We start from the raw sequence: 72,089 nt of genomic DNA on the forward strand, positions 1-72,089 counted from the left end.
TTCCTCGTCATGAGAAGTTTGAAGCTTTCCGCAAAGCTTTGGGCTTGCTCCCCTTTGTGGACTGATCTACTTCAGCATGGCACTTCCCTATACATGAGTGCCAGCTCTCGTTTACACCATCACTCCCAGGGGGGATTTGTTGCCATATATATAGGCAGTGATGTGTGTGAACACACTTAGGACCGCCGGGGCACTTTTTCCCTCTTTAGGAGGTTTTTTTCCCCGGCTTGTATATACGCCTATTATTCTAGGGCTAACTTATCTTTTGTACATTGAAACAATCTAATACACTGTGTGTTGTGTGCATTCTTGCTTCTTCTTCTCCAAGCTTTGTGTGCTTTCCTGCAACCCTAATTCCAATAAAGAGGCAATGCCAAATTTTGATTTTATCAGAATCTATAGATGATTGTCTCTAGGTCAATGACAGTGGCACGCAGCACGTTGTTCTTCGATGATTGAGTAGCTCCACCTCCATGCCTTGATGAGCTGAAGAAGTAGCACTTGAAAGTGCTCCAAGAGATGGAGTGTGAAGGGAGAAATCCTCACTCCAATGTTGGTGGGTTTCACTTAATAGAAATAGTGTACTTAGTGATAATAAAGTTTTAATGATGATGATTCAAGCATAGCAATAAGCATGAGGCTCTGATACCAATTAATGGTTCCAAGTGATACTTCTTTAGCTCATCAAGGCGCTTGAAGAAAAACATGTTGCATGTCATCGTCATTAACTTAGAGACAGTCTAAGTGATTGGACAAGACATAGTCTTAGCAATTGGATTATCTGAGTGATATGCCTACAAGCAGACCCAAGTGTATTGGCTCTACCCTCACTTACCGGGAAGAACATGGACATCGGTGTGGCATTGATTGTGGCTTGCCAGAATGCAAGTAGTGTGGCTAGATGGAGTCTTTTTCTTGCCGACGGCTTCTTACCGATGGTAGTGTTCTTATTGGCGACTTCTTGTCGTTGGCGGTGTTCTTACCCATGTTGATGTACCTGGTGGTTGCTTGCAGTAGTGCCGGCTTCAGGGTTGGTGTGCTGATGCCACGGTCTTCTTATTGGCAAGGGGGTTTGTGGCTTTGCCGATGGCTTGCTCCTCCAAAGATTTGTCATGGGGGTGTCGGTAGTGTTGTAGTTATGGGGTAGTTGGTGGCTTTGATTTGGATGTCAGTTACTTTACTTAGCTTGATATCCCAGGTTATTTCTAGGGAAGCCAAGGTTGGTGGCTTAAGTTGGTATGACATTGGTGTTATCGGTGGTGTTTCTAGTAGCGATGTGTGGCTATAGCTTGCCAGAGCATCAAGATGGGGCTAGTGATGGGGCCTGGTTGTGGCTTGTGTTGGGATACCACGGAGGCATTTGCGTTGATATGCTAAAAGAGGTTTTTGTTGTTGGTGAGGAGGTCAAGTTCTTGTTAGTGTAGCGGTGTGGTTGATGATGAAGTTGGAAAGGCAAGTCTCTCTTCTCTTGCTCTCTCGGGGCTAAGAATCAATCTGTCTTTCTCTAAAGTTATGCAAGGCTCTAATCAACCTTTCTCACCTTCACTCAGTCAAGCTCTCTCTCATCCTTTCTTCTCTTTTTATTTTCACAACTTCTTCTCTCTAACTACCTCTGTCAAGGCTCTTGCATACAACCACATTTATGGCATTTAGGAGATCTTGCTTGCTAGCAACCACAAGGAGAACATCATCCAAGTTTACCAAGCTCTACAACACCCCCTTTTTGGCAAGTAAAAAGCACCTCTTTCTATCGGCCTATAATCCAAACCGTGATTGCTCCATTGGTGTAGCCCTTGAACAACATGCTTTGATTAGCACTCCAATTATGCTATCCTGAATATGCTGCCTCTACTTCTTTTCTCATATATGAGCTTGGAGATTTATCACACCATGACGGACTTTCTATATTTCAAATATAAAAAGGCTTTAACTCCATGAACAAATCCCTACTACTACTGACAAGTTCACACCCAATTGGCCTTAGAGAAAAAATATACCAAGGTCTCAAGGATGGAAAGTTGCAACCGGAATTTGGGTCCATCATAGTGGTGAAGAACTAGTCAAAAAGAGTCCTCTTCAAATAAAGACATGAAGAACTGGCTGAAAAGATTCTTCTTCCAAAGGCATGGAGAGTCTTTGCGCTCTTATACAGACTGATGTTAGGAATTTCAATTCCTTTTTGCGTTTCTTGTCCTCCTATGTTGTAACCTCTTTGGGGATGCCCATTATTTTATTTTAGGATAATTTATTTTGGATACGCCTTTTTATTTCATCTACCAAGATTAATGTGTTTGATCAAGCTCTGTGCATTGGTATGATGTCTACTAGGATTAATGTGTTTAACTAGGTGAGTGCACTAGTATGATATGTTAATTAGCTGTGTGTGCTGGTATAATATGGTCAAGATTGATGTGTTTAATCAACTGTGTGCACTGACTATTATTATTTTGGATGTTGGCAAAGAATAAATGGCAGATTATGTATTAATCCCGGGTGGAACATGTGTTGGACCACTATGAGATATTTTAGAAGACATGTGAATACCTTTTATGGTTTGGCAGATTATGTATTAATCCCGGGTGGAACATGTGTTGGATCACTATGAGATATTTTAGAAGACATGTGAGCACCTTTTATGGTTTAATATTTAGGCATTTATATTTTTGTAAGGCTAAGGCCTCATACCATTGTACATACCAAATAGTATTTTATACTTTTGGTAGGCCTAAGACTTTATATTAAAGCTTGCTATAATTTTGTAGAGCTTGCACACTCAAACTCAAAAGCACGTGTTTATGCCTTATTTTTGAAATTATCTTTTTGGAAAGACATATAAATATAAGAGAGTGGTATAAGGACCACACTCTACTTAGGGGAGATTCAACCCAATCTTGTGTCGATGGTACTTCTACTCTATTTTCTATCTGTCTTTTGTTTATTAATTTAGCTTATTTAAAGTTTATGCTTTTAATTTGTGCAAGTATATGTTATGCTCTAATTTTTGTGTTGAGAAATTAGAGTTTCCTTCTCCAAGTGTCTTAGGGTCCTTACATATGTAGTCAGATAAATATTGGAACCTCCAAAAGGTAATTTGAATAGCCACCGTTGGAGATCTTTAGCCATTGTATCATTTTTGCACATAAGGATGTAGCCTTTCAAAGTTTCGCTTATGGGATGGGTTGCTGCAAAGGAGATAGTGACTTTACAAAGGGTGTAGTGACTTAAATCACTTGTCTACACAGTTCACAAGCTGCAAACAGGGCTGATGAGTGCAAATTCAAGCCTCCTCGAAACTTTTACCCCAAATTCCCAAGTTTTAGGTCTATATTAGAGAGCTTTCGGTTCAGCCCTTCCCCTGTGAACACTTTATTTGACCTCAGCTTTGTCCGCCCTTTTCACTGGCTTGATGTTCTTGTCATGAGAGGGGCTACTACCTTGATAATAGATCGAGTCCTATCAAAGCATAGGCAAGCTTTGTGGTAGCAAGCGTCGAGTTATGTGCCCTTGCGGGGTAAGCTTCAAGTTGTTTCCTATCAAAGCCTAGGCAAGCTTTGTGGTAGGAAGCTTCGAGTTGTGTCCTCTTGCATCTAAATATGGCCTCTCTACCATCACCAAAACTCTAGTACGAAAACATGTTTTTCATCAAAACTTGAAATGTTGTAGAAACCATGCAGATTGCATTCGAGGAGCTTGGCTTTCTCAAAAAGATGGAGCTTGATACGTTTCTAGGATGTAGCAAATGCTGTTAATAGACCTCCATAACCATAGCTTCAAGCTTTTCAAATAAACAAGAAGGAGATAAATATAGCAACTATGCACGACAAAGAGTGGGTTCAATCTCCCCCCATGCATGAGTGAGCACGCTTCCTCATGCATGTATTTATGTATTAGCAAAAAGCAAGTGCTCACAAATATAGCTTGATACATTCCACTTTGGGCCATTAATATCAAAAAGTAACTTGGTCCCCAAGCTTGGCTATTTACATTAAAATTGTTATTAAATGAAACTATGGGCAGGTGACCATCATCGTACATCAAAATACGACGGCCATGCACACCGGCCAAAATCCATCGCACCCACGCTACTCCATGCACTGATCTGCTCACCAAAAACACAAGACACATAAAATCTTGCTTATCCGCCCAACACGATGCGACCACTGCTCCACACTCATGCGTAGCCAGTCACGACCATGTGGCAAATGAGCGTACCATAAATATCACATAAAATATTAAATAATTCCACAATTCTCTTTTCCATAACATACCAGGGGGTTAAAAAGCAACTGTCCTCAATTGTGTGAATTCCTTTGCAAGCTTGAAACCCCTGGTTGCTTCTCTTTCTATGCAGTTCTCTTGTAGCGCTCACTCGAGGGCAGTCTCTCTGAGGTCTTCTTCTCTGCAAGCTCATTGCTCTCTTGCTTTCAAGACTTTCTATTGGCATTTCAGTATGCCAAGCTTGCAGCCTCCTTGTGCTGCAAAATCTCTTACACAAGCTTGTGTGTTGAGCTCTTCATGAGCTTCGAAACCTGCTTCTAATTAACTGTTGAACTTTTTCCTCGATAGTCCTCCATATTGAGGCTCCAATAACCACCATTGTGGCTCATAAGCTCCCAAATAAGCTTTCTTATGCATGCTCGTCTTGTGCATGCATTGATTTTAGGGTGCTCTTCACAAGCTGTTTCTCGCAAAGAAACTAAGGTGATATACCTTGTGAAAGCTTCCTCTTGCTTCCACCAAACATTGCTCATCTTTCATGAGCAAATCAGCACATCCCTCCATTTGATGTGCACATTCATAGGCTCCTTTTCTTACCCACAATGCTTGTCCCTTGCTTGGACAAGCCTTTCACCTCTTCACATGCTCTTTGTGCCAACTTGCAAGAGCCATGGGATTCACTCATCCCATAAATCAGCACCCCTTCTTTACATTGAGCATTCTTCCATGCTCAAACCAAAAAATTAATGAGGCAAAATCCAAAATACCTTCACAAATCTCTTCTTGGCAACTTCTCCTTGACGATGATGAAGACTCCATAGCCTTCATAATGCTGAAATCTCCATTTTCAGCTTCCATGATGATGAGCAGGCTTTCCATGTTGCAAAAATCCCATTTGCAACTCTCTTGGGCAGCTTCTATGCAACCTCCTTGTTGCAAATCTCCTCTCAAATCCTCACAAATGCAAATCCAAATGATAATATGAGTGTGCATAATTTTTTTTTCATAATAACTGAAAATAATGCTTAATCAAAGAACTCATAACCAAGAAAAACTATACATAAATATTCACCATGACCAAGAGCCCACCCAAGCTCTGATACCATGTTAAGATTCCTAAAATGGGATTGATCATGGCGATAGACAATGATTAAGCAACATATTTAAGGTGGATTAAACCACACTAAAAACTCCATGAGAGAGAGAGGGAGATTGTACAATCAACACAAGATCTCTTATATTGCATATCACAATGAACCATACAATGATATAGGCCCTCTAGCCTTATCCCACTTTACACATCATCATCCATGTGGCACTCCCTTTTCCACTCTTTTTGGTCAACACTCACACACCATTCAATATTACATGTGGCACCGATCTTACCACAATATCTTGCACCTTTAGGGTGCTTTCCCACATACACACAACACCGCGATTACATCTCTCAACAAGGGTGGCCAACCTCATGCTAACGTGCTGCCTTAGTCGGCGAATCGACACTAAATCAATGTGTTGCCTCAGTTGGCGAATCGGCACTAAATCAACGTGCTGCCTTAGTCAACGAATCGGCACTAAATGAATGTGCTGCCTCAGTCTCGACAAATCGACTCTAAATAAATGTGCTACCTTAGTTAGCAAATCAGCACTAAATGAATGTGCTGCCTTAGTCTCAACGAATCGGCACCAAAACATGTGGAGGAACTATGGCACTGCCTTAGTCGGTGAATCGGTGTCCATAAAAGAATCAATGTGAATGTGAGTGGTATGCCAAAATCAAGTGTTGGTAGTGCCGGCGGGTAAGCAATGTTTTAGGAATCCAGTGATTCCTGAATAGAATGATTCTTATACTTCACCAAGTAACGATGATACACAATGCTAGTGTGGGTGGTTGTTTGGTCATGGTCTACAATACTTTCACGTACTAGAACTTCAGAGTCATCCTCGAGGAGAGGTGGATCATCAATAACAGGGTTAACAGGAGTGGGGCCTTTAAAGGGTCTCAATAAACTAATGTGGAATGATTTATGTATCTTCTAGTGAGTGTTTCATTGGTTGTCGTTTCTTATTGGCTTGAGCGGTGTATTTCAATTGTGCTCATTTAATAGATTCAGTGACTTCAGCTAAAATAGTGGCATGGTCATGAGCTAACATATATGCACATCCTAAAAGTTTTATTCTTTTTTTGCACAAGCAAGACAGGCGCACCAAACGGGGAACTACTAGGGCGAATGAGACCTTTGTCAAACAATTTTACTACTTGGCGTTGCACTTCTTGTTGGTGTAAAGGGCCATGTCTATATGTTGCTCTGATACCAAATGCTATTAATAGGCCTCCATAACGATAGCTTCAAGCTTTTCAAATAAACAAGAAGGAGATAAATATATCAACTATGCACGGCAAAAAGAGTGGGTTCAATCTCCCCCCATGCATGAGTGAGCACGCTTCCTCATGCTTGTATTTATGTATTAGCAAAAAGCAAGTGCTCACAAATATAGCTTGATACATTCCACTTTGGGCCATTAATATCAAAAAGTAACTTGGTTCCCAAGCTTGGCTATTTACATTAAAATTGTTGCAATTTAATTAAATGAAACTATGGGCGGGCGACCATCATCGCACATCAAAATATGGCGGCTGCACACCGGCCAAAATCCATCGCACCCATGCTACACCGTGCAACACTGATCTGCTCACGAAGAAAACAAGACACATTAAATCTCGCTTATCCGCCCAACACGATGTGACCACTGCTCCACGCTCTCGCACGTAGCCAGTCACGACGGCCATGTGGCAAATGAGCGTACCATAAATATCAACACAATTCCCATTTCCAAAATATCAACACAATTCCCATTTCCAAAATATTAAATAATTCCACAATTCTCATTTCCATAACAACAGAAGAGGTGAGAAAACTATAATAATGTAGTAACCCTAGAGGGGTAGGAGGAGGCGGGGTTGTGGCGACGAGGGTGGGGCAGGACTGTGGAATAGGGGGAGGAGGATGGGGTGTAGAGGCAGGGCTATGGCAACCAGATAGCAGGAGGCAGGGATGCAGGTTGGGGGCAGCTGTGCAGGCTAGGAATGGGTTGCAGTAGGTGGGGCGGATGCGAAAGCAAATGTAGAGTGAGGCAAGGCGGAGTCAAAGGGGGAGGCAGAGCCAACGAGGCGAGGTTGTAGGTAGATGCAAAGCCGATAAGGTGGGGTTGTAGTAGGTGGATGCAAGCCCACGAGATGTAAGGGGGGGGTGCAGGACCTAGAGAAACGTGCTAGGGAAGGAAGGGACACATGCATCACATAGGCAACAAGGCAAGGGTTAATTAATAATTTAATTAAGGGAATTTCAATTTTTTTGTTTGTTTTTAAAAATTATTATCTAACTAAATAATTGATTCACCTCTTTGTACTTTTCTTTTATATTTTTTCTTTTTTAAAATTTTTTTGAGAGAATATTTAATTCACCTCTTTGTTCTTTTCTTTCCTGTTTTTTATTTTTTTTCGAGACATTAAAGAATTAAAAAAGCAAAAAAAAAAGCAAAGGAAAAGGAGGGGGTGAAAGAGAAGAAATGTGGGAGGTGCTTTTTTGTTTGTACGTTTGTTTTTTATTGGAAAATGAAAAAATAGGGAATTTTTTTGTTTTTATTGTATGACAGGCTGGCAAGTTAGGCGGGGCGGATGCGAAGATGGACGTAGAGTTGCGGGGTCGAAGGTGGACGTAGAGCCGACGACGTAGGGTCTTAGGCGGACATATAGCCGACGAGGCATGGTTGCAGGTAGACACAGGCCGGCGGGAAAAGCGTTTTTTTTGGTAATTAATAAGTTAATTATTTAATTAATGAGTTAATTAAGGGATTTTTTGATTTTTTGTTGTTTTTTTAAATTATTAATTAACTAAATAATTAGTTCACCTCTGTTCTTTTCTTTTTTGTTTTTTTAGAGAATAAAGAACTTTAAAAAAAGCAAAAAAGAAAAACAAAAAAGAGGGGGCTTTTTTTTCTGAAAAAGTAGAAATGTGGGGGGGAGGAGCTTTTTAGTTTGTTTGTTCGTGTTTTTTAGTTGGAAAAGGAAAAAGTAGGGTTTTTTTTACATATATATGTATGTATGTACATGTTTATATATGTGTGTGTATGAATATGTATATATATCTGTATATAAACATATTAAGCAAAAAAGGAGAGAGAGTGTGCACGTGTGTGTAAATGGGTATGCATGTACAATTGTGCAAAGGTGTGTGCATGTGCATGTGCATGGTGCCTATGGGGGAGTGGTTGTAAATGTGAGTGCATGTGTGCAAATGAGTGTGGGGTGCACATACACATCTGCAAGTGCACATGCGTGTGCATGTGAGTGTATGGTACATGTGCGGGATGTGGACGATGTGTGTGTGTGTGTGTGTGTGTGTGTGTGTGTGTGTGTGTATACAAGTAAAAGTACACAAGCAATGTATGTATGAATACAAATGCAAGTACACGTGTGAGGTGTGGGAAGGTGTGCAACGTGTGTGCATGTGCAAGGCTATAAGTGCGTGAATATAATAGTGTGGGTGCATGGGTGAGCAATGGGGATATGGTGCAGGTGCAAATGTGTAAATAGGCGCACGTGTACATGAGTAAATGGGTGGGGTGCATGCACAGATGGAAATGTAGGTGCACGTGTGAGAGAAAATGAGTGTGTGGTCTGCACGTGCAGATGAAAATGCAGGTAAAATGTATGGTGCATGTGCAGGTAAAAAGTACGAGCATGTATGCATGAATACGTGTGCACGAGGTACATTTGTGCAAACATGTGTGAGGTGCGTGTGTAAGTGGATGTGAAAATGGGTGCAATAAGCAAGGTGTGCAAATGTGTAAGTGTGTGCGCATGCATGTGCAAAGGTGCATGCATGTGTGGTGTAAATGGGTAAGAGTGTGTGCATGTGCAAAAGTGAGTGCACATGCATGTGAATGTGTAGAGGCGGTGCAATGTAATTGTGCCGCAAGAATGTTGGGTGCATGAGGTGCATTTGTGCATACATGTGTGAGGTGCGTATGCTGAGAGCAAGGTGTGCAAATGTGAAAGAGTGTGTGAATGCTCATGAATGTGTGTAGGGGCATGCACGTGTATGCAAGTATGCATGTGCACGTGTGCGTGTGAATGTGCACACACAAGTGTGTGCATGATGGTATAAATGGGTGTACATAGGCGGGGTGTGTGCATGTGGGAGTGAATGTGCATGAACATGGTGCAAATGTGCATGCATTGGCTATATATGTGTATGTGACATGTGTGCATGCACTATGTACGCATGCACACATGTGCATGCATTGGCTATATATGCGTATGTGACATGTGTGCATGCACTATGTACGCATGCATGACTATAAGTGCATGAATGCAATCGTGCATGCATGCGTGTGTGCACGTGTGAGCAATGGAAGTGTGGTACATGTGCATATGCAAATGTGTAAATAGGTGCATGTGTACTCATTAACTCGATGAGTGGGGTGCATGTGTCGATGAAAATGCAGGTATACATGCATTAGCAAATGAGCATGTGGGGTGCACGTATGTGTGGTTAAGTGTAAGAGTGTGTGCACGTACATGTGTTAATGTGTGAATGTGTGTGCAAATGTGCGTGCATGTGGTGCAAATGTGCATGTTTTTAGTTGTTATTTGACGTTTCACATTTTTTTTATCACTCTCGATGAAGGTAGTGACTATACACCTAAGCTAGGAGTTTACGTTAAATATGCACACATGGGCTTAGGGTTTAAGGCTTACATGCACGCACTCAATAGGCAAGGGTGGAGAATCCACCATCAATGAAAGTTTGGATGCCACCCCTCGCGATTAGCTTGGGTACTCACTTTCGTACACTCTCTCTAAAATTGGGACATCCACGCATCTCGGGCGACGGAGTACCTCGATCGTGATATCGCCATCAATTAAAACACGACACGTGCCTCCCAAGCCTAAAGCGACATATCTTGAACGAGATACCAACTAATGCCAGGCTAGCAGGTCCGGGTTTCTAGTCATCATCCATGTCACCAATACAGGTCACTGCCACCACACTATCTCGATCATTCATGCCACTCGGATCCACATCAATGCCACGGTGTATCCCCCTAGACACACCGCTCAAATGTACATTCAGCATATTTGACCAGTCTCCACCGCCCACATATCTCGAACGAGATATTGAAATAAAATCTTGACCATTGAAATACCTCGTTCGAGGTATAGAGATGCAATCTCATCCGTCCACATATCTTGTTCGAGGTATAGAGATGAAATCAAGACCGTTTAAAAACCTCGAACGAGGTTTATCTACAAAATCCGACCCATCCATTCACACACATTTGAAGATGCGATCCCAGCCGTTTAAATATCTCGATCGAGGCACTAAATGAATCTCGACCGTCAAACATATCTCGATTGTGGTAATGACTTAAGATCTAAGCCGTCCATGTACCTCAAACGAGATACTGAATTCAAATCTTAGCCGTCAATCCTTCACTAACCCTAAAATTAAGTGCGTATCTTGGCCGTTTGTCTCACTAACTCTAAAATCCAGAGCGTACATCTTGCAAACCCTAAAGTGCATGATGCCACCGAACCTCGTTCGAGGCTATAAAACCAGAAAAGTTTTTTTTTTGGCCTCATTGTCACAGAAGTCGTTTTCACTCTCCTTACTCTCTTGATTTGGATTAGCATTAGTGGGCCCATTAGCATTGTTTTATAGCTTTTAGCACTAAGCACTGGACCTTTGTGTTAGGCTTAGGTTTTAGCATGGAGTCACGCGAGGAGGGCCGCTCGTCTATTGTGGACCTCATCGTGGAGATAGACCGCGAGTTAGCGACTATCTATAGGAGTGCTAGAGACACACCGTCTACATTACATATCGTGGTAGACTTGGAGGCGATGCTTTCGTCCCTTCGTAGCCTTCACGATATTTGGAGCCTACTTAGATCTTTTCCTCGATAGTCGTGGGATGAGGCCTGGGGCGGCAAGCCCCTTACTATTTCGCGGTGTTCGCATCCTCGTATGGCGGCACATATCTATAGTCGATATGTTGCCGCATATGGGAGGATGCCGAACAACCGCCAGATTCCCATACACTTCGCAAAGCAATTATATACGGAGTTTGTCTTAGGGGAGGAGGTGGATTACATTAGCCATCGGCTTGGTGGTGGTGCTGGCCTACGCCATCTCCAGGACCAGGGGAGGCGGCCTCCACCAGCCCTTCGTGTAGCTCCTACAGATTCGGTGTTACATTCCCGTAACGCCGCTACGGGCGTTACCACAGGAGGGGACGGCCTCTGGCTCACCACCCAGCCATAGAGAAAGAATGAGGATTGCCCCTCATCCCCCAGGCTATATAGTGTGTGGCATGCCGTCCACACTAGCCTGGCCGCCCATGACTCCGCATGGGCGTCCTCTCCCACTGAACCCCGGACATGGCCATCCGGTCTGCCGTCGGTCACAGGCATTACAGCCTACGTGACATTACCCCCCCCTTAAGAAGAGTTTTCGTCCTCGAAAACAAACTGGGGAAACCTTTTGGAAATTGCACTACGGCGTTCCCAGGTTGCTACCTCCTTATCCCTATCTGTCCATTTAACAAGTACCTCCTGGTACACTTTATGTCGGGTTTGTCTATCACGATACTGTAGAATCTTTTCAGGTTCATGTGGTATCTTTGGTGGCTCTATCAAGTCCACCAAAATCTCTGGAGAAACTGCGTTCTCTAACCCGTGAACTGATTTCTTCAGTTTACTGACATGGAAGACAGGATGGACTTGAGAACTCTCCGGTAACTCAAGTTTATATGCTACGTCCCCAATCTTCTTAAGGATTTTAAAAGGACCACAATATCTCGGAGAAAGTTTATTACACTTTCCCGTTTTCATGGTTTCTGACTGCGCAGGAACCTTGAGGAATACAAAGTCACCTTCTGCAAAGGTCACCTTTCTTCGTCCTTTATCCGCATAAGTTTTAGCGCGATCCTGGGCGCTACGAATGCTCTCACGTGCGGCTCTGAGCATATCATTCATATCTTCAAGGAAATCCTTGACAGATTGAATCTTCTCCTTTTCTAGGCCTACAGCCATCGGAGATCTCGGCTGGAATCCATACATTAACATGAATGGTGTAAATCCAGTCGCTGAGTGTTTGGAGCTGTTATAGGCAAACTCCAATAAGGGCAAGTACTCTTCCCAATTAGATTGCTTCTTACTAACATAAGAACGCAACATATCCTCTAGAATTTGGTTAACTCTTTCAGTTTGACCATCAGACTCCGGATGATCTGCCGTACTCATATTCAGAGTAGTATCCAGCTTTTTGAAGACTTTCCTCCAAAAATGACTGTTGAACTTTCTATCTTTATCCGACACTATATCTGCGGGCAGGCCATATAGGTTGTAGAGATGTTCAATAAAGAGTTTTGCCAACTCTGGCGTTTTAACAGTTTTCTTTGTGGCAATAAACTTTGCCATTTTAGTTAACCTGTCCACTACCACCCAAACCGAGTCATTCCCTCGACTCGTCTTGGGTAAACCGGTAATGAAATCCATGGAAATGCTTTCCCATTTCCCTTGAGGAATCTCCAGCGGATGGAGTAGTCCTCCAACCTTAAGACGTTCATGTTTATTGACTTGGCACTTATTGCATTTCAGCACATAAGTCTGGACGTCTTTAAACAAACTAGGCCAATAAAACTGTCTTTTTACTAGTGCATAGGTTTTCTGAATCCCAGGATGACCCGCACTTGGACTATCATGACTTTCTTTAAGAATTTGGGCCCGAAAGTCACCAATAGTTGGTACACATATTCTACCCTTGTAGAGTAAGTACTCGTCGTCAATGGAGTAATTAGCATATTTCTCCCCCCGACGAAGTTTATCACTCCCCTTTGAAGCCGTGGCAGTCAAAGGTGATGAAGGGCCTATGTCAGAACTCTCCGGCTCCAAACTATACCCAGAAGACACGGCTAGTCTCTCCGAACTAACTCTCGCTTCCCTTCCCGTTGCACCTTCGGCTAGTCTCTCCGGACTAGCAATACGTGCCCACGAGGGAGGTGGTCGCGTCTGTGAAGAAGTGCGTACGCGTACAGCGCTCCAGACCTCTGTAAAAGATGGATCGTGCTCACATAAACCACGTAGGGACTCCAAGAAATCATTCTTGAAGACTGTGAAACTAAGTTCATTTATCTGTGGCATGCGACTAAGTGCATCTGCCACCAGGTTATACTTACCTTTCTGGTAACGTATCTGAAGGTCAAACTCCTGTAGAATCTCCGCCCACCGAGCTTTTCTACCCTTCAGTTCATTTTGACTTGAAAGCCATTTCAGACTTTCATGGTCCGTCCGGACCTCAAAAGTGGCACCATATAAATAGTGTCTCCACTTTTTCAGTGCATGAACTATCGCTAGTAACTCTCGCTCGTAAGTCGAGTAGTTACGCTGCGCACGATCCAACTTTTTACTTTAAAATGCAATTGGGCGTCCCCTTTGCATTAGTACGGCCCCAATGGCCTCATTACTAGCGTCTGTTTCCAAAACAAACGGCTCATTTGGATCGACAATTGTCAAAGCAGGTGCAGCTGCTACGGTCACCTTGAGCTTGTCAAAGCTCTTTTGTTGGGCGTCCCCCCAACTAATGTTTTTTGTTTTTGACCGTAACTGGTCAGTCAACGGGACTGCGATCTTCGCGTAGTCCTTCACATACTGTCGGTAGAACCCCGACATGCCAAGAAAAATCTGCAGTTCCTCGAGATTCTTCGGCGCTGGCCATTTAAGAATAGCCTCTACTTTTTCTGGCTCCATCCGCGTACCATCGGCGGATATAATATGGCCAAGGTAGTGAATTTTTGTTTCAAAAAATTCACATTTGCTTTTCTTCGCAAATAGTTTGTGCTCTCGCAACAACTCGAACACTAGACGCAAATGCTCTATGTGTTCTTTCTGTGTCTTACTGTACACAAGAATATCATCTAGGAAAACTACTACGAATTTTCCCAGATATGGATGTAAAATGCTGTCCATTAGCGTCATAAACGTCGCTGGAGCATTGGTTAGCCCAAATGGCATAACCAAAAACTCAAAATGCCCGAAACGGGTCCGAAATGCTGTCTTCGCAACATCTTCTGCTTTTATTCTAACCTGATGATACCCAGATCTCAGGTCTATTTTTGTAAAGTATCTCGATCCATAGAGTTGATCAAACAACTCATCCATGCGTGGCATCGAATACTTGTTCTTAATCGTTATCTGATTAAGAGCCCTATAGTCTATGCACATTCGCATAGATCCATCTTTCTTCTTTACCAGAAGAATAGGCGATGCCCACGGACTTGAACTAGGCCGAATAAAGCCTTTGTTCAAATATTCCGTCAATTGTTTTTCCACCTCCTGTGCCTCGGAGTGGCTTAATCTATAAGCAGGTTTGCTTATAGGTTTTGATCCTGGCATAACTTCGATGCCATGGTCTACTTCTCTAGATGGTGGTAAACCATGTAGTAAATCATCAGGAAAAACATCCTGGAATTCCTCTAATAAATTCATCAAAGTATCTACGTACTTTTTCTTTAATGTCTCATTCACCTTGGATTTTTTCTTGTTTGAATCACATGCATGCCAAACAGGGTTTTCAAACAGTGGGTCTCGTCCAAGGTTATTTTGTTTTTTGTGTTTGTCTACGCAAACATCATTTATCGTTTCATCTACGGAAACAGAATTCAAAAGAGGGTAACAAGCATATACCTCTGCTATCTGGTCTCTGCGGACCGCTGTACACAACTCCATGGAGGAAATAAGTGGTGTGGCAGGGACAGTACGGTCGCCCTGCAGGGTGATGACTCTACCTCCATGCTCAAAACATAGCGTATTATGTAAGTAATTCCGAGCTAGACTAGGGCCCAAGCCATACAGCCACTCCCTGCCTAGATATACGTCTGCTCTGGCTAAGTGCATGACCTGAAAGTCAAGCGGAGCCTCGTAGTCCTGCATAGATAATGGGACCCCCAATACTACGGTATTCCATACCGTTTTGTCATATCCGTTGGCTAGGCCAACAGTATACTCATGATCACTCCGGGTCTCAGTCAATCCCAACTTCTTGACTAACGAGTAGTTCAAGAAGTTGTGGCTAGCTCCATCATCAATAAAAACTGTGACTCTACGGCCACCTATGGTGCCATACATGCGCACCATGTCATGCGGACCTACAGTAGGCTGCCACATCGCTGGTGTCACTGAACAAGCGTGATGCTCATCACAATGACACACTGTTACCTCTCTGAACTCTGCGGAACTGAGAGAGAGGCTCTGATACCAGTGTTACATTCCCGTAACGCCGCTACTACGGGCGTTACCACAGGAGGGGACGGCCTCTGGCTCACCACCCAGCCATAGAGGAAGAATGAGGATTGCTCCTCATCCCCCAGGCTATATAGTGTGTGGCCTGCCGTCCACACTAGCCTGGCCGCCCATGACTCCGCATGGGCGTCCTCTCCCACTGAACCCCGGACATGGCCATCCGGTCTGCCTCTCGGTCACAGGCATTACAGCCTACGTGACATTCGGCGTTTGTGCCTATGTTGACAGTCAAGGCTCTTGGCACCCAGGTTGGCATCGACGTATGGAGTACCACACGGAGAGCATCCAGCACGTGGTACGCTTATTCTCACAATCGATACCGACGACAGATGTCAAGGTATTTACATATTTTTTTAAGTTTTTTGTCATTTATTTACATGTTTATATGTACTTTTCTATATTTTTACGAGCGGTATGGTTGATTGTGTCACGTAGGGTCCCACACCTACCACTGAGAGACTCACTCAGGAGTTGGTAGAGGCAAGAGCAGAGATTGACCGCCTTAGAGCTGCATTATAGACGGCAGAGGCAGCTATTGCAGAGGCACGGCATGTGAGAGAGTCCGACATGCAGTAGGTAGGTTTCTCTTGCACGTAAAAGAGATAATTAAGTTCCTAAGTTTTAAATTTCTTTAAGTAATACCCAATGAGACAGACTAATCAATTATTTTTATGCTTTACTTTTTGCGTAGGCTCCGACTGAGGTAGAAAGTTCTAGAGCTAAGGCGCAGCACATGATTATGGAGCGGATTGCACAGCATAGGGCAGAGCAGTTGATGCTGCATGTTCGGGAGTTCCGGCGACTTGAACTGTGCGCCACAACTATCCGACCAAACCCATCGATGGCCACGTATGATCCCACAATCTGTAAAAATCATCATGGAGATGAAAACAGTGTTGCACAAAATGTGCATCATGTGAACAATCATCATTGATATAGAAATGATACTCTCGATTAATGACACGGGTCTTGGGGTACTCGCTATCCCATCTACATGGGCCTCTGCATGTGGATAGCTAATGTGGACCATAATAGCAACCTGGTGAGGTAACCAATAGAGACGATTAGGACACAAAAAATCAAATAAGTAATATAGCTCAAACACGAACTATTATGAAATATAACCATTACTTGCTCTGAGAAGTAGTACTCAGATTGTATCTCCTGAAAAGGTGTGAAGGTGTAGTTCTCTGCAAAATCAATCACAGAGACGACTACACCAATAGGAAACTCTGCCAGGCGTGCTTGGAACTGACGATCCTGCCACTTTTTGGCACAATGACTGTGCCGTATATAGGGGTAGATCTGCTCCCTAAATGTGGCTGTGAAGTGACAACGTGGTGTATGTTTGTCCACGAGCTGCAACTTCCTGGACTATCCACCACTTTGGAGCTGGTGTGTCACATACTCATAATGTTGCCATGGCACTATCTCTTGGTCACTTGCATCAAGATCTACCATCTGTAGATGTGCAAGTGAACCACATGATGTGCAATTGCTCTCCACACAAGGCATCCTATGGAACTGGGCATCCTCCGTGCGTGCACACAAAAGAGAGTGGATGAAATGACAAGGACTACGAGGCAACTCTCTATGCCCACTAAGAGAACGGAACACATCATAAAAAAGTTTGAACTCAACATGGTAGCGACAATAACATGTGTCACGTTGACGTGAGTACCTCACAAACCAAGGCTTACACCCCTCAAATGACCTTTGCCTAATTTCAAGCTCTGGATATGATGCCACAAACTGAGAATACAACTCTATTTGGGTCATTTCAAGAAAGCAAGCACCGTGCTCAATGAACACTCCTCTTGTCACTCACTTACGCAAAGCTTTCTTGAAAACTGGCAAGGCACGACAATTCTCCTCCCAAAAACTTTCTATCAAGGCTCTAGTGGTTTCATCTAGTAGGCGATCATACCTAGCTAGTAGGCGATCATACCTAGCTACACGACCACTACTCACCCACAAAGCACCAACCTCATTGGCATCTAAACTTTGTCGTCTAATAGACCCAACTCTAAGTGCGTGTGGTGCTATGGAAAGGATGCGAGATGTGGCACTCACCTTACCCTTCATTTGGGAGCTACTTATGGGGCTGCCACAATAGCGCGTCGAGCAGCCAAAGCGTTCGCAGAGTTCCTCTTCTTGTTAACTATATAGGAATGATGAACACTTTGTAGCACCGCCATGCCAACTCTCCTCTCTCTTCGACCTCCAATGTCGAAAAGTGCCCTGCAATTGACCATGTTGGGCAGATCGATCAAAGCATCAAGCACGCATGCCTGTGATGAAGGCGTGAGGTCTTTGAAATAGGAATGGAAGATTGCATGGGCACGACGATGTGCCCCTGACTTTGATAGTTCTTTCCTATCCACACGATGGGCGCCCAAAGGAGGGGGGATGGGTTCTTGTGGAAGAGAAGGGGGCTCAGGAAAGGCAGGGTTCATGTGGATTATCTAAACTAAGGGGTAGTGGGGGGGAAGAGGGTGGAGGGAGAGGAAGTGGAAGAGGAGGAGAAAGGCTTGGATCATCGCCCAACGGAAGGTGTTGCTCATTGACGTACCCTCTCTTTCTCTCACGAGCTACCCTTTTTCTCCCTCCGCCCTCTTGAAGAGGGCGGAGGGAGAGGAAGTGGAAGAGGAGGAGAAAGGCTTGGATCATCGCCAACGGAAGGTGTTGCTCGTTGACGTACTCTCCACTCTCTCTTTCTCTCACGAGCTACTCTTTTTCTCTCCTCCTCTTGAACTTGGTGGACGGGGGGAAGTCTAGTCCTATCACGTTTTCGACTCCTACGACTTTGAGAATCCATTCTCAAGGAAGTTAAGAGAGTAAAAATTATGAAGGCTCAATGATGGGATAGTACTAGAGATAAGTGTGGGATAGTACTGGAGATGTGTGATTATATAGGAAAAATAGGTTATCCACTTTAAATCTCATTACATTTCCTATCTAAGATTGATTGGATAATTAAGATAAACATAAAGATAATTAAAGATAAACTATTATCCACTTAAAAATTAATATTATTAATAATATTTATTAACAAGTCTAAATATTTATCATTACTAGATATATAAATATATCTTTAAATATATCTTTTATTTTATAATTCTATAACTATTTTTTTAATAATGTATTTTTTTTAAATTTTATTCAAAGGTTTATTCTACACAAAATATTTTCAAGAAATATTAAATTTAAAAATTAAAATTTTTAAATTGAATAACATGAACTTTAAAAATAATATTATTGATCTAATTCCAAAATATAATCCTTTAAAATTAGTGATTTTAAATTCTTTTATTTAATAAGTTATATATATTTTATTATTTAGAATTCTATATTCTATTTCTCTAAATTACTAAATTAACTTTTTCAAAAATATGTTCTTGAAAAAAAATGGGGAGGTGGGAAGGAGGTGCCATGTGTCACATGCGTGCATGACACGTGGCATTCTCTTGACATGTAGCACTATTATGGCTGATGTGGCAATTCCATGATGTGGCATGCCATGTCACCAAGTGCGAGGTGGCATGCAAAGGTGGCAAGAAGATGTGGCATTAATGATGACTATGATGATGAGGTGGGGAGTCATTTAGGTTGACCATGTTGACATGGAGGGTGGAGGTGGCAAGGTGAGGTGGCAAGCTGCTTATGTGGATCCTCTCGAAGTTGATGTGGACATAAAATGGCATGCATATATAAGATTTGTGCCTACCCAAGCCTCACACATGGAATGATATCTAGGCCTTGAAGTTTACCAAGTCTAGATTTCCAAACCTAACTAGGATTGGTTTTAGACTCGAAAAGGGGAGAGGACACAATATGGAAATTTTCACTTGGATTGAAATTTTCACTTGGATTGAAAATTTTCACTTGGATTGAAAATGGACCTTCCCATACTCAAATTAAGCCAAATTAATTTAAATAAATTCATGGCAACAAGCATATTGATTCCTAGAGTTTTTAGATTAAAAGATTCAATATTTGATTTTCTAGAATTAAATTACAATTGATTTAATGGGCCTCTAACAGTCATAACAAATTTTCTAAAGTAAATCTATAAAAATCCAACCGTTAGATTTGTAATTTTACCTTATACACCCACATTATACTAATCTTCCCCAATCTAATCATCACTAGATCCATACAATTTGAGCATTTTCAATGGTAGATGTGGTGGGAGGACAGAATAGTATGTTTTTTAAACAATTCTAATACCTTTTAAATAATATAAAAAATAGTAGAACACATCAAAAATTACTCGATAAATCAAGTTAAGCTCTATGTTATTTGTATTTGTGATATGCAAAGTGGGAACATCATATGAGCAATAATGTAAAAGTTATAGGCAATTTACTAACATTCATTGTACCTGTCTAAACCTCTGACAAGGCCTATATACAATTTTGGTTCCCAAAAAAGGGAATTTGTAATTATTGGATATTTGATCAGATTATAGTTTTAGGTGCCCAACTTTGCATATGATGTTTCATTAGAAGACCTTGAAGTGAAACTCCTTGGCTACCTAGGAGAGATTGGCTATTCTTCTTTAAAAAATGCCTGTTTTTAGGCTAAAGCCAAGGGCGCCCACTACATGAAACTAGATAACCTTAGCTTGCAACCACCCGCTTATCTAAACTTTGGCCTTCTAGTTAGTGAGTTAATGTTGTGGTGTGATGCATGGGGGTGTCATGCTACCGTGTGGATCCCTCTGGGACTCAAACGTAACTATGGGGCACAGTTAGAAACATTTGGCACAGTTAGAAACATTTGGCACTCTAGTTAGTGAGTTAATGTTGTGGTGTGATGCATGGGGGTGTCATGCTACCGTGTGGATCCCTCTGGGACTCAAACGTAACTATGGGGCACAGTTAGAAACATTTGGCACTCTAGGTGGCTCATTAGAAATCGAAACTATGCAACCATTGTGCATGGAATTAATGACACGTCCAAGGGTTCTTCAACATGTTTCATTGGTGGGTTTGGCATGCATGTTAGGGGTGCTACCACTACTCTCCATTCTTGCTTAGACTTTGGGAGTGGCATCGGCGGAGGTAGGACCTTGGGTGTCCACACCACTTGGATTTGTCATTCAAGGATGGGTTTGCGGGATTCTTGGGCATGGGTCTCTTTGATATTGGCACCTAGTTTCCTTCATAAAATCCTTATGCTTCTACGATTTTTTTTGATATCCAATGAAGCGTCAATTTATGAGGTGATATTGGGTATTGAGGCTGTCGTGCTTGGATCTTTTTGGCTTCTGAGGTTCTGTGGATGGTGAGGTTTTTGGTACTCAAATGGACAGGTTTCCTTTGTATATGCCCAGGCTTCTAGTAGCTTGACGTGGATCCAACGAGGCTCAAAATTTGGGTAGAACTTTGTTGCATGGGGCTCTCGCTGCTTGGCAGATCTCTACTCATGGTTGGGCTTTGGGCCAAATGGTGGCTGCCATGTCTTTGCTTGGGCATCGAATTTACCTTGGCTAGGCATGGTGAACTCACCTAAAGCCTATTAAGGTTGATGTTTGGGTGGGGGTCTTTGATGAGGTTTTGGATCTCCATAATGGTTTGAGGGGGTATTTAATGCAGGCGAGGCGAGATTGTTGTGTAGTGTTGAGGTACTTGAGGCAGTGACTCATAAACGAGGCTTGGGATGTTGATGGGTTCAGGGTGCTCTCATCCACCAAGGATACTGTAACCACCATTACATAAGGGAGCTCGACGGTCCTTCTTTGCCAATTGATGATGCAATCCATGGCCATGATCCATCCCCTTTCGAGGATGATTCTCTCTCTCATGGTACTTTGGGGGGGTGGGGGGTCACATAAAACTTGCATGGCACAGGTTTACTTCCAATATAAACTTTAGCTTTAAACCAACCAAAGGTCATTGATTGGGAATTATTTACCATGGTAATGGTTGCTACGGGACAGTGTGAGGGGTGGATGGTCTAATAAGGTCCATGTCTCCCAAGTCAAAATATTGTGGCTAGTCTCGATGTCAACCAAGGGGGGCCATGTAGCTAGTTGGTCATTTTGGGAAAACTCTAACTCAAGATGAGCTGGTTTCACCCATTGGTTCTACTTTGATACATCAAGTATGAACAATAAGGTGATTTTGGCACCATCCAATTATGCAAACCTTGTCATAGGCTTATGTGGAAGAGTTTTCAATTGGCATACCTGGGGACACTTGTTGTCATTGCCATAGGTCGGATAGAGTGTGAGCCTGACTGTTGAGAGCCCCGCATCATGTCCTCTTGTTGTATGTGGCTACTGCCTAAACAATGGGTCTTTAACAACCCGGTTAAGCTACCAAGAGTAGCATAGCTTGGATTGTTTCAGGAAGGGCTAACCTTGAGATGATACTTTGCCATTTATCTAGGAAATGGCTTACTTGCTTATGCTCTGACATTGTGTGATTGATTAATTTCTTGAGTAATGTCACTTGGGCTGCTAGATCTTTGTGTTCATACAGGGATTTTAAGGTATCCCATATCGACTTATATCGACTTAGAGGCTGTAGTCAATGTCTATATAGCCTAAACTTCTCTATCCCCTAAATGCATGAGGATATCTGTATGGGCAGCCAAATTCTTCTTCTTCTAGGCTTCGTGTACATCTACTGAAGTAGTAAGGGGCTCAAGTTTAGTGCCAAAAGTAACCCCCCATGGTTTAGCCCATTCTAAGAGTAGTTTTGCAAGTGAGTTTGCCAAACTTGGTAAATAGGATGAGTTGATTTATCAAGGATATATGTTTCAGAGCTAGAGGGTATGGTAGGTTATGCTTGGGCCATGCTGTGTTGTCCGGATCAACAAGCAGGCCAACGAGTTGCTAATTGTGCCTAACCCTAGACACTTAGTGATACCATGTAGTAAATCTAGGAATCTTAGGCTAATCAAGTAGTCATTAATAATAACAATAATCACATAGTGATTCTCGCAGTAGAAACTAAGAGGCATAGAGAAAGTGCCGGGTATATAAATTGTGCCTAAATAAGTTGAATATACAAAAAGGTTTGGGCACAGAAAAGGCAATTAAAAATAGTTTACATTTACTCAATTTAGGAAATGTTCTTTTTTTTTGGGGACCAATAGATATAAATATTTACAGCTTTACATCTTTACATCAGATTTACCATCCCTCATACCCTCTTGAGCAAATCACAGACCAAGGATCATCTATCATCCTCCGATTTAGTAAATGTTCTAAGGTCCTAAACCTTAATGTCTTAGTTTAAGTTCAAAAACCTTAATGTCCTAGTTTAAGTTCAAAAACTGACGTGGCTTATATTTCAACACCATCGACCTTCAATCAAACAAGAGTATACCTGGAATTTATCCATGATATCGCCAGAAAGCAGGAAAAAGCAGAAAATAAAATCAAAACGAGAAAAAGCAGCAGCTTTTGCGAGGAAATTTTTTTCGTCGACGCGAGGCGGAAAAGCAAAAATTAAAGCATGGTGGAGAAAAGCATCTTTTGCTTTTTCAGGTTTCTAATATATGGTGGAGAGCTTCATTGAATCGCTAGGAAGTTTTATCACATCACAAGAAGAGCAATTGTAGCATAATTACTTTGCCTGTAGCTCCTGCAACAAGTATCACCAGCAAGGGATGATATGGGTGGTGTGGTCAGGGTATTGGGTTGTTTGGGAGAGGGCAAGTTCGGGAAGGTGTTGAAGGTGAAGACTGCAGAGAGTGGGGAGGAGGAGCTCGCATGCAAGGTTTTGGACTCAGGGACGGACAAAGATGTAGAGCAGAATGAGATTGCCATCATGATTAAGTTGTCGGAAGCCTGCACGCCGCAGACCCCGATCGTGAGGGTGCGGGGCTATCACATAGGTCAACGTCCTGATGATCCGTCGTACGTTACCATGGACCTGTGCCATGGTGGCAGCCTCCTCAGTCTTCTCCAGAAGAGGAGGAATCGGAGACTGAACGAAAGGGAGGCTGCTGTGGTTCTCAAGGCCGTGGCGGAAGGGCTGCAGTATTGCCACCAGAACGGCGTTATCCACAGGGACGTCAAGCCGGACAACATCCTGCTTCTGCACGAGGGACGCCTTGAGTCCGCCCGCGTGGGCGACTTTGGGTTGTCCGTCTTCAATCCCACCACCGTCCTCGGCGACTTTGGGTTGTCCGTCTTCAATCCCACCACCGTCCTCGGCCATGGTCCGCTCGCGCTGGGCACCCCAGCCTACATGGCGCCGGAAGTGGAGATGAACGGGATCTACAGCTGGGCAGCGGACGCTTGGAGCCTAGGCGCGGTACTGTTTGAAATGTTGACTGGGGAAGCCCCCCTACGGCGTGGCCTCCTGAACTGCTGGCCATCGAAGGGCTGCGAGGTGGAGGTTGAGAGCGTGGGCGCTGCGTGGAGGACGTTGTCCCTGCCTGCCCAAAGCCTGATTCAGGGAATGCTGTGCCCTAATCCTCAGCTAAGGTTAAGCTTGCGACAAGTGCTCCAGCACCCTTGGCTTGTCCAGAATTCGTGTTGGAATCTGGCCGATTGCCATTGGTCCCTCACTGCAGAAACAAGCAGCTGGGATGATCTCCATCTCTCCACTTGGAACCTGGCCGACTGCCATTGGTCCCTCACAGAAACGAATGCAGGCCCTGCAGATCCGCCACGCTTTCCTCTTCTTTGTTAGGATATTGATGGTGCACTACTATATTTACACGAGCACAAAACACGCACTGAACCTGATTCAAGGAGTAAGCAAGCATATTATATGATGCTTTCAAGATTTTATCAGCCAAAATTAAGCATTAAGGATCAAGGAGTAATTAAGCAAGTAGATGATATGATGCTTTCAAGATTTAATAGCAACATCGCCAAAATTAAGTATTAAGGACAATATTCAAGCGTTGCATGCACACTTATACAAGAACGATCCTCTTAGTGAATCTTTTAATGCCAAGCTCTATGGATTTTCAATTTTAATGCCAAGCTTTTGGATTTTCAAGTTTTGAGGTTGTTTTATTTTCCAATTATACTTTTTCTTTAAATCCTAAGCAAGAAGCCAACATGAGCTTTCAGAACAAGTGCAACCAACAATCAATCAGAGGCCTGCAACAACAAGAAGCCAGCATGAGCTTTTAAAACAAGTGCAACCAACTATCAATCACAGTGATGTTAAGCCTATAAGGCCACATACAAAGGTGTTGCCATAAGTTCAAAGTGGCGGGAAGACTTTTGACTTTATTTCATGGGAAGGAGCCGTGTAGGAAGAAGAGCCTTACACATTGTCTAGCAATTGGTAGGTTTAAAATCCCAATTTATAAGCACATGTGGTGAAGGTTTTAGCAGTATAGAAGCTCAAATGATTAACGGTTGAGATCATTGGAACATGCACCAGATGCGGCCAGGTGGGATTAGTCCGGATCTTGTGATGAGTTTCCCTCGACTCCATAAGCACCCAACATATGGCATGTGTGAGAAATCTTAGATGATATCAAAGCCAGATGGCCCTTCTAAAGAAGGGGGAGTGTAAAGGCATAGAAAGTGGTGCACTCGTGTGCTAGGAAGAAGAGCTGGTTAAAAATGAGCTGATTCCACATATATATAAGCAAAAACAAACAAACGTGGTTGGATCATTACAATATCTACCGCTAGAAGAGAATGAAGGCCGTAGCCGCTTGCAAAAGGTAGCAATACAACACATTGGGAGCGTAGCAGCATTTTTGCAGCATTTTTATTAGGGGTTTTCATGTAGCAGCGTCTATAGCAACGAAAAAATGCTGCTATACTGTAAAAATACCCCACTTTTACCACTTCTTTTGCTGTCGCGTAGTTTTATCTTTTTTGGCAACTATCGTCCAATGCACCGGAAGCTCCCATTACATGCTGGGTCCTACCTAAGCATGCCAGTTAGCTTCCTACGCATGTCAGTAGCAACCTATGCATGCCGGTAGCTTCTTATGCATGCCGGTAGCAACCAACGTATGCTCATAGCTTCCTATGCATGCCGGTAGCAACCAACGCATGCCGGGCTACCTACGTATGCTGGTAGCAACTAATGCATGCTAGTAGCTACCTACGTATACTGGTAGCAACTAACACATGATGCTGGTAGCTTCCCATGTGTTGGTTGCTACCAGCATGCGTAGGAAGCTACCGACATGTGTAGAAAGGTACTCGCATGCTTTGATTGCTACCGACATGCATAGGAAGCTAATGGCATGCATTGGTTGCTATCGGTATGCACAGGTTGCTACTGGCATACATCGGTAGCACCCTATGCGCATGCCAGTAGCTTCCTATGTATGTCGGTAGTATGTCGGTAGCTTCCTATGCATCGGTAGCACCCTACGCATACCGGTAGCTTCCTACCCATGCCGGTAGCAACCAACGCATGCCGGTAGTTTCCTATGCGTTCCGGTAGCAACCTACGCATGCCAGTAGCAACCAACGCATGTCGGTAGCAACCTACGGATGCCGTAGGTTGCCGGTAGCAACCTACGGATGCCGGTAGCTTCCTATGTATGCCGGTAGCAACCTACGCATGTCGGTAGTAACCAACACATGATGCTAGTAGCTTCCGATGCATGTCGGTATGTAGCAACCTACGCATATCGGTAGTAACCAACACATGATGCTGGTAGCTTCCGATGCATGCCAAGTTTTACTGATGCATGCTGGGTGCTTTCGATGTATGCCAAGTTTTACTGATGCATGCCGGTAGCAACTTACGTATGCCGACAGCTTCCAACACATGCTAGTAGCTTCCAACGCATGCCGGTAGCAACCTACACATGCTGATAGCTTCCTATCCATGCCAATAGCAACCAACGCATGCTGGTAGCTTCCTATGCATGCCTCTACCAACCAACGCATGCTAGTAGCTTCCTATGCATAAGAGTTTTAAGTATTTATGTTTGTTTTTGGATAGATGGCAAATAACTTGAGGCGTGATGTTACACATGAAGGAGGAGTCGATATCCCGACAATATTTGTAAGTATATATTAGCCTCATATTGTATCTTATCTTTTAATTAAAGAAGGTTATCTTAAATAATAACTTTCTAAAATGTTCACTTATTTGTACAACTGCAGCTTGAAGCAGTGGACCATCCCCCTATGCAAGAGAAATATGATTTTGCATTACAACGGGGTTTGAAAGCTCTATTTGATAGGGTGCAAGATGAAGGATGGATTGTTATTACTGGAGGAGATGCTTGGCAGGCATGGCAAGTAGGTACATTCCTAAACCCTAAACCTCTTTGTTTTTGCAAAACTGATTCTCACTTGTGTTAGTTTTATTGTGTTTTAGGATCATATAACTCGAAACCGTGGTACAAACGTAGCTACCGATAGCAATGGAAATGTGAGAAGTGAAGGGGCTGGAGCTGCAAAAGGAATAACACCAATCGTGCAGCATGAGATCTAGATAGCCCCTAGCTCCATAGGTTTTTATTACGCTTTATCTTGTATATGAGTTTTTTAGAAACATATACTTATGTAATCCGCTAAGTATTGTAATTGAATTTTGACATTCCTAAAACCATGGTTTGTAAATGTCTTTTATTTTTGGTATTTGTAAGTTTTACATTACACTTGTCCATGATCTCTCCATGATGATGTGAAGTTATGTTAGCTTTACTGTGTCTATATTAGAAAAAAATAGTTAGGGAGTTCTGTGCAGACTCCCCAGTCTACCCCAGTTTTTTAAAATTCTATAGTACATTCGCTGCTCACAGCAGTGAAACTAGCAGCATTATTTTGCTACTGCTGATGAGCAGCGAAAAAGCGTTGCTAGTTTCGCTGATGAGCAGTGAACCCGTTGTTGCAGTGAAAATAGCAGCGTGTTTAACATCGATATAGGCCCGACATCTCTGCACCCTTGTAGTTATAAAAGCGCTGCTATTTTTGCTGCTAGACCCTCATTCTGTTGTAGTGTAGCCATGACATAATAGGAGAGAAAGATATTAATGGCATTGACTATTAGGTGGCTATTTCATGGCTATACATTTAGCTTACTAGCATAGTTGTGCTAATAGTCATGTAGATAGCTGCATTGACTTAGAAATAGTGAACTTCTCTCACCCGAGCTACCGCTTGTTAGATTTCCCTCATTGCGTAACCTACCTACCTTCTCTTCCTTTTATCTCGTTCATCTTCTTTAAGCTCTATGCATAAGGTTCTATAATGTGTTTTTAAAAGGGCCCTTACCTTTTATATAGGGCATAAGGTTTTAATGTGTTTTTAAAAGGGCCCTTACCTTTTTCATCTTCTTTAAGCTCTTTACATAAGGTTCTATACATAAGGTAGAGCCCTTATGCATTTGCATATATAGGGCTCTACCAAATGCATGAGAGCTCTCTATACATTTGCATAAGGGCTCCCTTTTTATGCATAGAGCTCTCTTTGATGAGTCTTTGATCTCGAGCTCTATGCATAGGGTAGAGCCATTATGCATTTGCATGAGAGCTCTCTATATATTTGTATAAAGGCTCTATTTGTATGAGGGCTCTTACCTTATGCGTAAAGCTCTCTTTGAGCTCAAATGCATAAGGTAGCTCCCTTATGTATTTGCATATGCATAGAGGGCCATTATGCATTTGCATAGACCTCTCTTTGAGATCTATGCATAAAATAGAGTCGTTACCCTTATGTATTTGTATAGAGGACTATAAAATGCATGAGAGCTCTGTATGGATTTACATAATGTATAGAGCTCTCTTTGAGCTCTATGCATAACCTAGATCCCTTATGCATAGAGAGGGCTCTACCAAACACATGAGAGCTCTATGCATTTGTAGGACTCTTTATCTTATGCATTTGTATAAGGACTCTTATGTCTTATATTCTGCATAGAGATCTCTATACATAGAGATTGCTATACATAATGTAGAGCCCTTATAAAAATGCATAAGGTAAGGACTCTTATGCCTTATCTTCTGCATAGAGATCTCTATACATAACGTAGTGCCCTTATAAAAATGCATACGGTAAGAGCCCTTATCTCTTATCTTTTATCATTTTTATATCTTACTCTTATCTTATGCTATACATAATGTAGAGCCCTTACTCTTATCTTATGCATAGAGATCTCTATACGAAATGTAGAGCCCTTATAAAAACGCATAAAGGGAGGCTGAACGAAAGGGAGGCTGCAGTGGTTCTCAAGATCGTGGCGGAAGGGCTGCAGTATTGCCACCAGAACGACACTATCCACAGGGACGTCAGGGCAGACAACATCCTGCTTCTGCACGAGGGACGCCTTGAGTCCGCCTGCCGCCTGCGTGGGCGACTTTGGGTTGTCCGTCTTCAATCCCACCACCATCCTCGGCCATGGTCCGCTCGGCGTGGGCACCCCAGCCTACATGGCACCGGAAGTGGAGATGAACGGGATCTATAGCTGGGCAGCGGACGCTTGGTGCCTAGGCGCGGTACTGTTTGAAATGTTGACTGGCCAAGTCCCCTCACGGGGTGGCCTCCAGCTGAACTGGCCATCGCAGGGCTGCGAGGTGGAGGATGAGAGCGTGGGTGCTGCGTGGAGGACGTTGTCCCTGCCTGCCCAAAGCCTGATTAAGGGAATGCTGTGCCCTAATCCTCAGCTAAGGTTAAGCTTGCGACAAATGCTCCAGCACCCTTGGCTTGTCCAGAATTCGTGTTGGAATCTGGCCGATTGCCATTGGTCCCTCACTCAAGCAGCTGGGATTATCTCCATCTCTCCACTTGGAACCTGGGCGACTACCATTGGTCCCTCACAGACACGAATGCAGGCCCTCATCCTCCATTCTCTCCTCTTCTTTGTTAGGATATTGATGGTGCACTACTACACTTACACGAGCACAAAGCACGCACTGAACCTGATTTACCATCCCTCGAGTCTACGAGCATCCAACAAATATTACATGGTATCAAAGCCAGATGGCCCTTCTAAAGAAGAGATAGTGTAAAGGCATAGGAAGTGGTGCACTTGTGTGCTAAGAAGAACAGCCTTGCACATTGTCTAGAAATTGACGCATAGCTGGTTAAAAATGACCTGATTCCATCTGTATATAAGCAAAAACAAACAAAAGTGGTTGGATCATTACAATATCTACCACTAGAAGAGAATGAAGGCCATAGCCACCTACAAAAGGTAGCCGTGACATAGCACAAGAGAAAGTAGTGAGAGAGTGGTGCAAGCAGGGATATTGATGGCATCAACTGTGATCAGGTGCTATTTCATGGCTGTACATGTAGCTTTCTAGCATGGTTGTGTTGCATAAATAGCTACGCTAATAGCCATGTGGATAGCGGCATTGACTTAGAAATAGTTAAATTCTCCCTACAACTTGTTGCATGACATACCTACCTTCTCTTCCTTTATCTAATTCATCTTCTTTGAGATTTATGCATTAGGTAAAGCCCTTATGCATTTTCATAGAGGGCTCTACCAAATGCATGAGAGATCTATAACGCATTTGCAAAAGGGTTCTTACCTTGTGCATAGAGCTCCTCTTTGAACTCTATGTATATTAAGGTAGAGCCCTTATGAATTTGCATATACAGGGCTCTACCAAATGCATGAGAGCTCTATACTTTATATAAGGGCTCTTACCAAATGCATGAGAGCTCTATACTTTACATAAGGGCTCTTACCTTTTTATGCATAAAGCTCTCTTTGATCTCTATGCGTGCCACTTGTCTATGGAACGCATGCCACATGATTAATTATGGAGATTGCATGCTTTAGATTAAGTGTTTGCATAAGCCTAGGCGGCTTATATTTTAAGTATGGCCAGCCAAGGTGTGAAGGCTGGCCGGCCAAGATAAGGGTCAATTTGTATTCTTATCATTCATTCTCTTATGCAACTAATAGAGTGCTCTTCTTTTCTACTCTCTTGCTCTCTTGTGTGTCTTGCTTGCTTGCCTAATTCAATTAGAGCTATTATATGCTTATTGTGTATGTGTGAGTGCATGTGAGAGAGGGAGATTGAGTGAGAGGAGGGTCGAGCTTCTTTTGGAGTGCGGCGGGACTGGAGCTTTGGAGTGTGGCTACATGATGGCAATGTCATCTCTAATGAGAATCCAAGCACAAGCATTGAGTGACATGCCTTGTCCATGCAACTGTGAGCTAGGTTATGGAAGATTAGATTCTCGGTTGAGCTATTTTATGCTCTCGAGTGCGGTTGGGCAAAGCCCCACGACCTTGGTTAGTTCCTGCACTCTTTTTACGATGCAAGGGCTTCCCATAAATGGCGCCACTATCGGGAAATAGCCACAATGCATTTTGAATGCTTGTGTGCCTATGAATGAATTCTGTTATATTTCTATTTTCTGTGTTTTTTTCAAGAATGATAGGAATGAAATGCTGAAATTGTTGTTGCATTAGTGTTGAAATTTGAAGAAATTTATGTTCAATTTCTGCATGTTTTTCAAATTCTATAGTTTTTATAATTTCTATGAGTCTTCTCCCATATATTATTTACAAGTTCAATTTGTGGTTTTTTACAATTTCTATTTTTCTACCATTTTTAATTTAAAAAAAAGCAATCAATTGAAGTTGAAATTGAAAGAATTGGATTAAACAGCCTATAAAATTAGGTTCCTAGCATAGTGTTTATCCCAGTTTCGACTCCTTACGTGGAGAAATCGAGATAAATATAAAAATTAGGGGAGTATTTGCAACACATAATTTTTTTGTGTGTTTTTTGCACATTCTTTGTTTTTGTATTAGTATTAGTATAATTAACGTCAGTTAATTATGCTTAATCCTCTCTCTAAGTTAGGACATCTTGATTGGCTAGCCATATTTAATGCGTGTAGGCTTTTAGGCCACTAGCCAAAAAAGTCCAAAAGTCTATTTTGAGTGGCTGGACGCATTTAATGCATACAGACCCCAAGTCAGATTCTAGGAAAACCCCTTTTCGATAAAACCAAAAATTGAGACCTAAATAGTAAACCAAAAACGTAAAAAATTAAAAAGTTAAAAAAAGTGAAAAGGTAAAAGGAAAAGGGGAAAGGTAAAAGGTCTGAGGGCTTTTCGAAAAGTATATACACAACTTGCCTAATATATGTTTTAGGTTGTTGTTGCGATCGTGTTGACGCAACTTGTGTAATACCTGAAAATATTAAATTTTTGCATAGTTAAGGAGCTTATTTTTGGGAGCCAGCACCTGTAGCGCTTTGACTGACTTGGAAAAAATACACTATTTCTGGTTGTAGACAGGTTAAGAAACACAAAAAACGTGTTTCGAAAAACTTTGGCCAATCAATTCCAAAAAATAAAAAATAAAAAATTCTCAAACTTGTCCAAGGCATCTGTAGGACCTTCTAACATCCCATATTCACAGGCACCTACGATCTGGGCGTGTATTAGCGGCCTATTTAGAGGATAGTGCATCTATCGAGCTAGGCGTGTACCAGCCTCCTACCGTCTGGACTCAAGATCTTTGGTTGGAACCTAGTTTAGCATTGTACAAGGACCTGTACTCGACCATTGATACCGTTTGTTAGATTTCAAGTCAATGGAAGGATCCCCAGTCCCAAGAAGTGAGAACCCTAACTGGGCCTCACGAGTCAAGCTAGCTAGCCTTTTTGACCGTGTAGCTAGCTACCTCAGAGGTTCGGTCTCAAATGCTACCTCTGAAGAACCAAATATTACTACAAATAGACCATATGATGAAGGAGTTGAGGTAAACTCCAGAGAGAGACCTTATGTATTCTCATTGTTGCAAGCAGGGAGAATTCATGTTGATATCCCTATCCATACAGCTCTTGTTGCAATTGTGACCATTGAACCACCCCCTGCACAAGTGCTTCTGCCTGATGGTAGGACATTAGAAGTAGTTGAGGTGGTAGAGGCATTGATCCAAGCTACTAGAGCAAAGAAAGAAGAGACTTTGCAATTGGCACAATAACGATTAGCAATCCAAAACAAGTCCCAAGCTAGGACTGTGCAAGTAGTCCCCAACAGTCTCGACACAAGTAATAACATTGCATCTACCTCGGGGAAAGATCGGGGCTTGAAAATCATGGATAAAAGTCTTCTCACAAATGATTGGGAGTATGACACATCAACAGAGACTCTTGTGGATTTTGCCCCACCACAGGCCAAGCTTATAGTGTTAGTTGGAAAGGAATTGTCCAATCAATATTTGGGGCCACAACAGAGGAGGAACAATTGCAAGGTATTTGCGATTGCATATATAGGGTCATTGAACATGAAAGGATACAAAGACCTATGGCGCAAGTTGGGACATCCAAAGCAAGAATGCCCACAATGAGCGAAATGGTAACACCTCCTGTGAGCCCAATGGATCCTACTTTTGTAGTATCACCCAGCTATACCATGGACCTACCAACATCTTTTAACCTACAAGGCCATGCTATAGTAGAGACTCAAGTGCATACTAGAATGAGCTTCACCTTCTTAGATCCTAGAGTTGCCCCCACCCAAGATAATACTAGTATATTGCCTCATCTAGCTGCAACAAGTACCACACCACCAACTATGGCACCTATGATTGATGTAGAATTACCTTTGAGCCAAATGCCCACGGTTACCACAGTAGCCACCAACACCACTTCACACATGGAATCCCATGCGCCTTGGCATATCTACTATTACCATTCCTAGAGAAATCACATCTCATTCTAGTGTACCCATGAAACATCCCTTCCCTAGAGTGACTATGCTACCAACTCCCGCTGTGAGACCGATTGCGCCTTGGCATATCTACTATTACCATTCCTAGAGAAATCACATCTCATTCTAGTGTACCCATGAAACATCCCTTCCCTAGAGTGACTATGCTACCAACTCCCGCTGTGAGACCGATTGCACTTAATGGCCATATGCCTAAAGCACCTATTGGGACACTAGTAGGACATATATCTTATGTAGCACATCTACCTCCACCAAGGTTTACACCAATGCATCCTCATGCAGTGCCACGTGTTACAGCTCCACCTATTCCTATAATTGCTCCTATTATGCTAGCACCAACTCTACCCACATACCCAGTAGCTTTTGCATAGGCCTTGATAGAGCCATGGAAAGAAGGTTGCCTAGATAGCCAGGCTAACTCATAAATTCACTCGAGATGGTGATCTTAGGAGACATTTGGAAGTATTTGATTAAGTGTGTTAGGTCCTAGGAGAACGAAATGAGGTTTCCAAGACCAATGTCTTTAGTTTAATATTAGACGGTAAGGCTGAGGATTGGAACTCTCAAGGTCAAGGAATGCTTGAACTTCACCACTCTTAGGAGATTCTTCTTGAAGTAATTTATGTGTGAAGGAGTCTTATGGGTGTAGCTCCACAGTTACACAAAGCCGAGAGAGAAGAAGAGGAGTCAGTTAGAGATTTCATTAACCATCTCAAGCATTTAAACTCTCGTTACCTTCCACGTGAATGCTATTCCAATAAGCCATTGCTGGATAGATTCATCCATGGACTTAACCATGAAGGTATCTATAATGTCTTAGTCATTAGAGGGATCACTACATGGGATGAAGTCATAACAAATGCCATCCATTTAGAAGATAATATCATGGTCAAAGGAGCTAAAGCATCGGATTCTAAATATATTTCTTCCAAAGCCACGGGACATAGCACTTCTATAGTTAAACCCCTTGCTAAAGGCAACACTTTAGCAGAGATGAATTTCATGGATTTCATGAAAGCACTCCAAGAGGGAATGAAGGCCAATAGAGCCCCTGAAAACGTACATATGTACCCAAGGAGAGAGCTTCAATGGTGCTCAATCTATCGACAAGGACATTTGACCAATGAGTGTCCAGTGTCCTAAGGGCATGCTATAATCATAATCGTACTTTTTGTAGACGTTATGGTCATGAGGATTCACAGTGCTGCTTTGCAAACCCTTGGTAATGCTTTTAGGCCTCAACAATTGGCTTTACTAACCCCACCATAGCCCCACAAGCCATAATGCCTACAGTAACATCTCACCCCAATGCTGATCAAACAACACAACAACCTATTATAAGGGGGATTTACAATGCACAAAATGTTTCATTACTTCCACCAGTTTTGGGACCTCAACCTCCACCCCTGAGGATCACACCATTGAATCAAAGAGGTTTCGAGGAAACTTTTGAGTGTCCAGACTACAAGGTTGACTTGGATAGTGCCTCACACGTCGCTGAGAACTCTACAGAGCTTTATCTGGACTACTATGTAGTCGATGCAAGAGGCGGAGTCAAACTAGTATACTAGCTGGCGTACAGTAGGAAGAGGTCGAGACATCAACTCTACTCTGAAGAGAATGCCTCTTTAGTGCTATCATTGTCAGGGACCACACTGAATCTCTAAGTACCCCATTAGAAACCAACCAATCACCCAAGTTGTATCTTCCAGCATGCCACCTGCAACCTATAATCATTGTGGCATAGATCACTGGATCAAAGATTGCCCAATGAAAGTGGTGGTTGTGAATCAATAGAATGGGCCTACCATCACACCTCTCAACATGATTGGAGTGGGTGGAAAAACTTAAAGATCAATTTTGAAAAATCCTAATTTGTTTGTGAATACAATAACGAGACTTATGGCTTAAAACACACCTGTTGTGGAAAATCAAGTAAAAAACCAAGCTATTTCAGTAGGCGAGATCCAAAAAGAAGAGAGGCCACAAAAGAAAGAAATCTATAAAGGGGGAAAAACAAAGAAAATGGAACGCGAATGAACTTGGAAAAACTTACGAACTAGTCTACATGAATGATATTGATGAGGATTCCAATTCATGGACACACATGCTGATTCTAAGCAAACTAGACACAAACAAAAACTAAGGAGACCAAAAAGGAAGGGATTCAAGCCCCCAAGAAACTAAAAAAAGAGAAACTTGGTTCATATCCCGACCCTGTAGTAAAAGAATTGGAAAAACTTCATGAGCTTAGGGATATGGTCACACATAGTTAGGAGAACCAATACCAAAACAAGTAAACATCTCTGACACTGTGCATTTAAATAACCTAAAGGTGATCATAACCCACAAACCCTTGGATATACCTAGTGTCATCCTTGAGGTCAGTGTGAGAACTCACCTGTCCCAAGCATGGATTCTCAACTCTTTAGGAGAATGTTTAAGTATGAGAACCCTGAACCCATTCAAGAGGTGGAAATTCCAATATCACCAACACCCTCATATGGTAGAGAGGTGATGGGTACTCCCTTGAACATCCCTAAATTGTTGAAGTTCATGTCTTCTGAAACAAAGTCCACAGTGACTATGTGCTTGTGTGGAGATCCCAAACTCTTTAAAGCATCGAAAGCTCTTTTAAATGGAGAACTCAACATAGGACTACCACCATTTGTAGAAACCCACAAGAGTCAACCCTACTATGGAATTTCATCGACTCAAGTCATAGAATATCCAAGAACCCAAGTACAGGATGAGTACACCAAATCAATGGTCAAAATTCCATTGAATAAATTAGGTCAATACTTTGAAGGTGATGAATCCAACACATTACTTACTGCCAAGGGCATCACAGTAATGGGACTTCTTAATAGTGATGTAGGAATCAGTATAATCACCAAATAATGCTGGGAAAAAATGGCCAAACCTAGGCTTAAAGTCTCAGACATTGTGGTTAGAATGGCTGATGGTAATATTACCAAACTAATGGGGATGTTACGCAATCTTAAGGTCAAGGTGTTGAAACATTGGTGAGACATACATTCATTATGATGGACTTTTCCAAGCAACCCAATTCTTATGAAATGATCTTAGGAAGACCATTTATGCGTGAAGCTAAAATGGTCCATGGATGGTCAAAAAACCATATCTACCTACAATTTGATGACTCAATCCTTAGAGTAGACTTGGTGATTGGTCACGTATATCCAATGGGTAGTGTGGTGGACTATTCGACTAGAGATATGATACTAACGTCCATTCAACACCTTTGTAATACTGCTATTCTCGCAGAGAAGAGGCCGATGTAGGGAAGGACCCACCCTACAAAGATGCTAAAAATAAGCTATTGAGCTTGAAGATGATTTAAATTGGATACATATGATGGCTACAATAAATAGCCAGGGAGCTAGAGGATCTACATGGGTTACACCTAATGGTGAGCAGCTCCTAAGGTCATACCCCTACAAATGATTCGTGCTCTTCCTTCTAATATTGAGGGGATTGTGAACTTGAGTCCACATGGGATGACTAAAACTTAAGCAACAATAGTGGTGAGGGGTCTGAAATAGAGATTGAAAGCAACACCAACTCCTTGGTCACCACAAGAAAAACAAAAACCACAACATCTAAAGAAACTGTAGGGAGTAGCTTTGAATCTGATACGGATTCCTAATCTAAAGAAAGTGATGAAGTTCGTCACAAGACGCTAAGGAGCATCTCCAAAGATGGCGGAGACGTAAATGCTATGTAGTGAATCATCATAAAAGGCTGTAGGAAAGAACCACTGCCACGTAATGGCTCTAATACATGGGTACAGTTGACTTACACAATGAAAGTTTATAGAGGATTGGGGAGAGGAGTTATAAAAGGCTCTAATACATGGGTGCAGTTGACTTATACAATGAAAGTTTATAGAGGATTGGGGAGAGGAGTTATAAAAGGTCAAGTATTATAGACCACCCCAATTGATATAGATAAGGTGGAAGTCTCTGATGAACCAAAACTAAGTCGCTTAGCTAGAAGGAAATAAAATCGCGAACTCGCACAAAAGTAACGAGAGGCTATGGTTATAGCTAAAGCAGCTGACAAAGGAAAATGAACATGATTTGTGCCCATCATTACTACAAGTCATACACCATTGTGGAACACAAGTTAGTGTTTGATAATGCCAAACGTAACCTTATAAGTGAGAGTGGAGGAGTCTATGATGGGCCTATAGAGGTCAAGTAAGTAGACTTGGCTAAACTAGGAGAAGATCCTAAGCTTGTCTACATAGCCAAGGACTTAAATAAGGCCAAGGAGGCTGAACGTGTATCTCTCCTCAAGGATTATAGGGATTCATTTGTGTAGACATACCATGATATGAAGGGAGTTCCCGTAGAGGTGGTACAACACATCATCCCCATGGTACCCAAAGCTCAACCATTCCAATAGCAACCCTATCCAATGAGTCCCAAATATGCAAGCATTGTTAAGGAAGAGATTGATAAACTCATTGAGTGTGGATTCTATGATATTGTATACTTAGAATGGGTCTCACCCATTGTGGTTGTGCCTAAGAAGAATGGAAAACTTAGAGTGTGTGTTGATCTCAAGAAAGTGAATGATGTCACACGTAGGGATCACTACCCCTTGCCATATTCAGAACATGTGCTCAAACAAGTTGCGAGCAAGGAGGCTTATAGCTTTTTGGATGGATACTTAGGCTATAATCAAATTTCAATCACACCTGAGGAATAAGCTAAAATAGCCTTTGTCACACTGAGCATGGTGTATATGCTTATAGAGTCATCCCATTCGGTTTAACTAGGCACATTCCAAAGACTTATGAATACTGCTTTTTAAGAACCTCTTAAGAAAGTTTCTCAAAGCTTTCTTGGATGATTTGTGCATTTATTTGTTTTGGAAAGAGCACCTAGCGTGCCTAAAAAAGGTGTTTGAAAGGTGTCAATTTTATTACATATTCTTAAACCCTTACAAATGCCAATTTTGGGTGACACATGGAGTTAGGCACATAGTGTTCAAAAATGAGATTTCCACTGAAGAGAGAAAAATCAAGGTCATCTTGGAATTACCCCCACCAACAAACTACAAGGGAGTCTAGCGGTTCATGGGCCATGTCGGCTACTACCGTTGGTTTATTCTTTTCTATGCAAAAATAGCTCATCCTTTGTACAAGCTATTGATTGTATTTATATGGAACGAGGAGTGTCAACAAGATTATGATGCACTGAAACAAGCGTTGGCTAGTGCTCTAATCTTGAAAACACCTAACTGGGATCTCATCTTTCATGTACACATTGATGCCTCTAATTTCTCAATTGGATGTGTCCTAGCATGTACACATTTATGCCTCTAATTTCACTATTAGATGTGTCCTAGCACAGCCAGAGGAGCACAAATTAGATTATCCTATTAGTTTTATAAGACTTAGTCGAAAACTAGATGAAGGTGAAATCAATTACATCACCATTGAGCGTGAAGGGTTAGCAATGGTTTATGTTGTAAAGAAAATTTGGCATTACTTTCTTGTGAACAATTTTTTTTCTATGTTGATCATCAAGCCTTGTTATATCTGGTAAACAAACCATGCTCCATTGGGAAGGATCACAAGGTGGTTGTTTCTTCTTGAGTTCTATTTTATAGTGGTAGTGAGGCTTGACAAGAAACATGTCATGGCAAATCATCTATCCCAAATACCTAATGGCAAAGCACCAATCGGGGTTGATGATGAGTTATTAGATGCTACACTATTCAAGGTTGAGGCTATTTTAGAATGGAGTGAGAGAATTGTTAACTTTTTAGCTAGTGATTTTCTAGAAGGAAAGGAACTGAGAAAAGATTTAGCAAGAAAGTTGCCAAAAGAGAGTGCACCTTACCAACTTATTACCGAAGGCTCTTTATAGACGATATAACGATGACATATTAAGATGATGCCCAAGGGAGGATGGATACTTATACATCATCGAACAAGAACACTAAGGGGTAGCTGGTGGACACTTCGCAAGTGATGTTACAACAAGAAAATTACTCCAATTGGGGTATTGGTGGCCCACGCTCTTTAAATATTGTGCACTATTTATCAAGGGATGTGACAAGTGCCAACGTTGTGTAAAGCCACAGAAGAAGGACATGATGCCACTGCATCCTTTTAGAGTCAACCAACCTTTTGAAAAATGGGGCTTATATTTCATTGGCCATATTAGTCCTGCTGCACGTGGCACATAAGCACGCTTCATCATTGTTGCCACAGATTATGTAACCAAAGGGGGGATGAAGCAAGAGCTTCACGAAAAAGCAGATGTCATGGTGATTGCTAAGTTTCTCTATGAGAACATCATTACCCGCTTTGGATGTCCATTTGAGCTAGTGAGTGATCAAGGTAAGCATTCCATCAACGATGTAATAAAAAATATTACCCATAGGAAAATGGCCAAGTAGAGAGCACCGACAAGGTTCTTATTTCAATATTGACAAAGACTGTTGAGGCTCAACACATTGACTGGGAGTTTAAGCTCTTTATTGGCCTATCGCACATCATACAAGTTGTAGTTAGTTGCACGCCATTTAAGATGGTCTCTGGACTTGAGGCAGTAATGCCTTGGGAGTTCATGATCCCTAGCTTAAGGGTAGCTGTAAGTGAAAAGCTTGATGGTAATGAATTGGCTGACTGGTTATTTTGTTTAGAACAACTTATAGAGGAAAGACAAATTACAGTGCAAAACATGCTAATAGAAAAGGTCCAAAGAAAGGAGCGGTTTGGACAAAATCTCTAGGACAAGGAGATTGAGTAAGGAGATCTTGTACTTATGTGTGGGATCCACAGTGAAAAGAAGAAGCTTAAATATACATGAAAAGGTCCATTTAGGGTTTGTGAAGTTACTCTACAAGGTACTATAGTATTGAGGCTCTTGACGGAGTGAAAACTGTCAGTTTACTTAATGGTAGTAAGTTTTAAAAATACTATGGACCTTTTACTGAAGAATCCTTATGTGCATCTCATGACAAGAAAGCTGCCAAGGAAAGGGGTGCTCAAAAGAAGACCCAAGCCTAGGATGAGGCAAGGGAAAGATGAGCCAAACTTCAACAACATCGAGAAGAAAACCTTAGACCTTCTGCACAAGCTTATGTCAGAGAGATAATCGACAACATGGAGGATCACATCCCAGCTCTCAGAACACCCATTGAGTTCCCTAGCCCCTATGGTAAAGTTTTCTATAATGCTATGCCTGGTACTGGTGTGCTAGTTACAATTTACTCTCCTTTACTACATGGAATCAGTAGGGTAAACCTCAAATTGAAAAATCAAACATAAGAATAGAGGGTATAAGTGCCAAAAAATACCAAAGTATTTGGTTTGCTTATTCTTTGCTTAGAACTATCATCTATGGTGACGGGGCACTTGATTGTTAGCTTTTTGGTCATGCCCACAGGAACTTTAAAAGAACATCTATGGTGATAACGGGCACTTGGTTGTTATCTTTTTGGTCATCTATGGTGATAATAACGGGCACTTGGTTGTTAGCTTTTTGGTCATGCCCATAGGAAATTTAAAAGAACATGTTGTTCTTGGATGGAGTTGGATGATAACAACTCAATGCAGGATTAATTAGGCTACAAGGACAATTAAGCACCAAGATAAATTAGCTTGGATATATAAAGATACTTAAGATAAGTGTAAGTGATATGTTCATAGCTTGAAAATGGCCCCCTTTTATATGGGTGAGCTTTGCTTATGTGGCTTTTTGCTAGACACTCGAGAGTATAAAATAGCTCAACTACTAAGAAGCCAATATTCCATGACCTAGATCACAATTGTATGGGCAAGGAGTGTCACTCACCTCGTGAATACTTGTGGTCACGATTCTCGTAGGAGACAATGTTGCCATGTAGCCATACTGCAAATCTCCACTCTGCTACTACTGCCACCACTGGTGCACTGCAAAGGAAGCTTGACCCTCCTCATAGCTTACTCTTGCACTCACTCTTTCACATGTAAGCAAGTAAGCACACATTCTTAAGAGCTCATACAAGCAAGCAAGCAATAGCATAAGATAGTAGATACAGAAGAAGAGCACTTTATTGAATTAGCATAAAAGAATGAGTCATGAGAGTTACATTTTAGGTTTTGTAGATGACCTCTAGGGTTCACACTCTTGATTGACCAAAGTTAAAAGTTTGGTCCTCCAACTTATTTGGCCACTGTAGCTAGTGTAAATGCCTATTCTAAAGCTAGCACTCTCCACCTAAAATACCGTGGTGTGCCTTTAAAATACAAGCCGGTGAGCACACACGTTAAAATATACAAAACATGGTTTTCAGGTGAATTTTGCACATTTCAGTGCCTGTGGCCCAACGCTGGTGAAAATGATGTGGTGGCCGGCATTGACGCCATAGAGGTCTCCAACAAGGGTTAACAAGTGTAATATAACATTAAATTCAACAAAGAACCTATAACACACACATAAGATGATGAGAGAGAGAGAGAGAGAGAGAGAGAGAGGAGGAGGAGGAGGAGGAGGAGGATACCTTGGAAGCCAAATCATTCAACAAAGCACACTCTTGAAGCAGCACTTTTGTCTAGCTCGTTCAAGGATACAGGAAATAGAGAAGGTTTACGTTTGTTCAAGGAAGCAGAGAGGAGCCACCACGAACATCTACATGTACATTCTCATGGTGATGTTTTAAATTCTTTCACAATGATCATATCAACAGGGATCTTTTTGTTTGAATTGACAATTTGAATGCAAAAAATGATTCCTTAGTTGAGTTTTTTTTAAAAATGATTCCTTAGTTGAGTTAAAATTTTTTTTACTTTAAGAGCTTCCCATGGAGCTTTTATACCACCTATTAAGACCCTTTTTTTTTGTGTACACCTTACCTTGCTTTCAGCCTTTGAGCAAGAACTCTACTAAATTTGTGTAAGTGTACCACCTTACCTTGCTTTTAGCCTTTGAGCAAGAACTCTACTAAAGTTATGTAAGTGTACCACCTATTAATACTTAAAAAAAGTTGTGTATGTGTACCGCCTTACCTTGCTTTGAGCCTTTGAGCAAGAACTCTACTGTCTTGGTGAGAATAGTGAATAACATCTTGTTTGTGCTTTTGGCTTGGCCATTTTCTTATGGGTAGTAAGGTGCCGACTTTCTATGCATCACATAATGAACTCTTTGTTAAGAACTCCATAATGAACTCTTTATTAAGAACTCCACTACATTTACAAAATGTGTGCTATTACAATCGCTCAACATTTCTAGTGGTGGACAACCAAAATAAGTAAATCACATTCTCATAGAGGAACTTGGCGGTAGATCTCCCATCAACTTTCTACGTAGCTTTGGCCTCCATCTACTTTTGAAGTGGTCTATGGTAATGATAATGAAACGTGCAAGTGTTCCTTTAGCAGTTAGGATAATAGGAGCAACAAAGTCTAAACCCCATTTTTTAAATGATTGTTCCAAAATTACTCAGGTTTGGGGAATTTGGTTCTTTTCTTGGACTATGGTGTACCTTTAGCATTCATCATAGCATTTAACAAACTCAATTGCATCTTCAAAGTTTGTAGGCCACCACTCCACAGTCCACCAGCCTAGAGAACCTTCTTATTGGCATGAGCAGACATATCCCAGAGAAAAGTGTCCTCCACCTAATGGACTTAATCAAGTATAGCGAGACAAAGTCATCTTTATGAATGCATTTCCTCATGATGCCATCTTGACCCTTCTTTTATAAAGAATTCATGATATCAATTAATAGGGGGCTATCTTCCTAATGAGATGTGCTATCAATTAGTAGGGTGTTGCCTTCTTGATGGGATGATTAATGGGACATTATTGTCCAAGAAGTGGAAAAAAGTGGGTAATGTCTTCACTTCACTCTGATACATGATCAATGTGGAATAGTGGAGAAGAGCATCTTCCATTCCTAGAAGGGATTTTTCCATTTGGGATTCTGGAAAGGTGGTCAGCATAGACATGCATAGACCCCTTTTGCATGATGATGGTAAAATCAAACTCCTAAAGAATGAGCTACCATTTGGTGTTGCATCCCATTGTATAAGGCTTTTTCATCAAACAACAAATACAACAATGCTTGATGGTCGACAAAGAAAATGAATTTAGTGCAAGGAGGTAATGTATATACTTGTTCATAGCATACACCATGGCCACACCTCCCTCTCAATGGTTGTGTAGTTGCATTCAACATCATTGAGTTGATGGCTAGTGAAGGTCATAGGGAAGTCCATGTGCTAACACACATCTAATAGAAAATGTTGAAGAGAAACAATATGCACATGGGTATATCCCAGTTGGGGGATCTCAAGATGGGTGTGCTTGCTAATGACTTCTTCAATTTTTTATATCCAATAGCAAATGCTAAAGTGTTAGTATACACGTCAAAAACTATATCTCGATTGGGGGGATCTCAAGATGTGCACGCTCGCTAATGCCTTCTTTAGTTTTTTATATGCCCATTAGCATTCATTTTTCCATTTAAAGATAATGAAAGTTGATACAAGGGTCTCGCCTCTATGGCATACAAGAAGATGAATCTTCTATAATACCCTATGCACCCCATGAATCTCTGCACCCCCTTGTAATACCTTAATTGATGGGTGGTGGAAATTCTAAGATCACATAGACCTTTCTCTCATATGTGGAGATGCACATTCTTGGAGATGATGTGTCCAAGGATGACACTATGTTTAGCCCAGAATTGACATTTGAGTGGTAGGGTAATGAGATGCAGAAGAGTTTGCATCTCTGAAAGACTAGCCAAAGATAAGCAAAATGTCCTTCCACTTTGAGTGCATGCATAGTTCATCAATGAATATCTCTAGTATCTTCCAAAGGAGATCCTTGAAAGCTATACAGATCAAGCATTAGAAGGGGATGGGGGCATTGATCAGGCCAAATAGTATGATGTGGTACATGAAAGTTACTTGTAGGTTTCCCATTTTGTAGTAAATGCTATTTTATATGGATCACATGGGTCGAGCCTCACTTGGTTATTGTTACAGAGGCCATCCAAGAAGCTATAAGCTTCTGCTCAAAATAGGCAATTCTTCCAACATATGGTGAGTGTAAGGCAAGTGAATTGTGCAAAAAAAAAAAGAAACCTTTTTAAAGAGGCATTGGTCAAGGCAAATGGAATATGGTGTGGTATATGTAGGTTCCCCATTTATTATCAAACGTTGTCATATTTTGATCCGTCGAATGGCATGATACAGTACTTGTAGGTTCCCCATTTCATAGCAAATGATGCTATCTTATATTGACAAGCCTGGTCAATCATCACTTGGTTGTACCCAAAGATGCCATCTAAGAAGTTGTAAGCTTCTCCTCCGGTGGCCCTTGGCAAGGAAACAAGGGGTCGTGTGGTCATGAACTATGGCAACATGCGCTTGGAAGACTAGTCTTTATTATTAAGCATTCTAATGTGTTATTGTACGTGTGTGTTGCCGATCGTCTATTAAAGGCACACCATTGGGACTTTATGTTGAGGCTACTATCAATGGCTAAGTGTTTTCACTAGTGTAGGAGGCCTAGGATACCCGAGGACTTGATTTTTAAGCTTTGGTCACCCAAGGGTGTAAACCCTAAAAATGAGTTTGATAAGGCCTCTTGCAACCAAAACCTCTCATTCTCTTATGCATAATCTAAGAGTTCTCTTGTTCTCTACTTTCTTTCCTCTTGCATATCTCTTGTATAATATGATTAGAGCTCTTATACGCTTATTGCATGTTGGTGAGCGTGTGTGTGAGAGAGAGATCGAGTGAGAGGAGGGTCAAGTTTCCTTGGTGTGTGCGGTGATGGTAGCGCCATGGAGTCGAGCTCTTGGGTGCTTTTGTATGTGGCGACAATGCTACCTCTACAAGAATCCCAAGAAACCTACTTCCACAATGTGAGCGACACACCTTGATTTTGCATTTGTGACCTAGGCCATAGCATACTGGTTTCATGGTTGAGCTATTTGTGCTCCTGAGTGCAGTTGGGCAAAGCCCCATGATATTGGGTTGTTCCTTGGGTTCTTTCCATTGTGCTAAGGCCTTCCACAAGTGGTGCCACAACTACTACTAGGGAATAGCCCCACCTTATAGCTACAATACATTTTTAAAGCTTGTAAATGGTTTAAATCTATTAGATTTTTTGTTTTTTGAAGAATGGAGTAGAAAAGAAATGCCAAAGAACTATCTATTTCGATGCATTATTCTTGTTTTATGTTGCATTTTCTTTTTATCTTAAGAAATCTATGTTTAGTTTCTTGTTACCCTTAAAATTGAGTGTCTTTTAAATTTTACAATTCTTGTTTTTAATCAATTTCCACATTTTTTGTTTTTGGTCCATTTTTTTAATTTTTGCACAAAAAATAGTAATTTGGGCTTGAAAAGAGTCATAAAATTGGTTTCTAGGCAGGGGGTTTATCACAATTTTGATTCCTTACACAGATAATTTGGGATAAAAACAACGATTTGGGTAGGATTTGTAAAGCAAATTAATTTTTATGTTTTTTAGCTTTTAATTTTTTTATTAGTGCTAATATCCCAAATTAAATTATCTTAATCCTCATATAATTTGGGCCACTAGTTATTAGCCTTGATTAGCTAGCTGCATTTAAGCCTTTAGGCTCCAAGTCAAAGAGGGATTCTAGGAAAAATCTAAAAATCCTAACAACACCCCTTTTCGGGTAATCTATGAAATTGGAAACCAAAACCGAAAAAAAGTAAAAAAGTAAAAAATCTAAAAAAAATTAAAAAGTAAAAAATAAAAAAAAAGAAAAAAAGAAAAAAGAAAATAAATAGTTCACTTGATTTTTTTTAAAGTACACGAATAAACTTGCCTATTTTAGGTTTTAGGCTGTTTATTATCGACCATTTTGGTGCAGCCTACATACTGTTGAGATGTCAAGCTCAATATGAGCTGACACTCATGAGGCGCGTGTATGACCATTCGACATTCACATCATTGGCGGGTTTGGTAGCTGGTACCACCATATCTTCGCCAAAGATTTTACAGCTGGACTACACTGACTAGTCCACATCTATCCACTCCTCTTAGCGTGTTCACATTATGGACCGCTTGTATATACTCTATTATGTGTGTTAGTCACTTTATCATATTTGTAGACCTCTTTTGTTGAGTGAAGAAGAAGAAGAAGAATTTTCAGCTTCTCACCTTGCGTGTTCTCTTCTAGGGTTTGTGTGAGTGTGTGTGCTTGCAAGAGCTCAAGCTCTCTTCCCCCCTGCATTTTTTCATGGTATCAGAGCCTGGTTCATGCTAAGGGCTGAGCGGCAAGTAAGAGAAGCACAGGAAGCGGTACAAGGGTAAGACCTTCATCTACTCTTCTGCCTTTATGTTGGCTACTACTTCCTTGTCGGGAGCACTTTGAGAGGCACCGGCAAACGAACTTTGATTGAGGGGCTTTCTTCTCACGGGAGGAGAGATATAGGGCAACTATATTGTCTAATGGATAAAATTTTCCAGGTGAAAATACGTTTCAGGCACGTCTGGACCTCTGTTTTTTAGTTCATAGGCATTCAGGAAAACAAGAGTGCTATTTTTTAGTAAATTTGTGTTGCAGACAAGATGTCCAATGATGGAATAAACTAGATTGTTGTAGAGAAGCTTGATAAGAATAACTTCCATGCTTGGAGGTTTAGATTGATAAATTTCCTGATGGGAAAAGGTTACTATGACTTCATTGAAGGTGAACATGCGGAGGACCAGAGATACCGGAGATTAATCCAACTATTGCAAATGTCAAAGAATTCAAGGATTGGAATCAAGGAGCAAGGAAAGTCATTTATTGGCTTTCTATTAGTATACATGACACCATCATTGGGTATATATAGGTTGCCAAGTCACCTAAGGAGGCATGGGATACCTTGGTGAAGCTATATGAAACTAACACCAAGGCACGAAAGATTCAGTTAAAGAATGAGCTTCATACCATGGAGAAGAAGAATATGTTTGTGAATGATTATTCCTTAAAGATCAAGGGCATTATGGAATCCCTTGCATCAATTGGTGTTTTTGTTGATGATGATGATAAGGTGGAAGTGTGTCTATGTGTTCTCGAGCCACAATACAGGGTGTTCAAGACATCTATTCAGACTTAGGAGAACATTCCCAACTTCACAAATTTTGTGTCAATGCTGATCATTGAAGAGAAGAACTTAGGTGAAGATCAACAGTCTTCACAAAAAAAAAAAAATTCAGAGCAGCAGGCCTTCTATACAAGTGCAGGTAGAGGATGAGGTAGAGGTCATGGGTGGACGTGGCCAAGGTGGTGGCCGAACAGGTAATCAGAATTATGGTCACTAGCACCAACTATCCTAGGATTCACAACAACAACACACAGGTGGAAGAGGCCAATTTAGAGGCAGGGTGTTAAGATCCCATAGATCTCTCTAGTTAATAACCATGCATAAACCAGGCATAAACTCATCCACCCAACCACCCTCGAGCCCAAGGGTGCACACACTAATACAATGAAGTACCACATACCTTACCTTGGTGTCCCATACCACCAAGAGATATGACATCATTCTAGTAGCACATAGCTCTAGTGTGAAATGGTAAGAGAGTAGATACCATGCTATACACAAGAGGACATCACTTGAGTGTGCCCCATGCCCCTATTATATAGGAGGGCCCTTAAGTGACTCTTGACTCTCCATTTTCCATGTGTGACCCTTGGATGCCTGACCCTAACCTCAACCCTTAAGGTTAGCTCTAACCCATGCTCCACTAGAGCTTGCTCCCATGCTCCCATGCTCACAAGCCTAATGTGGGTTAGCCTCCTAGTATATGCACATATAATGTGAACATAACACAGGGGGAGTCAAAGAGGTCAAGGTAATTGGCAAAGATATCATAATGATACACGAGGGTGTTTTTACTGTGGTAGGCCTGGACATGTGCAAACAGATTGCTATAAGAAGCAGAGTGATATGCAAAATGGAAAAGTGCAGTAAAACAATTATGCATCCTCTAGCAAAAATAACGAGAATAATGAGAGGTTGTTTGTTACGCAACATATGGTTAATGCTGTGTGTGGAAATGATGTAGCAGCATATAGAATTTCAAAATGAACTTTCCAATGTGCATTAGGAACTAATTGAATATGTGTATAAGGGACCTTAGCCTAAGGGGCTAAATTTTTTGAAATTTTTGGATTATGGTCCAATTAAGGTTCCAATGGGCCAATTGGATTAATCCAAGTGTTGGGATGAGATAAATCCAAATAATAAAAGAAAATACCCAAAAATGAGTAAATGCTTACATAAGATGAAGAGTTGACTAAGTACAAGGTTTATTAGTTAAAAATTAAGAGATATTAATAAAAAAAAGGAGATATTTTGGAGAAATGATGCATTTTTGACACCTTGGTAAGGAGAGGGAGACTCTTGAGGTATGCGCCTTTTTCATATGTGGTTGGGTTTTTTAATTCAAAAAAATGTGATATTTTTATCTCTCCTCTCTCCTGGATCAAACTAAATAAAAAAGGGATCCAAACTGGTCCAAATCTTGTCCAAATTGAGTCAAATTGAAGCTGGAAAATTCTAGAACCCAGTTGGACTTGGTTAGTGGCCTCCCTCACCTACAAAATAGACCCTCATTCCTTTGTATTTTCATATTGGAGCTATACCATGCCAGTATTATCTTAAAACAATCATATTTCTATTATCCCTTAAATTTTCCTCTCTCTTGGGAGCTTGGAGCTTCTCTCTCTCTTAAACAACTCTTGAAGTTTCTCTTCTCCTCTTGGTGGACCAATTGATTGGTTGGGGGCTTCACTGCTATAATACAGAATCAAGCCAAACTAGGAGGTAAAATTGATTTATGTGGTTTTTTCAATTATCTCAATGACTTTCTTCTTCTCAACCCCTCTCAAGCTTGAGAAGCTTTCAAAATGATTGTTTTTATTCAAATCAAGCTTTCCCTAAGATTATTAATATTTAATTAGCATTAAGTTAACCTTTATGCTTAATTATAATGCTTTCTTCTAAGTAAATCTCTCTCTCTAAAAGAGTAGCCATCTTTATGGCTAAATCTCTTGGAAAAGGATGCTTCTCAAATGATAGTATCTTAATTCAAATCTAAACTCTAGGCTCGATGAGCTAGAGAATAAGAATTGATATTTTCATGATTTTAGATTAGTGAAAATAATGGTTAATCCTTTTTAGATTGTTTATGAGTAAATAATGATTACTTTAATTCATTCTAAATGAGAAAAGGATTATCCTAGTAAATTGGGAAAAGAGGAATGTCTAAATTAACTTAATCTAGTGGAATAATCATAATTATGTTTATAGTTATGGTTAAAATTATGATTTGAATAGATAGTTTGATTTTAAGCATAAAAGAAGAACTTCTATCATATTTTCATTACAAGGATTTATTCTTTTAGGAAAAATTGAGAATTATCAGTAATAGCAGCAGCAAAGCTATGGTAAATTTTTTAAAAAATAATACATATCTTATTTTTATGCATAATGCTAAAAGAGGACTTCCTACCATATTCTAGGATTAGACATCCTATGCAAAAAAAAAATGATTTTCATCATATTCATGGAAAATAAGATTTTTGTATTTATGCATAAATATTTAATTAAGAGAAAAGATGAATTTTTAGTAAATTTATTTTTATGCAAAAAGAGGAATTCCCATGATATTTGAGATCCAAACAATTAAATGTTAAAAGAGGAATTTTTGGCATAATTCAAATTATGAGTATTTATCAAAAGTGGAATTTTGAGTATTATTCATTTTTATTGAGAAATATGGGTAGAATTGATTTTTGTAAATCCCATGAATCTTTTATTCAAAAAGAAGAATATTGAATATATCTTACTTGAGAAATTTGAGAAAGAATGTGAAAATATCCATCGAGAAAAATTGGATAATTCTTATTCAAAAAAGGGAATCTGGAATCCCTGGGAGGATCAAGGATCCAATGAGTAAACATAAGTTTAGATTTAATCTTGATTAATGAAGCTTAAGGAATGAAAACACAATACGTAAATGCTCTTTCTGAGTTTTTACTATTGAATTCTGATAAGGTTCATTTTCTCTTTTTAAACCTTCAACAACACTCTGATACTTAGATTTAATGGGATCGAGAAAAAGTACCTTTAACTAGGCCAAGCAATTGGCAGAAACTTAGAAAAGTCCTATCAGTATCGAAAGTAGAGAAACTGTACTAAAAGTGGATATGATAAGATGTGATGTGGATCTGAATAGATGTAGATGGATGTGATGTGGATCTGAAAGAATGTAAATGGATGTGATGGGATGTAATTGGATGTGATGTGATGAGATGAGATGAGATGTGAATGTGATGTGATGGGATGTAATTGGATGTGATGTGGATCTGAAAGAATGTAATTGGATGTGATGTGATGTGATGAGATGAGATGTGAATGTGATGTGATGGGATGTAATTGGATGTGATGTGGATCTGAAAGAATGTAAATGGATGTGATGGGATGTAATTGGATGTGATGTGATGAGATGAGATGTGAATGTGATGAGAGGAGATGTGAATGTGATGAGATGAGATGTGAATGTGATGAGAGGAGATGTGAATATGATGTGATAAGATGTGAATGTGATGTGATGAGATGTGAGTGGATGTGATGAGATGTGGATGAGATGTGATGTGATGTAAATGGATGTGACAAGATGTGGATGTGATGTGATGTTATGTAAATGGATGTGGATGTGAATGGATGAGATGTGATGTGATAGATGTGAATGTGAATGAATGGATGGATGTGGATAGATGTGAATGGGAATGAATGGATGGATGTGGATAGTTGTGAATGGGAATTAATGTGATGTGATGTGGATAGATGTGGATGTGATGTAATGTGGATGGAATGAATGTGATGTGATGTGGATGGATGTGAACGAGATGTGATAAGATGAGGATGGATGTGACGAGATGTGAATGAATGTGATGTGATGTAAATGGATGTAATGGGTGTGATGAGATATGAGTGGATGTGATGAGATGTGAGCGGATGTGATGGATGTGAGTGGATGTGATGGATGTGAGTGGATGTGATGAGACGTGAGTGGATGTGATGAGACGTGAATAGGTGTGGTGAGATGTGAATGGATGCGATGAGATGTGAATGGATGTGAATGTGATATGATGATATCTGAATGGATGTGGTGAGATGTGAATGGATGTGATATGATGATATTTGAATGGATGTGATATGATAATATCTGAATGGATGTGGTGAGATGTGAATGTTATGTGATGAGATGTGATGTGATGTGATGTGGAATCTGGGTAGATGTGAATGGATGTGAAGTGACGTAAATAGATATGAACTTGGTGTGATGATATGTGGATGTGATGTGGATCTGAAATGAATGTAGATGGATGTGATGTGATATGAATGGATGAGATATGATGTGGATCTGAAATGAATGTAGATGGATGTGATGTGATATGAATGGATGAGATATGATGTGGACAGATGAGATGTGGATCTGGGTAGATGTGAATGGATGTGAAGTGATGTAAATAGATATGAACGTGATGTGGACCTGGATAGATGTGAATGGATGAGATGTGATGTGGATGGATGTGACGTGATGTGATGAGGATAGATGTGGATAGATGTGATGAGATGTAATATGATGTGATTGGATGAGAATGGATGAAGGACGATGGGAATACATAATGACTGGATGTGGAATAAGCAATGTGAATTCATGTAGAAGAATGTGGAATAACGAGAAATGATATGGAACAATGTGGAAAGATGAGAGTTCGTTAGAAACTGTATTTATAAAACCTGTTTTTAAATGACTATTTTATGTCAAGAATGTTGGGGAAGCATTTTGACCACCTTGTGAATGAGGTCTTGGAGACCTAAGTGATAAAGTTGCAATAGCTAGATAAAGAGTCAATGGAGGACATCTCGCGTAGCAAGGTCAGTCAAGGTCTTGACCAGCCTCGGTTTAAATGGTGAGCTTCCGGTGCGGTGGATGAGGGACCAAGGAAGCGGCCTATGAGTGAAGCGCTAGGTAACCTGCGAAGGAGCCTAGAGGGTGCTGACTCTAGGTCGTCAAAGATACCCATGCATGCGTCGAGGAAGAAAATGAAATAAGGAGTTAGAGTTGTTTTCTGAATACGGACATGGATTTGGTTGATTGGCCTTACTGGTCCTCAACGGATGAGTCCATGGCTCTTTTATATAGATTTGTTGGTTGATCTTGCTAATCTTCAACGGAGAGTCCATCTATACTATTGAAAAGGCCCCTGAGTGAACAGGTGGTGAGTGTAGGTACACCGATGAAGGAATGATTGGAAATTAGAATTCAAGCTAGATATTTTGGAGGATTATGATCAGTGATACTATGCTTTCATTAAAAGATTTTTTTAAAGACAGCTGAATCTGTGAAAAAGGCAATTTCGAATTGGGTGTGTAAGTGGTATGACTATCTTGAACTTTGCTTGAAGCGCCGGCTAGGGAGCCTCGGAACTCTTTTCCCTAGTACCCAGGGCAAAACATAACCAAATTTCTAAATGGATCCTATCACTACTACAGTGGTTGGGCTGTTGGCTAATCCATGGGATTGGATGGGGTTAGGCTGGACTGATGGATCCCTAAAATGAGACTCAATTCTGTTATGTTACGATAGTTGAAGTAAATCCTGGATAACCCTTGTTCTATGGAAAAGAATCAACGGCTGTGCCTCTTGATGAGGAAAAAAAGCATTGGTCTCTATGATCCAAGTGCAAGGGGATCCAAGTGCAAGTCTCTTCCTTGATCTGACCATGTGACTTACAGGTTTGGTTGGATCAGTTTGGTGAGTTAAGGCTCTTGACTACATTAGAATAGATTTTTCCCGGTGGAATCGCCTGTCTGTTGGGCGAGGGAAGTTTTTCTGGATTCGGTTTTGAAAGAACCGAGGGACTAGTCTCTTGTCCGGATATCCGTCCCGAGTGGGAGACTCTGCCCTGCGCAAGAAATGCTACTTCCGCTACTAGCACTCTAGAATTTGTTGCGTAGAGGGGGCAGGGATCTTTCATCCCTGCTTAATTCCTTTGCGGAAGACTACATGGTGACCCCAACCAGTAGTGCTTCAACTTCTTCCCAAGCTCCTAACCTCCAACCAAACCCAGCACCCTTCTTGAACCCTCAATCAGTCCCCCAATCCCAAGCTTATATTGGTCCCTCCTACTTAGCTACCCTACATACGCTTCCCTCCACCATGGCTACTTTTGTACAAGCCCCTCCACCGCCCTAGACCACTTCATCTCAACAGGGAGCTTAAGTAGCCACAGTAGCATAAACCAATACCCCTCATCCCAGAGCAACCCTAACATACAACCCCCTGCCTATGCAAATTCCATATCAAGCAAGCACTCTCCCAACCTATCAGCAGTACCTCCCACCCGTGTCGGTCCCACAAACACCTCAAGTCTATCAAAACCCACCTCCAGTGGTCTATGCAGCAGCCCCTCTAGTACCTCCGGTCGCTAACAACACGTATGGTAACCAAAGGTTCCCCAATCGCCGTCCTCTCAACCCCACCCAACCTCTTATATGCTACCATTGTGGGGGGAGCGGCCACATGATGCAAGCTCAATGTACTGTACCAGAGGGCTCGCCCCCATGCCTCCATTGTCCGGAGAGTTGAGACCACTACACTCGGGATTGTCCTAGACCCCCACTGGTTAACATGGTGGAAGTCGTGGTGCCATCTCCCAAGGTTGAAACTCCAATAGTGGCAATAGTGCCACCTCCCACTGTTGGCACTCCAATAGTGGCGGCCATCACCCGGTCACAAGGAGCCCCAAAGACACCAACTCCTCTCCCTAGTGGTGCAGTCTACCCATCATTGTGGACCAAGCTTATAAAGGAGGCTGTGGAGGAATTCATTCAAACACCACCCATGGAGAAGGAAGCGGTGCCTACCTTGGTCATTCCCCCCAACCACCACATCTTCAAAGGCGGATGAGGAGTCTACCCAGCCCAAGGTTAGTAATTTAAGTTGGGAGGAAAAGTTGGCAGGAGAAAAGGTGGAAATCACCCTTCCTCAGTTATGTGGTTTGAGCCAAGAAATAGGAGAGAAACTATTAGGCTTGGTCTAGCATTGGATGATCCGAAGGCAACTAGGGGTGAAGCCACATCTAGTAGTGGTGGGCGACAGCCTAGGAGGCAGCAAGCAAGGGTGTGCCTCACTGTCCCACGAGTGGCCGATCACCGAAGCCCAAGGGTGACAGTCTCCGTGGGAGGAACTCAAATTACAGGAGCCATTGTGGATGGTGGATCTGGTGTTAACATCATGCCCGAAGCTACTAGGAAATTCTTGGGTCTCCGAATTACTGAGCCAGCTCCCTTCACCATCCAAGTGGCAGACCAGAGAGAAGTGATGCCCGTGGGACTAGTCAGGCAAGTTCTGATTAGTTTTGAAGGATTAGTATGTGAAATGACTTTTGTGGTGTTAGACCTCCCACCGGCTCAAGGGGCCTACAACTTACTCATTGGAAGGCATTGGTTGAGGGCAACTCAAGTGATCCATGATTGGGGTCAGGAGACAACTTGTATATCCCTAACCCAGAGGGGACAGTGACCTTGCCCCCTTGGAAAAAGGCCCCAATGAGAGAGCTCAGGGCACTATGCCCTACATGACATGATTCCCATTTGGGAGGAAGGACCCAATGATGAGGAAGAATAGGAGGAATGACAAGGCTTACCAGTGGATGAGGCCTGGGATCCATTCGATTTAGAGGGAGAGGCGGCTGAACCTCTACGAAATTGGTTAAATTCCTATGAGGGGTTGGACATAGTGGAGTTGGACCCAGACCCTATTCAAAAGCTATCCCAAGAAGAAGAGTTCTCAAAACAAGTAGGAGTACGGGATTGGACAGAACCTTTGCTCACTCTGGCCTCCTCCTCTGCAACAGTGTCTCAACAGGAAGAGATAGAGGTCACAGGTCTAGAGAAACCTGAGTTTTCTCGACAACCTCGTCGCAAAAGGTCTCTCAAGAGGAGTAATCAGAGGCACCTATAGCCCCTCCTAGATGCACCCACAAGGAGAGGCGGGTAGAGCACCTCAAGACTCGGGAAGAAGCCTTGCCAGTGGAAGAGATACTCGCCGTTGACTGGACAGAGAAACGCATTGGTGATTTCCCTCTGGACAACACCCCAGCCCATGACCCCTTATCTCTCCATCAAGCAGCACTCGGTACCGCTCCTCTTCCACCCACCACTTACCCCACGAGGAGGTGAGAGAACTGAACCTGGGCACATCAGAGGAGCCACGCCCCATCTTAGTGGCAGCTTGGGTTTGGGCGGACCCTTCCACTCTTCAGAGAATCACCAACCTTTTCAAAGAACACCAAGAGGTGTTTGCATGGACTTACAAGGATCTTCCAGGGATAGACCCAGCCATTTGCACTCATAGAATTTCACAAAAAGAAGGCAGTTGGCCGGTCAGGAAGGGCATCTACCGTGTGAATCTAAAATATTCCGAAGTGCGGAAGAAAGAGCTAGACAAGATGAAAGAGGCAGGTATCATCATTCCCATTGAGCACTCTGAGTGGTTGTCACCCATAGTGGTGATTCCAAAAAAGAAGACCAACAAAATCAGGATATGTGTAGACTTCAGATCCCTTAATCAAGGCACTTCGGAAGATGTGGTCGGCCAAGGGTGGTGGTTCAAGCAAGACGCCTGTCTCAACTCACTTTGGTGTTCGTGAAGTGCCAAGTATCGGGTCTCTGTCTCCAAAAAATAAAAATAAAAATAAAATCCCCCTCTTTGGTTTCTTTTTTCTTCTTCTTTTAGAAGAGACGCAAAAAATAAAGATAAAAATAATCTCTCTCTCTCACCCCCAACCTCCTCATCGACCAATCTCTCACTCGTCACCCACCCTTTTCTTCTCGTGGATTCGTTGGATTGAAAAGTTGAAGATGATCCGTTTATTTTGGTTCGTCGGTACCCCCAAGGCCGACACCTCTGTGAGTATAGATAGGATTAGCATACCTTAGGTCGTTGGGTGTATGACCAAGTGATGCAAGTCTTACTTGCTGACAGAGTAGCTGTGTTGGGACCTACCCCAATCCAAAGTCTACTACCCTTACCATCAGTTTTTAGAGTCTTAGAAACTATAGTGGAACCCCCATATTTCACCTATGTGGACTGCTCTACCCTTATGTCATAGTCAAGCTTAGGAATTTCCCTTGATGGCAAATAAGACTAATAATATTAGTCTCAGATCTTTGTAATAAAACTTGTCCTTGTAAATATTTGGAAATAAAATGATTTCAATGTTTTACTCTCCAAAATAAGCATTGTGCAAGTATGAATCTTGTAATCTTAAAATTGTTTTTACAATGATGGCCAGGATGATCACCCTCCACTTCCCAATGTGCTTTACACTAATATCTAGGAGAAGAAGCTCCTTCTCAAGCAAATGTAACCTCCCTCCTTTATAAAGGAGAAGGTTCAAAGATTGAGAAGGATGCTGAAGTCTGGATTGAAGCAATGGACGATTATTTCTCTGCCACCGGTACTGGAGTAGCAAATCAGTCTATGCTTGCACGGTTTCGCCTCATCGGAGATGCTAAACTCTAGTGGAAACAGTGGTGCCGTGACAAGGGAGTCACCGAGCATTCTCAAACATGGGAAGACATCAAGCAGGCCATGAAGGAAAGATATCTTCCCCCATCCCATGAATCCATAAAGGTGAATGAGTTTTTTAGTCTTAGGCAGTGCAGCCTAACTCTTAAGGACTACTATTCCAAATTTATCACTCTTTGAAATTATGCCCTAGCTATGACTACTTCCCAGCAAGTGGATCATTTCTGCCAAGGGTTAAATGAACCCTTAGATTCTCGCCTTGAAGCAATGAGGCCAAAGCACATTACAGGATGCTCTCATACAAGCAAAGCCCCTTGTGAAAGAAATGAGGACTGACAAACCTAAGCCTCAAAAGAGATCTTACCCTGAGGCAAATCCTAAAGATCAACCCTATAAGAAACCCCAACAGAATTTCCCCTACTACAACAGAGGGTGACAAAGCAACTCTTTTGTCCCCCCGCTCGTATGCTGCTTCTTCCAAAGAAAGCCCTCTGTGTTTTGAGTGCAATGGCCAGGACACTTTAGGGCCAACTGTTTCAAGATGGCAACATCATTTCCCCAAGGTGGCAGAGGAAATCAAGGCAGTGGAACCCCTATCCACCAAGGTGCAAGAGGCGGTGGACATGGCAGAGGCCGTGGAGGAGTAGTTTCTAGGACCGCCTGTATTATAAGTGAAGAACCAACCTTGGAAATGGCTGAAGAAGAGTGCACCACTGTCCATGCGATAGTAGAACACCAAGGTCTAAATAAACAATTTGGTGTAATCCAAACCCTAGCCACTCATCACGGTAAGCCATTCTAGCTTTTGATTGATTGTGGTAGTACCCATTCATTTCTTTCTCCTAGGTGTTTGCAAAAATTAAACTTAGGTCAAAAAATATCTAGAAGAATGACTATAGAGTTAGCCAATGGGATAGAAGTAGTATCTCCCCACTCTGTAGGAAACCTTGATTTTGAGCTGGTGTAGCAAACTCATGGCCACTTTAGAGTCTTGCCATTAGGAATTTATGATGGAATCCTTGGGATGGATTGGTTAATTACAAACAAAGCTAGCATTCATTATAACCAGGGGAGTATCACTTTTAAAAATGAGCATGGCCAAGTAATATCATTCACGGGATAACAGGAAAACCTAAATCTAGGGTAGTTAAGGCAAAACATCTTCTCAAGGGAACACGTAAGGGTCAGCAAGTTTTCTTAGTCAAGCTCAACAAAGCCATTGAACCTAGTAAGGAGACAGAACCCTCTTGGCTCCAAGAATTCTCTGACATCTTCCCTGACGAGCTTACAGGGCTACCGCCTCCTCGAGAAGTCAATCATAAAATCGAGGTGATCCCTAGAGCTCAACCCGTCTCAAAAACACTCTTTAAAATGTCCCTTCCTGAAGCCATTGAACTTAAAGAGCAACTTTCCCAACTCATTGAGCAAGGATTCGTACACCCCAGTAGCTCTCCTTGGGGGGGGCACCTACCCTGTTCCAAAAAAAGAAGGACGAAACTCTCCACCTCTGCATAGATTATCGAGGGCTAAATCAAGTCACTGTCAAGAATAAGTATCCTATCCCTCGCATCGACGAACTTCTTGACAGGCTTCATGGGGCCAAAGTCTTCTCAAAAAAATAGATTTGAGGTCTGGTTACTATCACATCAAAGTCAAGGAAGTAGATATACCCAAGACAGCCTTCAGTACCCGTTATGGCCACTATGAGTTTACTGTAATGTCATTCGGGTTAACCAATGCTCCTACAACCTTCAACCGCCTAATGCAAGATATATTCCGTCCTTACTTGGATGAATTTGTGCTTGTTTTTTTTAATGACATCTTAATCTACTCCAAATCAATGGAAGAGCATGAGGAGCATGTGCGTAGAGTTCTACAATTGTTGCACAGACACAAACTCTATGCCAAAGAAGAGCAAATGTACCTTCTTTACTCATCAAATTGAGTATCTTGGGTTCATCGTCTCCAAAGATGGCATTTCAGTAGACCCCGTCGCCAAGGTCAAAGATATTCTGGAGTGGCCACCCCCTAAATCAGTTCGTGAAGTTCGTGGGTTTTTGGGAATCACGGGATGGTATAGGATTTTTATCAAAGATTATGCCTTGGTAGCTGCACCTTTTACGGATCTTCTTAAGAAGGATTGCAAAATAGTGTGGTTGTTGCCAAAACAGTTTTGATCAGCTCAAGGTCATTATTACTTCTGCCCCAGTCCTGAAACTTCCTGATTTCACCAAGGAATTTTAAGTGGTTATACTGATGCCAGTAGTCTAGCACTTGGTGGTGTCTTAGGCCAAGAAGGAAGACTAGTCGCTTATACTTCCCGCAAGCTAAAGCAATATGAAGCAAATTATGCCACCCATGATTTGGAGCTCTTAGCAATTGTTCATTGCCTCAAATTATGGAGACATTATCTCTTGTGGGGGGGCAAATTCTAGCTTGTAACTGACCACAAAAGCTTGAAGTGGATCTTCACCCAGCCTAACCTCAACATGCGGCAAAGGAGATGGATTGAAATTCTACAAGAATATGACTTCGACATCAAATTCTGCCCTGGGAAAGATAATGTGGTAGCAGATGTACTTAGCCGCCGCAAATCTTTCTTAAGTGCAATTTCAATGCCAAATAATCCCATACTGGTCAAGGTGGAAGAAGTCTCATCTCATGATCCGGATTATCAGAGGATGATGAAGTTAGTAGAAGAAGGGGGAAATTCAGAGAAAGAGAAGAATCTGATCAAGGGATAATCCACTCATGAAGGAAGCCTCTACTTCAATCACAGGCTATGTATCCCTAAGGATCCTGCTTTAAAGAAACTAATCCTCCATGAAGCTCATGATAGTCCTGATATGCAGGACACCCAGGCTATGCAAAAACATTAAATGCTATAAGAAGGAGCTTGCATTGGGCAAGCTTGAAAAATGATGTCCTTCGGTACTTAAAGCAATGTCTCTCATGCCAAAGGATCAAAGCTGAAAGGGTCAAGATGCCTGGGAAACTTCAACCCTTGGATATTCCCCAAATGAAGTGGGAGTGCATTAGTATGGATCTTGTCACAAGTCTCCCCACTGTACAAGGAGGATATGACTCCTTTCTGGTAGTAGTGGACTTACTTATTACCAAAGTAGCTCACCTTATACCAGCAAAGAAGACCTTCAAATCTTTTGATGTTGCTCGAATATTCATCAAGGAAGTCCTCAAAGTTCATGGTCTCCCAAAAAGGATAGTAGGTGATCGGGATTCTGACTTCACTTCAAAGTTTTGGCAGTCCTTATTTCAAGCCCTGGAAACTCAACTTTGCTTTAGCACATCTTATCATCCAGAGACTGATGGACAGATTGAGAGAGTCAATCAAGTAATTGAAGACATTCTCAGAGCATGTTGTGGACGGGAACCAAGAAGGTGGATTCAATACCTTCCTCTGGTAGAATTTGCCTACAATACATCTTATCATCAGAGCATAGGAATGTCACCATTTAAGGCACTCTATGGGCAAGAATGCTTCTCCTCTAAATTTCTTTGATCCGACCATAAGAGTTGAGGCATCCAGGAAAATGCTTGAAGAGATGGAGGAACAAGCCAAGGCAATCCAAAAGGATATTAAAGCTACCCAAGATCAACAAAAGCATTGTGCTGACACCAAGAGGTCTGAAAGGAGATCTTCAAGGAAGGAGACAAAGTTCTTCTACGAATGAGGCCCAAATGAAGTTCTCTATCACTTGGGAAATATAAGAAGCTCAGCCCTAGGTATTGTGGTCCCTATACAATTATCAAGTGTCTAGGTAAAAGTGCCTATAAACTCCAACTCCCAGCCCATATCAAAGTCCACAATGCATTTCATGTAAGTTTGTTAAAACCTTATGTACCCAGTCTCGATCGTATTCTTGATGATGAACAAGTTGTAATCCCTACTCAAGGATTCCTTGAATTATAGCCCAGTAGGATCATAGATTCTAGGGAAAGGTAACTCCGAAATAGAACTCTTGTAGAACATCTAGTACAGTGGAAAGATTACCCTGAAGAGGATGCAACTTAGGAAGATGAAGCTACACTCTTAAAGGATTATCCCCAATTCATGACGAGATGAGGACATCTCAATTTCTTTAAGGGGGGAAGGATGTAACATACCCATCTTCACTAATAAAGAAATGTCCATCTAATAGATGAATTTATGAGTTTTTATGGTATAAAAACCAATGATTTTATTAAATGAGTCATTTCTACTTAGAATCTTCAAATTCTAAGCCCAAATTTAGAATCTACGTGCGATTTTACCTTAATATAGGATTTTACAGCATCCAAAACAGACACCAGATCAAGCTTATACGTAAATTTTGGTTATTTTTAATTAAAAAGCGACGACCTTTAAACCTTAATAAATGTACGACTGGGCATCCGATCTGCACCCCAACGACCATGAGAACATCTCGAATATATAATAAAAAAAGCCCCTCGGGGCGGTCCGACATGCAAATCGAGGTCGGTGTCCCAAATTTGGGGACCTCGCCCCAAAATTTAGACCGTACACGCTTATCAGGGCGCCCGTACAATGGTTACACAAGAACCAAAGGATGGCCGCCCACTGTGTGGTCCACACGCACCGCTACGTGGACACCCATGCTGCCCCTGACCAGATAAGGTATATGCGTACCACTCCTTTCCCAGTTAACCGACACCGTACCTTTCCCCCTGAGCCATGCAGGCCACTGATCTACAGCCTTTTTTGGTACACTATCCTTTCGTCCTTGCTTTGCACAGCACCCATACCCGTACCCCATAGTTATATAAACCCTCGGGGTGCTCCATGGGCAGTACGCATTTCTGCATAGCCTATGCTCTGCTGTGCCACCGTCCGTGTACCATCGTTTATCCCTGTGCACAGTGTACTTGTAGCCACCCCTCTCCACACCCCCTCATTTGCCACTTTTCAGATAAGGCAATTTTCCTCTATCTCCCTCTTGCTAGAAGGCAATGTCCTTAACTCTTCTCCCCCCCAACCCCAACCCCCCCGTGTGAAGAGACTTACAGTAGCCCTTCTCCCCCCTGTGTGAAGAGACTTACAGTAGCCCTTCTCCCCTTCAGCAAAACGTTTTTGTGTTAAGGACATCTCACAATCCCCCCCCCTTTACGTGGACTTAAGCAAGAGGTTTTAGCCTTAGAGAGGATTCATGCACTGTGGTCTTTTGCTCATACGGTGAGCAAATGGTCTGAGAATTGAGATCTGACTAGAGCGTTTCGACCGCGAGACAGTAAGCCTTACAAGACGACGTCCAAGATGGCCCCATCCCGAAAACGTCAGAATATTACCTCGCGAGGAATGCACAACAATGAGATTAGAGAAGATGCTCCCAATGCGGCCCCAACCCTCCCGTTTTTACAAGCTTCTCAAGGAAATGGTAGCCAGGTTAGCTTGGTTATCTTTTAAAGAAGAGTTTTTTTTAAATATTAGTGTTAATAAATGTGTATCTTTTTCTTTTAAAATAATGACATAAAATTGTATGAAGCTACGAATTGAGTCATGCTGTATTCAATGAATTGTATTGAAATTGTTATCTTTAAAGAGTGCAAGTTTTTCCTGGCTTCGACGCTAACTCCGTTCCGTGCTTGTGTAGCCGGGCAGCGTCGTTATTAGCAAAGCGCGGGAATGGCCCAAGGTATCCCTTATACCATTGGGAGAATAAGGTTTGCCGATTTGAGGCGAGAGATTATGATGATGTCTAGTTCTGAGGGCCCAAGCTAGTGCGGTGAATAAGCCCACCCTAGTGTGCAGACATCCCTCTGAGGGGTGGGAGGATCGAGTGATGGAGCCTGAGAGGGCGACAGGCTGCCGACTTGAGTCCTTGCGAGCGGCGGCAAGACCAACGATGAGGTGTATGGTCCCATAGGGCAAATATAACCATATTGCCATTAATTTCTTCATGCATATAAGCGTAATAGCATTTCAAGGCATCCAATGAGTGTAGAAGGTTTGATGAATGTCCTCTAAACTCAATGAAACCACAGTGGCATGTGGATGGACATGAATGATTCCATAAGCATGTAATTAGCATTATTGTATTGTGAAAAAAGGCTGTTTTAACAAACCTTGTGAAAAGGGCCTTAATTAAGCATGTAATTGGCATTATTGTATTGTGAAAAAAGGCTGTTTTAACAAACCTTGTGAAAAGGGCCTTAATTAAGGAACATGTTTATTTATGTCAAACAGTGTGGTAGGATTAATTAGAAAACAAATTGACGCGTGAGTAGGGTGGAAAGTGGGAGGATGGAAAGTCCCGACGGCACCTACGGACGGGTGGACCCGATTAGTCGGGTAGCTTTCCAACAAATTAAGTGAAATCCTTACATTAGATAAATAGGTTCTTGGGCAACTCTATTCTACAAGACTAGGCTAGCGGCTGTGCTTGCATGGATGAGATAAATAGGTTCTTGGGCAACTCTATTCTTGAGCAACTCTATTCTACAAGACTAGGCTAGCGGCTGTGCTTGCATGGATGAGAAAAAAAGCATTGCCTCTAGAAATCAAGTCTAGTAGTTGCCCAATTTATGATCAATTACCCTATGGGTGATTTGATTTTTAGAAGATCACGCTCCCCCTACTCTGCGGGATAGGACTAGGTCTTACCTATGAATCTTATCCTTGAATCTCTACATGGTCAAGGTATCGATGAATAGGAAATTTTCTCCAAGTTAAGACTTAGTGAACTATCTTAAGTGTTTCTCCTATTTTGGAAGGGGGGAACCTTACAAATCTCAAGAATTTCAGGTTCCTTTGGGGTCTTCTTTCTCATGTTCTTTCTTTTAGGTGGTATCTCTTTGCCAAGTTTAGAATCAATCCTTATGAGGAGTCTGAGTCCTCATCTAGGTCCCTAATGGAAGACTAACTCTTGAGGTGTTTCTAGATTTATCTTTTTAGTCTTTTTTATTTTTCCATTCTTAAACGACTTTTTTTCTCATATGGCTCTTCTTCTTCTTAGATTGTGCTAGGCCATAGATCGTTTCTTGAGAACATGTTGGTTCTGAGCTTGTAGTCAGGTGATAGCATTCAAAGGTATGGGATCTAGATTTTTTAAGATCTTCCTTTATTTTTTATTACTTATCCCTATCATGTTTAGGGGTGTGATGGTGGGTCCCATCTATGGCCTTGTCATCATAGACTCATTGGGGAAGTCTTTAATCTAATGATCTATGCCACAAATGGATACAAGTAGCATGTAGCATGTTTGAGGACACAGCTTGGTTGAGTTGAGAAAACTTTATAGGACATTCCAAAACTCGATGGGGACCTTAATAATGGTAACATTGAAGAGGCATTATCCTTCCTGGTGCATTGATGTCATGGCCCCTTCTCATAGCAACAAGTTGGTAAAATAGCTTGACTCCCCTCTCCCATCTACTATATAATAGTTTGGATGAAGCTCTATGGGTGTGGATGACTCCACCGGTCCTCGCTAGGGAACTTGAGGACAACCGACACAAACACTATGGTTGGGGGAGAAGGGAGCGTGGATCCTCTCAGGGAAGTATACCTGCCAAGGATGAGTCGACCTCACTGGCTAGACATGCAAGACCTATGCTCTACACTATCTACCATGCTCTTCAACCACCACCTAGCACCGCAGTACCCCTACAGGCCTCACTCACACCACACACACCACTCACACCTTACTCACCTCGCTCACACAAAGAGATAGACAAAACACCAACAGAGCACAACACTACAATCACAATACCAAAAAGGAATGCTACAAGGGAGACTCCGCTCCGATAGAAGGATTGTGCTAGAACTCAAGGTGATACACGAGAGAGTGTCCTCTTTCTGTGAGAGTGTGTCCCAGACTATGTGTATGCTGTCGAGAGAGTGCTCCCCTTAACTTCTCCTTGGGTGTCCTCCTCCTCGAGTGGTGCTCAAGAGGATCTTGAAGAGGATCTCTCCCTACCTTGGGAAAGGGAGGGGGGAAAGGAAGATGGTGCTCAGGATCTCGAAGAGGATCTCTCCCTGCCTTGGGAAGGGGAGAGGGGTGTTGCCTCCACCATGAGTGCCATTGGAGTTGGCCATGCACGTATGAGATGTCAAAGGGGACCAGCGTGGTCAAAGGGGTCAAAGGGGACCAGCGTGGTCAAAGGGGTCAAAGAGCACTAGCAATTGGAGGGCACCGACCGCGGTGATGGCGGTCGGAGGGCACTGGCGATGACGATGATGGTGGTTGGAGTCATCCGAGGGCACCGGTGGTCAGAGCCATCGAGGGCACTGGGGGTCGAAGTGGTCAGAGCACATCGGCAATCGGAGTGGTTGGAGCAGTTGGAGGGCGCTGGCGGTTAGAGTGGTTGGAGCACACCGCGACAGTGACGGCGGTTGGAGAGCAGTCGGAGGGCACCGACGTTCAGAGTGCTCGAAGCACACCGGCAGTGACAGTGGTCGGAGGGCACTAGCAGCAGTCAAAGATGTCAGAGGTGGTGGGGCTAGGAGGCATTTTGTATTGAGCAAGGCCTAGTTGTATTCATAAACAACTTAATAAGCAAGATATTTTTCTTGTATTTTGTGGGTCCCTCTCCTCCACACACTTGATCTAGCATGAGCACCATGTTTTCTTAACATGGTATCTAGAGCTTTGGTTGAGTAGGTCACATTTGTGGTGTAGAATAGGTCAAAAATCTTCATTTTCTCTTATCTTCTACTTGTGGAGCTGAACCCCCTAGCAATGGAGGAGCTTTAGCAGCTCGTGGAGGCCATAACTCGCCAAGATTTCATCAAGGTAAATGAAGTGGAGGTCTAGGCGCTTCGATTCGTACAGTCCATCAGTCGTTTACCACGCTCCTCGCCGCAGCATTGCGCTATTTGTAGGCCGGCACATATTCTGGCTGTAGGCGTGGTCGTACAGAAATATGCCACCTACAATTAATCATAAGCTCCATAGTCTTAGGGATTTTGAAGCCCACTCTCTCCCCTATCTACAACTCGATTTTCAACTGCAATGGAGGCGTGAATTGGCCATGGGAAGGAAAAAACCAGGCGGCTATAGTTTTTTCCATGGAAGCTTGCTCAAGCTTTCAAAAGTGTTTATAAACACCAACAAGTGTTGATTAACACTAATCATGCCATTAATCCAACAAAGGAGAGCCTCTTAAGAGTGTTTTAAAACACTGAGTGTGTTCATGAATGCTAATGGTGAATCTAATCACCAACACAAGTATCATTAGATACTAATCATGTGCTTTTAAGCACTAATAGTGTTGTTAAACACTAATGGTGATTTTAATCACCAAAGAAAGTGTTCCTTAACACTAATTAAGCTCTCTAAATCAGTATTCATGGTTGGGCACAAACCCTACATGCTAAACCATATATTTACCATCTTAATCTCGTATTTATGCAACATCCTTGACTTGATTAGGATTGTTGCACTCTCATAAACCTCTCTCTTTCTTATTAAGCCTAAATATTATAAATTTTTGGTTTTTTCTTCTTCATAAATCAGCCCATTACTCTCTAATAACCTCTCTCAATACCTAATGTCAAAGGACAACACTCAAATCAAGAAGTTCTCAAGAGAGGGCTTCCACACTTGGCAAGTCCTTGTCAAGTACAAGATGATGTCCAAAGGTTTTTGGCCATTCATCTCCGGCACTAAGGTTATTGATCAAAAAAAGGCTGAAGATTTTGAAGATGATGAGAGGGCACAAGCCATCATCATGCTTCATCTTGATGAGGCTCTCATTCACCATGTGGACCGGCTTCCGACTGCAAAGGAGAAATGGGATGAGCTTGATAAGCTCTATGGAGCTCGTGGTAAGAATTCCAAGATCTCACTTAAAATTGAATTTTTCAGCTTGGAACTCAAAGAGGGAGATGGCATTGGAGCCTTCATCTCTTGAAGGGCCTTATGGCTCAACTTGCATCAGTGAATGCGAGAATGGATGAAGATGATGCAGTGGCTGTTTTGCTAAAAGCAGTCAAGAATGTGTACCCCATCTTAGTCACCACCCTGAAGAACATACCTAATACCACCCTCGAAAGAGTCATTCAATCTTGTCTTGATGAAGAAAAGAGGCCAAAGGGAGGAGCTGAATCTTCAAATGCAACCACTTCATCGACTATCGAACAAGCTTTGTCACATCAAGTGGTCAAAGTAAGATGTACCCATTGCAAAAAGGTGGGTCATTTGGCAAATAATTGTTGGATCAAATATCCCAACGAAATGAAATGTAACAAATGTAAACAAACGGGACATATCACTTCTAAATGTCGTAACAAAGAGGCAGAGGCAAACTTTGTATCAGCCTCTAACTCCGCTGAGAATCTCAATGTAATCACACCTATATTCCAAACCTTGTACGCCTAATGTTATAAAGGCATCCTATGTCCAATACCACCTATTCCATTCTTTCATAGTTGGTATTGAGAGGGGGTATTAAGAGACTAAGGTTATGTAAAAGGGGAAGAGAAGGGTGTGAGTGTGAAGAGACTTATGGTCCACTAGCTCATCTATTTAAAGGTGGAGCTAGGAGGCATTTTGTATTGAGCAAGGCCTAGTTGTAATTATAAACAACTTAATAAGCAAGATAATTTTCTTGTATTTTGTGAGTCCCTCTCCTCCACACACTTGATCTAGCATGAGCACCACATTTTCTTAACAAGGCACACTTGATCTAGCATGAGCACCACATTTTCTTAACAAGGCACATGTCTCCTTCTTTCATTCACAACCATGAAAATTGCAGAGAAATTAGATAGGGAGGCACATGTCTCCTTCTTTCATTCACAACCATGAAAATTGCAGAGAAATTAGATAGGGAGGCACATGCCCCATAGATTTTTTTTTCCCCTTTTAAAGGGGGCATATGCCCCTTTCTTTTTTCAAAATCCATCTATATTTCATGGTTGTGAAAAAAAGGGAGCACATGCCACTTGCTAGGGGCATGTGCTTTCTTTTTTTTTCACAATATGAACTAGATGAAAATTAGTGAAAAATGGAGGTAGATATGCCACCTTTTTTCTCACAACCATGAAACTTGAGGAAACTAGAATAATTTTGAAAATAAAGAGCGGCTACATGGCCCCTATTTGTATTTTTCAACCATGAAAAATAAAGAGAAATTAGATACATTTTGAAAAAAAAAAAAGAAAGCACATGCCCCCTAGGCAATGGTGAGCTCACCATTGCTTGTAGCATCACTTGGGCCCTTCATTTTGTAGGTATATCCTCTTCTCCAACAATTTGCTTCCCATGCCCATGAGAGGTGCGAAGCCATAAATCAAAGAGTAAAGAGATTTAGTATATGTTTTTCACATGTTTGCGTTACCTTTTTTTAAAGGTAAATGCATGTAAACATATTTAATGCCATTTTCAACTTTGAGGCACTGTCAATGTGAGTAAATCATATTTAATGTTATTTTAGCTTATGAGGCACTGTAAATGTCATTTTAGCTTAATCCTATTTAGTGTCATTTTTTACTTATGAAGCATTATCAATGTGTTTGTGCATGGCAAGGAGATAGGATTTTTACCAGGTAAGAGGCTACTTGATTTTAATACCTTAGGTAGTTCTTGGATGATCCCTCCATTAGAATGAAGGGAGTTTGTTAAATCCTTAGGTGAGTCTTTGTTCAAAGCCATTTCTAGTGTTTTGTGAGTTTCCAAAGGTTTCTTTTTGGGTATCCAAACTGACATTGTCCCTACATATTATCCTTGAGCCATAAGAAGGTCCTTATGGACCCACACTTGATGAGAGTGTGCATCAAGTTTGTGCATAAGGTCCTATTGGGTTTTTTTGATAGAAACATAGTTTTTTCAATTTTCAAATTTCTTCTTCTCTGGAAAATTTCCCAAGGTCATTGGTCTAGGTTTATTGGATTTGAGTACCCAAATTAAATCATTAGGAGGGCAATTTTGGGTTTTAAGAAGTTCTTTGGGTAGCCAACATTGTAATTTTTTAACGTAGAGTTTAGGACTTTTTGTTTGTGTTAGCGCCCCAGTGTCATGTGAAACATTTGACTATAACCTAGCAAGTCCAAGACATTCTCTGGAGGCTGCAATGACAGTGTGGTCAGGGTGGAAGATTTTTCACACTCAGGGTGCAGGCAATACATTCTATGGCATAACCAAAGAGTTTCTTTATCAAGTAGGCTTACAGTTTCATCCTCTAATGAGAGAATATTGACTCATTAATTAGAGACTTTTAATGAAGTAGTTCTAGAATCCTAATCCCATGTGTATTTGTAGTGTCCCATCCAATTTCTCCCTAACAAGAGTTCTTTTGATAGAGCACTAGGAGACATAGCAAAATAATTGTTTTTTGCTAGATAATCAACTATGTCAAACACCATTTTGTACACAACTAGACAATTCACCATTTAGTCAACAACTAGTTGCACTTTTGTGCGGTGGAAGACAATGGGGGTTTCCTAAGAGAAGTCCAAGTCTCGTAAGACATTGGGTTGTGACTTGCACTGCAATCTAGAAGACCTAGTTTACATACAAAGCTATGACCTCTAGCATATGCAATTGCAATCATGTCTACTTAACTTCACATTCCTCTCCTTCCTCAATTCTTATAAGTTGAGCATGTTAAGCTCATTTCACCACAATCTCCAAAAGGCTCAAGCAATGGCATTATGCACACACCAATGAAAGGCTCAGCATGAGAGAAAGAGATGAAACAACTTACTTGTCGTGGGGATTCAAGGAAATTCTATTTAGAGCTTCCTAAGGGAGGCTCTCCAACCTAGAAAAGTAGCTAGTGCAAACTTACCTCCCACCACTTGTCACCGAAATGATGTTTATGTTAATTCTCTTGGACATACCCACTCACAGCTCCATAGCTACTACGGTGATGCAACTTAATAACCTACAAGAAACTCTCACACACTCTAGTATGAGGATAAGAGCAAGAGAACACAAGAGCTCTAAGATTGCACAAGGGAAGTGTGTGTTCTCATTCCTTACATTGTTGTTATGGCTCACCCTAACCCTCCTTGAAACACATCCAAAAAGAGTAGCATGCATTAGGGAGAGAGTGTTTTGGTTATTGTTTCAGCTTTAGATCCTGTGTCTGTTTCCTATTCCCATTCACTTTCATCCTCTGTTTGGGTCTTAGCTTTTTCAAGAGTACCCAATGCGTACACTGGCACACTTGGCCCTCTAACAATTCTTAATGAGGGCTATTTGGAAACTTGCGCATACTCACAATCCTGTTTTATATAGCTCGTTATGTCCTTGTGTATAACTCAGGTTGAGCCATTAAAGGTGCAAGTGTTGATGTGATACTGGCTTTATCATAAGAGAAGAGCATTCCTCCGAATGAAGTTTTGAGAGACTGTTTTAATCTTGTAAGGAAATTATCGAATTCCTCACGTGCTTTCTCAAGACTATAGTTCGTACAGTCTGTTTCAAATGACTCTTCTCTGTAGAGAGTATGTCTTCCTCTTGAAAGGGAAAGCGGTACTCTTCTAGGATTTGAATCTTGGTTTCTCTTGTAGGATTGGCATTATGAGTCTCAATCACAACTGGTGATCGTGTAATACATTCAACCAAGCTAAGCATGCTCTCCTAAGCTTGCTTTTTGTGTTCTACATACGTCATGTGATCATTATTACCCAATTGGGGTGGTTGGGTGGGTTGTAGTTTCTTGATTGGTCTATGTGGTGCACTGAGCGAAGAGTAAGAACTTGTTTCATCCTCACTTAGTGATGTACTAGAACTTGTTTCATTTTCTGACTTTCTTTGGTTTGTCAGTTTTTCATTATGAAGTAGAGCAATATTACAATGGAGTTGAATAAGTGGTGGTGTCTGATTGAACGATTTTCAAAAATTTCTCCACTACCCATAGGATATATGCGGCCAATCACACGATAAACCCTGATGATGGAATCATCGAATTGGAGGTAGACATGGTTATTAGACTAGTCATGTACCACCTTTTCTTCTCTCATGAATGGATCTCCTAAGATCATTTCATATGTATGATTTTTGCTGTTTGGAAAATTCCATAACAACGAAGGTATGTTTAACTCGATGTTTGAGTACCTTAAGTTTTTAATCTCGTAGCATCCCAATAGGTTTGGCAACAATCTCATTAGCCATTTTGATAATGATGTCAATAACTTCTAGACATGGCTCCCAGTAATTCTTGGTGATTGCGCTCACTCCTGCACCACATTCTAGGACTCCCATTACTATGATGCCCTTGGCTGTGATTGGTAGTAGTGTGTTAGACTCATTACCCTCAAAATATTTTCCCAGTTTGTTAAGTGGAATTTTAACCATAGATTTGGTATTTTCTTCTTCCACACTGGGACTATTGATTTTGGTACAACTCGAGGTGTCTCTATTGTATTGTGACATAAAGTTGGGGTTTTGACTTCGGTCACTTCTTAGAATCAAAACACACTTGTATGAAACCTAACAGCCTCCTCACCTCCCTTTCTCTCCTTAGGTTAAGATAAAGATAAACACATCAAAGGTGAGATCATAATTCATGGAAGGAAAGATGAAAGGCTCAAGAGAAGCAAGAATTTCTGCCAGTCTGGTAGCTCCAAACAAGAGGGCAATTCTTTGTTGGAAGAAAATCTTCCGACTCAGGATTATGTGAACGGAAACATATGGGAAATGTTGGTAAGGTTCATCCGTTCATCCGTTCGAATTGGGCGATTTGGACAGAACATATTAAAGTAAAAGAATATAGCAATCACTTACAAGAAGATAAGACACGTGGGGTTTGCCTTTTGATAAGAGATTAGGAGGAATTAATCATTATTAAGAAGAAAGAATGGCCAAAAGTCTAAACAAACAAAGATACACAGAGAATTGCAGTTTTAAATCCATATAGAGTGTGCAAAAGAGGATTACATAAGTACGTAGAGCTTGAAGAGAGCTTCGCGCCCATATAAAAACTTTCAAAAACAAGTAAGTGAGCGAAAAGTTATGAGCATTTTACTGCAAGGCTATAAAGCTGCCAAAATTCGCCTAAGAGTTAGCAACTTTGGGAGAAATTCTGATCATCAATGAAGTAAAGGATTAAGAAATTAGTTACATAAGTGGAAAGAGCATATAAAGAGCTTCCTAGATATATGATCAATTTTAGAAACCAATACCCGAGTGATGAGTAATTACCAGTTGAAATTTGGGTATTGGACCACAAAAACTGCACTTCCCTCTCTTTGCATGAAACCTCAGTTTTCACATAGCCTCTTGCCTCTCATCTCCTTCATGATTCAAGCTAGAGGGTAAGGGTTAACATTGCTCAGCAGTGGACAATTGTAAAAGATTTACCTATAGTCCCCAAAGTCTTTCCA

The 72,089-nt window shown here is 41.7% G+C and overlaps 1 protein-coding gene across 1 annotated transcript; it reads left to right on the top strand.

Annotated features, from left to right (window-relative positions):
• The first annotated feature begins 23,210 nt into the window (after window positions 1-23,210).
• LOC147608019 (serine/threonine-protein kinase Aurora-3-like) lies at window positions 23,211-24,236 on the top strand. Its single transcript, XM_086790147.1, has one exon. It carries the CDS (start codon window positions 23,211-23,213, stop codon window positions 24,234-24,236), a length of 1,026 nt encoding a protein of 341 aa, XP_086646273.1.
• Window positions 24,237-72,089: the final 47,853 nt, after the last annotated feature.

Source organism: Cibotium barometz, chromosome 54 (assembly GCF_041138505.1).
Source record: "Cibotium barometz isolate CiBa-2024 chromosome 54, ASM4113850v1, whole genome shotgun sequence".
Classification (NCBI taxonomy): domain Eukaryota; kingdom Viridiplantae; phylum Streptophyta; class Polypodiopsida; order Cyatheales; family Cibotiaceae; genus Cibotium; species Cibotium barometz.

Bases quoted from the DNA above. Each gene is read 5' to 3' on its own strand.
- LOC147608019 (XM_086790147.1), top strand. From the start codon at position 23,211: ATGGGTGGTGTGGTCAGGGTATTGGGTTGTTTGGGAGAGGGCAAGTTC.